At 51.6% G+C, this 69,957-nt stretch overlaps 1 protein-coding gene across 1 annotated transcript; it reads left to right on the forward strand.

Annotated features, from left to right (window-relative positions):
* Positions 1 to 25,657: 25,657 nt before the first annotated feature.
* LOC128810376 (NADH dehydrogenase [ubiquinone] 1 alpha subcomplex subunit 10, mitochondrial-like) lies at positions 25,658 to 52,474 on the forward strand. Its single transcript, XM_053983191.1, has 10 exons — positions 25,658 to 25,800; positions 26,587 to 26,755; positions 27,163 to 27,378; positions 27,462 to 27,548; positions 28,502 to 28,623; positions 30,095 to 30,174; positions 33,241 to 33,295; positions 37,181 to 37,266; positions 42,449 to 42,557; positions 52,037 to 52,474. Exons 1-10 carry the CDS (start codon positions 25,696 to 25,698, stop codon positions 52,103 to 52,105), a joined length of 1,098 nt encoding a protein of 365 aa, XP_053839166.1. The 5' UTR covers positions 25,658 to 25,695; the 3' UTR covers positions 52,106 to 52,474.
* The last annotated feature ends 17,483 nt before the right edge of the window (positions 52,475 to 69,957 follow it).

The following is a 69,957-nucleotide window of genomic DNA, read 5'->3' on the forward strand; positions in this document are numbered from 1 at the left end:
CCCAGCATCATGAAGAATCGGAGCAGTTCCAGACACTGCAGGATGGTGAGTGGCAGAGCTGGGCCACAGGGCTGATGGCTGCAGCCAGCTTGGCTCCATCCCATCCCATCCCATCCCATCCCATCCCATCCCATCCCATCCCATCCCATCCACTGGGGACAGGCCCATGGACAGGACGGAGGAGGGGCCGGGCAGACACCCCGCCGTGGCCGTGCTCCATCCCCTGGGGCATCCCGGGGCTCTCCCTGCCTGGGGAGTGCAGGGCTGGGCTGTGTTCTCCGGCCTCTCCCGCAGCCCCTCAGCTCTGGCTGCGCTTGCTCTTTGCCAGATGCAGCCCTGGACCGGACACAAGAGCAGGAACCCGCCCGTGGCCGCTTCCGCAAAAGCCTGAAGGTACCAGCAGCCATCCCCAACTGGGCTGGGCCTGCTGTCACTGCTCAGCCCAGCACCACGCTTGGAGCACTCCATGGAACATCCCGGGCTTCCCTGGCCTTTCTTCTCCTGCAGATGTTCCGGCAGTTCCTGCGCATTCAGCGTAGAAAGACCGGCAGCACAGCAGCTGCGGGCGCAGCCGAGCCTGACTCGGGGCTGACCGGGCTCCAGGCAGAGCCCGATGGCAGCCCAGATTCGGCTGAGCGCTCAGAAGACGCTGAGACCTCAGAGACTGAAACCTGGGCAAAGGCTCATCTCATGTCAATGACTGAGGACGTGGCCATCACAAACACCAAAACCAGAGAGACTCAGGGCCTTACAAATACTGACACCATGCCTGCTCCAACTATGATTCATGCTTCCACTATGGATTTTTTCGAGGAGAGTGCTGTTCCTTCTCACCAGCAGCAGCAGGTAAGCAGCCTGGGTCCACACCTGGAGGCCTCCCAGGATGGTGTGTCCCCTCAAGCCATGGTCTCTGGGCCCCCTCAGCCTTTGAGGCCAGCACAGTGTGGTGGGAACAGAAGCACTTCTTGGGGGAAGCTGGGGAAGTTGTTCCTTTGGACAGCACTCCAAGTCTCCCCCATGCCTCCTCCAGGTGCCAGCCAAGGTGAAGAACATCCACCAGAGTCTCATGTCCCACGTCTCTGTGGATGCCAGGCTGCAAACGGACATTGTGAGGCTGGCAGAAGAACACCCTGCTGACGTGGTGCTGACCCTCCTGCGCTGTGCCCCAACGTGTGACAGGTACGGGGCCCACGAGCCTTGAGAGCTCAGGGCTCAGCAGCCTTTAGGGCCCGTGGCCCTGCACAGCCTGTCCAATGGTCTCTGCCAGACAGGCAGAGAGGCCCAGGACCCTCGGGCCCCTCTGTTTCCTGAGCCTGCTGCCAATGCTCCCCCCCTGCCCTTCAGGGCACCAGGCCTCTGTCACCTGGGCCCCCACAGCTGCACAGGGCATGGTGCTGTGACTGAGATGCCCCTGACACAGAGCTGCCATCCCACAGAGCTGCTGCAAAGATGTGGAGAGCCATAGGCTCATCGGGACCAGCACTGGAGAAAGCGCTGCCAACACTGCTCTGTGTGATGGAGGACTGGCCTCTGCACAGAATGTGCACCTCCGATGGGGACAACAAGGACCTTTTTGCCCTGGCTGTGAGTTTCTGGGCCTTTGCTCAGCCCCAGGTCACCTCTCCAGCAGCTCACCATCCTCTCCACGCCTCAGGCGCTGGGCTGAAACCTGGCCTAGGGGCAGGCTCAGGGGGCACCAGGCCCGCTGCTCCCCCTGCCTCTGCCCTTGGGCCCTGCCCCATGGACACCTCGGCACTGAGCGCTGCCTTGGGCTGCTTCTTTTGCAGGCAACTCTGGTGATCTGGCTGATTGTCCAAGTGCCTGAGTGCCACGAGACCATCGTCCTTTATTCCTCCCGCCTGTTTGTGGCTCTGCTCTCCCATGTTGTCATCACCACACAGCAGATGCCACCAGAGGAAGTTGATAACTTCTGGAGAGCATGCGGGGAGGAACGCCGCCTTCCCAGCAAGCCCAACAGGTCCCAGTCCTCCTGTCCTTCCCGTGCCCTTGTGGCCAGCGGCAGTGCTCCCAGTGTGACCTGGGCTTTGCTCTGCACACAGGTTTGCAGTGCAGGCCATGAAGGATCTGCTCTGCCGACTGCAGTGTGACCATGTGGTGGTGGCTATGGAGCGCAAGGGTGGCTGGGACATGATGCTGTGTGCTCACACCCAGCACTATGCCGTGGGTCTGCTGGCCAGGTGAGACCCCCTTCTGCCCACTGCCCCCAGCATTTGTGCCCTGTGCCCCACACAGTCCCTGTGCTCATGGGCCAGAGGGCCTCGTCAGCGAGGGACGGCCAAGGAGACTGGAAAAGGCTGGGAGAGGAGGGTGCCCAGAAGGGGCTGCCTCTCCAAGCGCTCACATCCCCTCCAGGGATGCTGGGGAAAGACCAGAGCTCTGTGAGTCAGTGCTGGGAGAGCTTTGGTCTCCCCACCTCAGGGCCTTGGTGTCTTTTTCCCCCCTGCCAGGAAGATGCTCCGTGTTTTGATCCCTTTGTGTTCTCGCATCGCACTCCACTTGCTCCGGCAGCTCAGCAGGGAGGAGCCGTGCTGGGATCTGCCCTTCCTGGCATTCCTTGTGGAGGTGAGCCTGTTGGCCAGCGCTGCCTCGCTGAGCTGCCTCCCAGCTCTCTGCCCTCTCGTAGCCACAGCTGCCAGGACAGTGCCCACGCCCTGTGCTGCTGCCTGGGCCCAGCCCTGTGCGCTTCTGGGCTCCTGCCGGCCGGGTCCCCTGTCACTGCCCTGTGCCTTTCAGGTCCTCGAGCGCCTGGACATGAGTAAATGTGGTGGCAGCGTCCTGAAGATCATGTCAAGGTACCTCCGGAGTGAATGCAGTCAGAGGCGTCGCCTGGCGCTCAGAGGCCTCGTGGTGCCCAGCAAGGATCCCTCGATGGTGAGAAGGGGGCAGCGGCTGAAGCTGCGCCGGGCAAAGCAGCCCCTTGGGCTGGCAGGGCTTCAGGAGCTGAGGCAACTGCTCCCAGCTCTTCTGCCTCACCTGCCCCAGTGCTTTGGGACAGGCCTTTGGCCTGTGGGCCCTGCAGCAGCAGGGTGGGGTTGCAGTGCCAGGGCGCTGCTGGCCGTGCAGCCGTCCATGGCTTCCCAGCACAGCCTTGTGTTCCACCCAGGCCAGAAGAATGTGTAGCGTGTCTCAAAGCCTTCTGCAGCTGCTGGGGGATGAAGATAGAGAGGTGGTCAGCATGAGCCTCCACGTGTTCACCAATGTGCTCCAGCACAAAGACATCCTGGTATCCAGCACCACCGCCCCAAAGCTGGCTGAGGCTCTCCTGCTGCTCTTTGACCACGTAAGGTTCTGCATCCTGAGCCACAGGCATCGGGTGCTTCCCAGAAACTTTGTGCTCTCTGGATTTTCAGGCCTTTGCCTAGGTGGGCCTGGAGTAGCTGGTGTAGGTCTTTTCCTTTCCTCTAGGACAACAGCCATGTGCAGTTGCTCTCCATTCAACTCTTCTGTAAGGTGATGGACTTGGTAGTGGATGAGGGAAAAAAGCCCCTGGAGACAATTGTGAACAAGAGCCTGGACACACTTTTCATCTACTGTCATGATGAGAACTGGCACGTGGCAAAGGTGAGCATTTCTATGATGCTGGGAGGGGGCTCGGCTGCCTCCTGCCCTGGCGCCTGGCGGGCTGCAGCCTCCTCCAGGCCTTGGCACAGGGACAAAGGTCTTGTGCCCTGGGCTGTGGGGCCATCTCGGGGTCTCTGCTGCTCTCCAGGCCTCTCGGGAAACGCTGCATTGTGCGGCCAAGTTCCTGAACAGGAGGGATCTCGAACAGCTGCTGGAGAAGGAGAATCTGTGGAAGTTTGCTGAGGTCCTGGTAAGGACGGCCTGGAAGGCCCAGGCTCAGCCTGGAGAAGCCCCATGGGCACAATGCTCAGTGTGTGGGCTGGCAGCTGTGCCCCTGCCCGCTGCTGCAGCCAGAGGCCGCGCAGGCTCTTCTCCAGGCTCCCGTGGGTCCCAGCCGGGTGCCGATGGAGCCCCGGCCCGGCGGGGCTGCGGGGTGGCACCGCGGCTCCCCGGGCAGCAGCCGGCCCTCTGCCCCCTCCAGAGCCCGGCGCCAGCGGCTGCTGGCCGGGCCTCAGGGCTGTGCGGGCAGGGGAGGCCGGGGCCGGGCGCAGGGAGCGCCCGGCCCAGGGGCTGAGCCCGCGCCAACCCTTCCCTCCTGCCGCTCTCTCCAGCTGGCAGAGGACAGGAGCCGAGCGGCCGAGCACCTGCGCCGGGCCCGGCCCTACCTGCAGAGCCCACAGGGGCCCCTGCGAGAGGCGGCCGTCCGGTTCATGGGTGAGCCAGGAGCCCGGGCTCCCTCCCCGCCCCGCCGCAGCTCGGCCCCAGCCCCGCCTGCTGCCCCGCCGGCGCCATCCGGGCCCGGCGCCACGGAGCCCCGCCTGGCCTGGGCGCTGCTGCCGCCCTCCGGCAGCCGTGCCCTTGGGCGGCAGCGTGCGGCAAGGGCCCGGGCTGAGCCCTGCCGGGCCACGAGGCCGTGTGGCCACAGGGCTGGCAGCGCCGCTGGCAGGGAGCTGTGCCGCTGGGCCGTGACAGGCTCTGTGTTCGCAGGGATGGCCGGGCGCAGCTCGAGGGGGCAGCAGGGAGAGCTCCAGCTGATCTGCAATGGTGAGTGAGGGCAGCGGGCTGACAGCGGGGGCTGGCGGGGGCAGCTGCGAGCCCTGCCCCGGCTGCAGTGGGCTCTGCTCCCGGTGCACACCAGGGATGCTGTGGGCAGAGCACACAGAGATTTCAGGCACACGTCGGGGAGTCGTGGCAAGTACCTCCCGGCTGATTCCAATGTCTCCTACTCCCTTCTGGGTGGGATTGGCCCTGTTCAGAAGGACTCCTAGCATTCCCACAGATCCGGGATCTCACCATGTCTCTGTTGCTGTCTCTTCCAGCCCTTCAAGCCCAGAGGCGGGATGCCAGCCCGTCATGCTCTAACCTGGAAAATCAAGCCCAGTTTCCCCAAAGAGCTAAAGAATTAGGCACACCTTCTGGATCCAGTGAACCAGTGTCCCAAGAACACACCCGGAGACATTGAAGAGGACATCACCTCTCAGTGCTGCTGGAAATCCTGGCATAGCTGATGCTGGGCACAGTTCTCGTGGCTTCAGCACTCTCCCTGCCTGTAGATAGCTCCCTCCCTCTAGATAGCTCCCTTCCTCCAGCCCCCAGACACTGCCCATCACCTTTTTTTCTCTCCACATGTCCTCCCTTTTGATAGCTCTGCCTCACCAGCCCTCAGCCTATCCATCACCTTTTCTTCCCCTCCACTCTCCCTCCCTGTTGACAGCTCCCTACCTCCAGCCCTCAGACCCTGCCCATCCCCCTTTTCCCTCCCATCTCATCTCTTTGTTTCATCTTTCATATAATAAACGGTTTGGCTTCTTCACTTTGCCTGCATCTCTGTGGAGATGAAGCGACGCAAATCCTGAGCCCAGGGACACACAGGCCCCTGCTGCCGTTCTCTTCCACACCGTGTTTTGGTGTTTTGTGCACACACACAGAGCAACGGGGGCAGATCAGGCTGGAAAGGTGCCTGTGCTGAAGGTGCAGTTCCACAACACTGGAGTTGCAGATCTTGCTGAGCACCCTGGAGCCCCTGGAATTTGGAAGAGCCAACCTGAGGATGAACCCAGCTGTGAGGGATTCCATGGTAAGCATCCACGGAGGTCAAAGGAGCATGGAATGCTGGAAGTTTTCAAGAATAGATTCCTAAAGCTCAGCAGTGCTCCATCCCTGCACAGGATGAGGAAGAGGACAGAACCAGCAACCATCCAGGCTTAACAGTGGGATTTGGGTGTGCCTAAGAGCAAATGCAGCAGCAGCGCGGCGCCCGGGACTCGGACGCGCGACCGTGCCAGTGCCCGGAGCGCTGTCAGGCAGTGCCGGGATCCCGGGTGTGGTTCTGGTCCCCACAGGTGAGGAATGGCAGCCCCAGGCTCAGAGCCAGTCAGAAAGCCAACCAAGTGAGCCCACAGGGAGGGCACCCTTCCCGTTTCTCTTGGGCATGGCCGCAAAACAGCCCCTGCTGCTTCTTCCTCCGCCTGTGTTTGGGGTGTGCTGCTGGCAGAGGCAGCCAGGTTGTGCTCTGCCTTCCAAAGCCTGTTGGGAGCAGGCATGAAAAGCGCTGCGTGCAGAGCGGAGAGTCCTGGAAGGTGCTGGCAAGAGCGTCCTGCGGGAACAGGGCTCTGATCTGTGGCCGGGAACAGCCTGGTTTTGGTGCCATGAACGCAGGCAGGTGTTGAGGCAGGTGAAGAGGCAGCGGGCAGCTTGTGTTGGTAGAGGGCCGGGGGCTGCACCTCTGAACCTCCACCTGGAAACGCACTTGGGGGAATACGAGCTAGAGCTGGAGTGCCTGTCCTGAAAGGACCTGAACTCCTTCAGCCTTGCCAGCGTTTCTTAAGGCTGTGTTGGTGTTCCCCGGAAAAGCTGCGCATTTAGGGAAACGCCTTTGGAGGAAGGGGGCTTGCTTCTCAAGGAAAGTGCTTCCCCAGGGAGCTCCCAGTGAGGCAGCTGCAAGTGTCCCCCTTTGGCTCTCTGTGCTCCTTTCAGTCCTTGAAGGCTCATTGCACTTGGCAGAGGGGCAGGAAGAAGGCTGTGAAGAGCAGCTTTGGCATCCACCTGGAGCTGCAGAGAACAACCCAAGCACCTGCAGCAGGATGTGTTACCCCCCTTTGAACAGAGGTGTGAGCAGAACCATCTCTGTCCTGCTGTGAGCAGCAAAGCTCTCTCTGGGAGCTGTGAATTCAAGGGCCTTTACACACTCACATTTCACATCTTCCCTGGCTGCTGTTGTCCCAGACTGGAAAAAGCAAGATGTATTCTATTTGCCATCTGTAAGGCAAATTGTCTTGTGTTGTCTTGTGTTAAGTGGGCACTTGTTCCTTATCTCTTCCATAATCAATCCTTCCTTATGGGGAGACATCTGCTGATAAGGGGCCATTGAGTGTCACTGCATGACTGATAAGAACTCTAACTTCCCATTGGGAGAGGCTCTGGCCAGAGGGAGGAGCCAAGCATTCCTACCTGCAAATATAGGCTTGAAATTCTGGCCCAGGAGCACAGCTTTTTTGCGCTGGATTTTCCCAGAGGAACAGCTGCCTCTTCCACTGCCTCTTCAGAGGAAGACTGCACCCTTTTCTACAAGATCACTACTCCAACAGAACCACACCTGACACTCCAGGAGGACTGCAGCCACAATTCCAATTGCACTGCAACCAACAACCTGACCAACAAGGTGTCAGGTTGTATTCTGACTCTGTCCCTGTTGTTTTAGTTCACTGCACTGTTTATTTTGTCTTTTAATTTCTTCCCTAATAAAGAACTGTTATTCCTGCTCCCATATTTTTGCCCAAGAGCCCCCCTTAATTTCAAACTTCTAACAATTCAGAGGGAAGAGGTCTACAATTTCCATTTCAGGGGAGGCTCCCACCTTCCTTAGCAGACACCTGTCTTTCCAAACCAAGACAGCTGTGTTTCGACTCTCGGCAATACGCATTTGCCTCCTGCTTGGTGGGAGCTGCTGTGGCCCAGGGCCAGCCCAGAGCTGGGCTGGGTGGGCCAGGCAGCGTGGAGAGTCTTGGCTGATCTTGGTGTGCTCCTGGCCTCAGAAAGGCTTGGAAGGTTTGCCTCCCCAAGTGTCCTGCTCATTGGCTCTCCCTGTGCATCTTGGAGAGCACAAGGTAGGCATTTCTGGCAGCTGGGCATCAGCAGGCCTTAAAATGGGGGCGTGTTGTGGAGCGAGCCCAGCTGAGATACCCTGAGAGGAGCCCAGTGCTCCTTGCTCCTCTCTGCTGACACGGGAGCGTCTGTCTGCTTTCGGGACGGCCCTGGCTGTGTCAGGGGTGCTACGTGGACACGAGACAGCCGGTCCTGTCCCGCTGGGTCCCAGCAGTGCCTGGCAGCAGTTCTGAATCCACGTCAGGATGCTGGCCAAGAGAGGCCCTGGAAGCTGAGGCAGCTGACTTTGAGCTTTTGCAGATACACGCAGGGGATGGCCAACAGTGTTCCCTCAGGATACTGCAGTCCTGAGGGGCCTCCCCAGAGCTGCCTGATGCCGCCCACTCCTTGCGGCACCAGACGCTTTCCTCTGGAATGTTCTACCTCCCCCGAGAGGGAAGAGGGAGCTGGAGAAAGAGCTTGCCAGGCTGCTCTCCATCCTTTCCCAGCAGCCCTGGCTGAGTGGAGAAGTCCGAGCTGAGCGCAGATGTGCCAATGGAGCAGCCGTGCACAGGAAGGCTCGGTGGGAAGGATGAGCCAGGATCCATAGGCCTGGCAGCCTGAGCTTGCTGCCAGGGAAGGCGTTGGAGCGGATGCTCCCGAGTGCCATCCCACAGCACGTGCAGGGAACCAGGGGGTCTGCTGGAGGGTGGGAAAGCTCTGCGGAGGGGTGGGGACAGCTGGGGCTCCTGGTGGGCTGTTGAGGGCTTCTCTGCGGGTGTTTGCAGGGGGTTGGTGTTGGGGAGCGTGTTGGGGAAGGAGTTGTCTGCAAGGTGAGAGGTCTAGGCTGGAATTTGAGTCAGCTTGAAGGCAGCATCTGTGGTTTGGCACAGCTTTGCTTATGGAGGCCAGAAGGAATATCTGTGACTATTTCTCTTCATGGTCCTGATTCTCCTGCAGGGAACAAGATGGGAGAGCTGTACTTTATTGGCCACTTAGATATCTGTACTGGGGGAGGACGAGCCCTTTGTCCATCTACTCATTTGTCTGGGCTACTTTTGTACCACTGAGTGGACTTTCATTCCTTGAGAGCTTTTATTCCTTAAGAGAATTACGATATTATCATCCCTTCATCGAAAACCATTTGCACACCAAAGAATGGCCTTCTTTTTGCCTCTGTATAGTGCTATGTTTCAAAAGGGACTTCCAATGGAATGTGTTAAGGCAAATGAGTTGCTGCTTTTAGGTAGGAACAAACTTCCAAATCATTCACATTCTCCGGCAATCGCTATTAATTTGAGAAGTTTGCAAATTTTGGAACTACTTGATTTGCGCAATGAGATGTAAAGCCTTCCGGAACTGAGGAGTCTTAAATGCAGGGCAGGGTTTGCTGATGGTTTGAGTTGTTCCTAAAGATCCTGTTGGGCATTCTTAGACACTTGGGGCCAGGGATTCCTTCCAGCCTGGGCCACTTTGGGTGGGGCTGGGGGTGGCCCCAGGGCAGGTGGCAGTGTGTGCAAGGGCCCTTTGTGACACGCTGCAGCACGGTCACCGTGTCATGGAACAGGCCAGGGTGTCCAAGAACCCACCCTTTGTGACACGTGGTGACATAGGAGCTGGCGGTGACAAGAGCACGCCACAGTGCTCGGAGCAGGCGACGGGACAGGACAGGACAGAGCGGTGCCGTGAGGAGCCCTCGCACAGCGCGCTCGTTCGTGTCTGACCCGGAGCTTTTCCGAGGCGTTATTCCTGCAGGTGACCTCGTGGCAGGACTGCGGGACTTGGCAGCCCGTGGCCTTCCCGAGGCTTTTCTTTTGCAGGTGCCTGCGAGGCCAGACTGAGGGAATTGGTGACCACAAGCCTTACGAGGAGTCTCCTGTCATTGTGGCAGGAGCCCTCAAGACCAGAGTGCAGGACTTGCTGTCCTGCAGCCGTCCTGAGGTTTCCCTGCCTCAGGTGCCTTCAAGGCACAACTACACAACTTGTTGACTCAGAACTTCACCCTTCCATCTTCCTTCAAGGTGCCCTCAAGGCCAGACTCTAGCATGACAAACAGTTTTTCCAGCCTGCTCAAAGCGATCAGGGAGAAAAAAGAGGAAGACCCTGGAGCTGACCCAGCCCAGCATCATGAAGAATCGGAGCAGTTCCAGACACTGCAGGATGGTGAGTGGCAGAGCTGGGCCACAGGGCTGATGGCTGCAGCCAGCTTGGCTCCATCCCATCCCATCCCATCCCATCCCATCCCATCCCATCCCATCCCATCCCATCCCATCCCATCCCATCCCATCCACTGGGGACAGGCCCATGGACAGGACGGAGGAGGGGCCGGGCAGACACCCCGCCGTGGCCGTGCTCCATCCCCTGGGGCATCCCGGGGCTCTCCCTGCCTGGGGAGTGCAGGGCTGGGCTGTGTTCTCCGGCCTCTCCCGCAGCCCCTCAGCTCTGGCTGCGCTTGCTCTTTGCCAGATGCAGCCCTGGACCGGACACAAGAGCAGGAACCCGCCCGTGGCCGCTTCCGCAAAAGCCTGAAGGTACCAGCAGCCATCCCCAACTGGGCTGGGCCTGCTGTCACTGCTCAGCCCAGCACCACGCTTGGAGCACTCCATGGAACATCCCGGGCTTCCCTGGCCTTTCTTCTCCTGCAGATGTTCCGGCAGTTCCTGCGCATTCAGCGTAGAAAGACCGGCAGCACAGCAGCTGCGGGCGCAGCCGAGCCTGACTCGGGGCTGACCGGGCTCCAGGCAGAGCCCGATGGCAGCCCAGATTCGGCTGAGCGCTCAGAAGACGCTGAGACCTCAGAGACTGAAACCTGGGCAAAGGCTCATCTCATGTCAATGACTGAGGACGTGGCCATCACAAACACCAAAACCAGAGAGACTCAGGGCCTTACAAATACTGACACCATGCCTGCTCCAACTATGATTCATGCTTCCACTATGGATTTTTTCGAGGAGAGTGCTGTTCCTTCTCACCAGCAGCAGCAGGTAAGCAGCCTGGGTCCACACCTGGAGGCCTCCCAGGATGGTGTGTCCCCTCAAGCCATGGTCTCTGGGCCCCCTCAGCCTTTGAGGCCAGCACAGTGTGGTGGGAACAGAAGCACTTCTTGGGGGAAGCTGGGGAAGTTGTTCCTTTGGACAGCGCTCCAAGTCTCCCCCATGCCTCCTCCAGGTGCCAGCCAAGGTGAAGAACATCCACCAGAGTCTCATGTCCCACGTCTCTGTGGATGCCAGGCTGCAAACGGACATTGTGAGGCTGGCAGAAGAACACCCTGCTGACGTGGTGCTGACCCTCCTGCGCTGTGCCCCAACGTGTGACAGGTACGGGGCCCACGAGCCTTGAGAGCTCAGGGCTCAGCAGCCTTTAGGGCCCGTGGCCCTGCACAGCCTGTCCAATGGTCTCTGCCAGACAGGCAGAGAGGCCCAGGACCCTCGGGCCCCTCTGTTTCCTGAGCCTGCTGCCAATGCTCCCCCCCTGCCCTTCAGGGCACCAGGCCTCTGTCACCTGGGCCCCCACAGCTGCACAGGGCATGGTGCTGTGACTGAGATGCCCCTGACACAGAGCTGCCATCCCACAGAGCTGCTGCAAAGATGTGGAGAGCCATAGGCTCATCGGGACCAGCACTGGAGAAAGCGCTGCCAACACTGCTCTGTGTGATGGAGGACTGGCCTCTGCACAGAATGTGCACCTCCGATGGGGACAACAAGGACCTTTTTGCCCTGGCTGTGAGTTTCTGGGCCTTTGCTCAGCCCCAGGTCACCTCTCCAGCAGCTCACCATCCTCTCCACGCCTCAGGCGCTGGGCTGAAACCTGGCCTAGGGGCAGGCTCAGGGGGCACCAGGCCCGCTGCTCCCCCTGCCTCTGCCCTTGGGCCCTGCCCCATGGACACCTCGGCACTGAGCGCTGCCTTGGGCTGCTTCTTTTGCAGGCAACTCTGGTGATCTGGCTGATTGTCCAAGTGCCTGAGTGCCACGAGACCATCGTCCTTTATTCCTCCCGCCTGTTTGTGGCTCTGCTCTCCCATGTTGTCATCACCACACAGCAGATGCCACCAGAGGAAGTTGATAACTTCTGGAGAGCATGCGGGGAGGAACGCCGCCTTCCCAGCAAGCCCAACAGGTCCCAGTCCTCCTGTCCTTCCCGTGCCCTTGTGGCCAGCGGCAGTGCTCCCAGTGTGACCTGGGCTTTGCTCTGCACACAGGTTTGCAGTGCAGGCCATGAAGGATCTGCTCTGCCGACTGCAGTGTGACCATGTGGTGGTGGCTATGGAGCGCAAGGGTGGCTGGGACATGATGCTGTGTGCTCACACCCAGCACTATGCCGTGGGTCTGCTGGCCAGGTGAGACCCCCTTCTGCCCACTGCCCCCAGCATTTGTGCCCTGTGCCCCACACAGTCCCTGTGCTCATGGGCCAGAGGGCCTCGTCAGCGAGGGACGGCCAAGGAGACTGGAAAAGGCTGGGAGAGGAGGGTGCCCAGAAGGGGCTGCCTCTCCAAGCGCTCACATCCCCTCCAGGGATGCTGGGGAAAGACCAGAGCTCTGTGAGTCAGTGCTTGGAGAGCTTTGGTCTCCCCACCTCAGGGCCTTGGTGTCTTTTTCCCCCCTGCCAGGAAGATGCTCCGTGTTTTGATCCCTTTGTGTTCTCGCATCGCACTCCACTTGCTCCGGCAGCTCAGCAGGGAGGAGCCGTGCTGGGATCTGCCCTTCCTGGCATTCCTTGTGGAGGTGAGCCTGTTGGCCAGCGCTGCCTCGCTGAGCTGCCTCCCAGCTCTCTGCCCTCTCGTAGCCACAGCTGCCAGGACAGTGCCCACGCCCTGTGCTGCTGCCTGGGCCCAGCCCTGTGCGCTTCTGGGCTCCTGCCGGCCGGGTCCCCTGTCACTGCCCTGTGCCTTTCAGGTCCTCGAGCGCCTGAACTTGAGTAAATGTGGTGGCAGCGTCCTGAAGATCATGTCAAGGTACCTCCGGAGTGAATGCAGTCAGAGGCGTCGCCTGGCGCTCAGAGGCCTCGTGGTGCCCAGCAAGGATCCCTCGATGGTGAGAAGGGGGCAGCGGCTGAAGCTGCGCCGGGCAAAGCAGCCCCTTGGGCTGGCAGGGCTTCAGGAGCTGAGGCAACTGCTCCCAGCTCTCCTGCCTCACCTGCCCCAGTGCTTTGGGACAGGCCTTTGGCCTGTGGGCCCTGCAGCAGCAGGGTGGGGTTGCAGTGCCAGGGCGCTGCTGGCCGTGCAGCCGTCCATGGCTTCCCAGCACAGCCTTGTGTTCCACCCAGGCCAGAAGAATGTGTAGCGTGTCTCAAAGCCTTCTGCAGCTGCTGGGGGATGAAGATAGAGAGGTGGTCAGCATGAGCCTCCACGTGTTCACCAATGTGCTCCAGCACAAAGACATCCTGGTATCCAGCACCACCGCCCCAAAGCTGGCTGAGGCTCTCCTGCTGCTCTTTGACCACGTAAGGTTCTGCATCCTGAGCCACAGGCATCGGGTGCTTCCCAGAAACTTTGTGCTCTCTGGATTTCCAGGCCTTTGCCTAGGTGGGCCTGGAGTAGCTGGTGTAGGTCTTTTCCTTTCCTCTAGGACAACAGCCATGTGCAGTTGCTCTCCATTCAACTCTTCTGTAAGGTGATGGACTTGGTAGTGGATGAGGGAAAAAAGCCCCTGGAGACAATTGTGAACAAGAGCCTGGACACACTTTTCATCTACTGTCATGATGAGAACTGGCACGTGGCAAAGGTGAGCATTTCTATGATGCTGGGAGGGGGCTCGGCTGCCTCCTGCCCTGGCGCCTGGCGGGCTGCAGCCTCCTCCAGGCCTTGGCACAGGGACAAAGGTCTTGTGCCCTGGGCTGTGGGGCCATCTCGGGGTCTCTGCTGCTCTCCAGGCCTCTCGGGAAACGCTGCATTGTGCGGCCAAGTTCCTGAACAGGAGGGATCTCGAACAGCTGCTGGAGAAGGAGAATCTGTGGAAGTTTGCTGAGGTCCTGGTAAGGACGGCCTGGAAGGCCCAGGCTCAGGCTGGAGAAGCCCCATGGGCACAATGCTCAGTGTGTGGGCTGGCAGCTGTGCCCCTGCCCGCTGCTGCAGCCAGAGGCCGCGCAGGCTCTTCTCCAGGCTCCCGTGGGTCCCAGCCGGGTGCCGATGGAGCCCCGGCCCGGCGGGGCTGCGGGGTGGCACCGCGGCTCCCCGGGCAGCAGCCGGCCCTCTGCCCCCTCCAGAGCCCGGCGCCAGCGGCTGCTGGCCGGGCCTCAGGGCTGTGCGGGCAGGGGAGGCCGGGGCCGGGCGCAGGGAGCGCCCGGCCCAGGGGCTGAGCCCGCGCCAACCCTTCCCTCCTGCCGCTCTCTCCAGCTGGCAGAGGACAGGAGCCGAGCGGCCGAGCACCTGCGCCGGGCCCGGCCCTACCTGCAGAGCCCACAGGGGCCCCTGCGAGAGGCGGCCGTCCGGTTCATGGGTGAGCCAGGAGCCCGGGCTCCCTCCCCGCCCCGCCGCAGCTCGGCCCCAGCCCCGCCTGCTGCCCCGCCGGCGCCATCCGGGCCCGGCGCCACGGAGCCCCGCCTGGCCTGGGCGCTGCTGCCGCCCTCCGGCAGCCGTGCCCTTGGGCGGCAGCGTGCGGCAAGGGCCCGGGCTGAGCCCTGCCGGGCCACGAGGCCATGTGGCCACAGGGCTGGCAGCGCCGCTGGCAGGGAGCTGTGCCGCTGGGCCGTGACAGGCTCTGTGTTCGCAGGGATGGCCGGGCGCAGCTCGAGGGGGCAGCAGGGAGAGCTCCAGCTGATCTGCAATGGTGAGTGAGGGCAGCGGGCTGACAGCGGGGGCTGGCGGGGGCAGCTGCGAGCCCTGCCCCGGCTGCAGTGGGCTCTGCTCCCGGTGCGCACCAGGGCTGCTGTGGGCAGAGCACACAGAGATTTCAGGCACACGTCGGGGAGTCGTGGCAAGTACCTCCCGGCTGATTCCAATGTCTCCTACTCCCTTCTGGGTGGGATTGGCCCTGTTCAGAAGGACTCCTAGCATTCCCACAGATCCGGGATCTCACCATGTCTCTGTTGCTGTCTCTTCCAGCCCTTCAAGCCCAGAGGCGGGATGCCAGCCCGTCATGCTCTAACCTGGAAAATCAAGCCCAGTTTCCCCAAAGAGCTAAAGAATTAGGCACACCTTCTGGATCCAGTGAACCAGTGTCCCAAGAACACACCCGGAGACATTGAAGAGGACATCACCTCTCAGTGCTGCTGGAAATCCTGGCATAGCTGATGCTGGGCACAGTTCTCGTGGCTTCAGCACTCTCCCTGCCTGTAGATAGCTCCCTCCCTCTAGATAGCTCCCTTCCTCCAGCCCCCAGACACTGCCCATCACCTTTTTTTCTCTCCACATGTCCTCCCTTTTGATAGCTCTGCCTCACCAGCCCTCAGCCTATCCATCACCTTTTCTTCCCCTCCACTCTCCCTCCCTGTTGACAGCTCCCTACCTCCAGCCCTCAGACCCTGCCCATCCCCCTTTTCCCTCCCATCTCATCTCTTTGTTTCATCTTCCATATAATAAACGGTTTGGCTTCTTCACTTTGCCTGCATCTCTGTGGAGATGAAGCGACGCAAATCCTGAGCCCAGGGACACACAGGCCCCTGCTGCCGTTCTCTTCCACACCGTGTTTTGGTGTTTTGTGCACACACACAGAGCAACGGGGGCAGATCAGGCTGGAAAGGTGCCTGTGCTGAAGGTGCAGTTCCACAACACTGGAGTTGCAGATCTTGCTGAGCACCCTGGAGCCCCTGGAATTTGGAAGAGCCAACCTGAGGATGAACCCAGCTGTGAGGGATTCCATGGTAAGCATCCACGGAGGTCAAAGGAGCATGGAATGCTGGAAGTTTTCAAGAATAGCTTCCTAAAGCTCAGCAGTGCTCCATCCCTGCACAGGATGAGGAAGAGGACAGAACCAGCAACCATCCAGGCTTAACAGTGGGATTTGGGTGTGCCTAAGAGCAAATGCAGCAGCAGCGCGGCGCCCGGGACTCGGACGCGCGACCGTGCCAGTGCCCGGAGCGCTGTCAGGCAGTGCCGGGATCCCGGGTGTGGTTCTGGTCCCCACAGGTGAGGAATGGCAGCCCCAGGCTCAGAGCCAGTCAGAAAGCCAACCAAGTGAGCCCACAGGGAGGGCACCCTTCCCGTTTCTCTTGGGCATGGCCGCAAAACAGCCCCTGCTGCTTCTTCCTCCGCCTGTGTTTGGGGTGTGCTGCTGGCAGAGGCAGCCAGGTTGTGCTCTGCCTTCCAAAGCCTGTTGGGAGCAGGCATGAAAAGCGCTGCCTGCAGAGCGGAGAGTCCTGGAAGGTGCTGGCAAGAGCGTCCTGCGGGAACAGGGCTCTGATCTGTGGCCGGGAACAGCCTGGTTTTGGTGCCATGAACGCAGGCAGGTGTTGAGGCAGGTGAAGAGGTGTAGGAATATAAAAAGGTAAAAGACACTTTGTAAAGCTTAGAAAGGCTTGGAAGTTTCTAAACCTTCTCAAGAGAAAGCTAGGGATTTAACAACTAAATGAATTTATTGATATTTATCATAAGGAACAAGAAAGGACAAGAACTTACTGATAACTCAAAATGTGAAAAGTCCTCGATATATGCCCTGCAAAGATAGAAAAAGTTTCCATCTTAAAGAGTGAATTATTGTGTATTGTTTGAGGTTGATAGAAGTCCTTTTGTTAATGTTAAACCCACGTGGGTCCTTTTCTAATTGGTTAGAGTATAATGCCTTTACACCTTTTCTTTTATGCTATTGGTTCAAAGAATATGTAGAAAAAGGCTTTGCATGGGCTGCCATCTTGCCTCTGATCTGTGTTTGCATGGAGGTTGTTATTTTCCTGTGTCTCTTTCTTTTTGCCTGTATGATACAGACAGATAATAAATCCTAAGTCTGCAACCAGTCAGGGTCCCATCCCGTTTGTGAGACACGGACCGATCCAGCAGACAGATTGGCCTCTCCAACCTGCTGCTGCAAACCTTCATCCCTGTCCTGCAGGATCTTGCCCAGGGACAGACTTGAACTTGACTCCTTTCACTGCCTCAGTTACTTCAGGCCCAGACCCCTGCAGCTCTGGCCCAACAGCCAGCTCTGGTAGCAACAAAAGAGATGAATAACAAAGCTAATTTAGTGCTGATTGCAGGGAGATTACCCAGGGAGACCTGCTGCCAGCTGCCCTGCAGCGGAGCACTGGGGAGGGAACTGGCGAGACCAGCACCAGAGGTGGGAAAGGACCTGGTGAGACCTCCTAAGCCCAGCCCCTGCTCCAGCCAGGTCAGCTGTATGGCGAGGTAGCCCACTGTTCACTGTTTGCTAGGAGCTGTTAGATATCTCAAGCTTTGCCAGACGCCAGAGTGTGGTCTTGCACCACGACAGGGTTTTCCATGGGTTCTGAAAGAGATTGGCTTAGGTTGGATGTTGGGAAATAATTCTTCCCTGTGAGGGTGGTGAGGCCCTGGCACAGATTACCAGAGCAGCTGTGGGTACTCCATCCCTGGAAGAGTTTCAGGCCAGGTTGGACAGGGCTTGGAGCACCCTGGGATAGTGGAAGGTGTCCCTGCCCATGCCAGGGGGTGGAATGGGATGAACTTCCTTCCAACTCAAACCAGTCTGGGACTCTGTGATCCTCTCTCTTGCAGACTGTTGCATCCTGGTTTTGGGTTCAGATTAGGGGTTCTGATCTTTGTTAGTTTGCCGGTTCTGTGTACCCTCGTGCATCCTCCCACAGTTTCCCCCCCCACCACGGTGCCTAGCTCCAGGCTGCCTGCCATTGGAGTTTCCTCCTGTCACTCCTGTAACCACTCCCTGCCAACTCCTGAGGATTCCGTGCCTGTCACCCCATTCCCGCGGTCCCAGTCGCCCCGAAGCCCCGTGTCCGCCCCTGCCGTGTTCCCATTGGTCGCTGTAGTACACATCACCGCCATGGCGTCTGTATTCATTGGGCGGGAGGACTCCCCGTCTTCCCTGTCCCACCCCTATATCATCCCGCTCGCCTCCGATCCCGGGGGCATATTTGTCCACGCGAGGTTGGGAACGGGCTGCAGCTTCTCTGTCACGGCTCTCGCGGCCAATAAAGCATCCAGCTGCCATGCGGACGGATTTGGCGTTTTCCCTGCCTCTTCGTTTCCTCCCTCGCACCAATGGCAAAGCGTGGCCCACCCCGGAGTGCGGCAGCAGAAGCACCCGGGAATCGTGGCAAGCCCTGGCCCCGACGAGAAGCCGAGATGCCCAAGCCGAGCGCTTGAGAGCTGACCGGGGCCGAGAAAAGTAACGCATTGCCACTGCAGACCTCTCTGCCTGGTGTCCTAGGAAGAAGGCATGTCAGCGCATTTCCTAATCACACCCTCTCCACCTCAGAGAGCATTTTAAGCCCCATTTTCTTGCTCACCCTTGGCAGAGCCACATCTGCAATCCCAACATCTGCCTCCGTTGTTACAGAACCATAGGAAACGAATCCCAGCAGAGCTCTCCAGCTAGCTGGAGCTTTACCAAGCCACTAAAATCCATCCAAGTTTTCATGAGATCTCGCTCTTTGCAGCAAGTGGGGCTCCTGTCACACCACAGAGAGGCCAGAGCATCGTGGCAGTTGGCAACATAGATACCAGCTTTCCTCCTTGGGCGCTTGCTCTCAAAGAGACAGGATCAGCAAAGTCACTCCAGATTTCTCTGGGAGGCTGTCAGATACAGGTCCAAGTAGCAACCACTGCAAATTGGTTTGCAGACAGAGCTCAGCACAAATCTGGCGGTGAGGTTCAGTCATTGATTACACGAGTGACAAAACCTTTAAAGTGCCTTGGACTTTAGGCACTTTAGGCAGGCAGTGATAGCACCAGAGCTGTCACTGCTACCCAGCACTGCTCCCAGGCTGGGCCTGATGGGCAAAGCCTGAGGAGACCAAGCCCTGAGCCCCCTGATTTTGTGCAGGGAAGGCTGAGATCCCAGGCAGCAGAGAGCTGTGCAACCCCTGCAGCGTTTGCCCCGGGGCACAGAGGAGTTACAGATGTGCACACCCTGAATCAGCCCATGGAGGCATGGAGGGAGCTCCCAGAGCTTCCCTCTCTAGGCTCGAAGCTTAACATTTCCAGCAAACTATTAATTAGTCTGGTTTCTTGTTAAAGCACAGACAGAGAATAATATTTAAAAGCAAAGCAGATTCAAAGGATGATGCGGTGAGGCACTATCCTGCAATAGAAACCAGGATCCCACGCAGATGACAAATCCCTTTCCTCGTATCCGCTGTGGAAGCAGGCACTGATACGAGCACCCAAACCCACTGTGGTTGTCCTCTGCTCTGTCCCACCCTAAACCCTGCCCCAGGCTCTGATGCCTGGCTTCCTACACCCCATTAAACAGGTCTGTTCCCAAGCCAGAGGCACACAACACCCACACCTCCGAAATACCAGAGAAGGTGGAGAAGGCAGGAAGCCCCTTCTCAGATTTATCCTGGTGTTAGCAGCCAGACAAGATGCAGACAACACCGGGAAGCTCCACTCTAGGGCTGGAGAAATGCAGCACAAGGGAAAAAGCAGCCTCAGGGCATCACCCTGAGCCCACTGTGCAATTGGTCTCTCAATTGCCTGGAGATAAGGCAATTACCACTCTATCAAAACATCCATCTCTCTCCTGCCCGGAGATAAGGCCCGGCTTGGGCTGGGGATGGGGAGAGGATAGGGATGCTCTTCAGATGATGCCATGCTCTCCTGCTCCGGGAGAAGAGCCTGCACAAAGCACAGGACAGCAAACCCGAGGCAGAAAGCAGAGCACAAGGGGTGCCAGCATGTCCCCCCAAAATGCCCAACAGGACACGCCAGCAGCAGGCTGCTGTGACCTGCAGTTGGCACGGGTCTTCATCAGGCATGCCTGAGACCCAGGCCAGCCCTGATGTATCTGGGATGATCTGAAGTCAAACAAGATGAACTTCAGGGCAGAGCAAGGGGAAGGAGCTGGAAATCACAGGCAAGTGGCCAGATGGGAATAACTGGCCTGGCAGAACGGGACGCCAGAACCCCTGCAATGCCAAATGCTTTTCCAGAGCAGCTCTCTCACTGGGAAGCACACGCTGAGCACATCCACTGGGAACCAGCTCCTGCTTGGAGGCACAGGTCCCATCTGGAGAGTCTGGTACAGGAGTCTCCTCCTGGAGCCCAGCATCCAGCTGGAGAGGGCGCTGGGAGAGCCCAGAGGAGTGGGCATGAGCGAAAAACCAAGGGAGCCAAGTTTATCCAATCTGTGGCGGGAAGAAGACGCAGTAAGAGCCTCTAAATAGAAGCTGCTGCTGCCTTCCTGCCCCACGTGCTCTGCCTTCCCCAGTGTCCATCACCCATTCGATCGGGCCCAAGTTGCCGGAGGGGGAACGCGTCCCTATCTGCACGTTCTGGTGACTTCTGGGAATGTGGTGACTGCCCCCAGTCAGGCTCTGCGCTGTATATAATGTTAACATTTATTAAACATACTGTAACTGTAATAATAATAAAGGGTTGAAGAAGAATAGGGAGGGAGGGAGAAGGAATATGGAAATATAAGAATACCAAATATGGAATAAATAAGGAAATACAGAATATGAAGTATAATAAAAAGGAACATGTAATATGTATTATATTATGAACATTCAATTATTTAGTGAATTTAATTTTAAATTGCCATTCCAGTTAGATGAGGGCATTGTTGCAGTTCAACAAGACACACTGTTTTACCCACCTCTCTCTTCCCCACAGGGTGCTGGGAGTGCAACACAGGAGGAGTTCTGGACATACAGGATGCCTGCTAATGAGATGGAGGAACTTTGCAGGAGGTCTCAGCTGCTGGGCAGGCTCCCAAGTGTCTCCCACCATCCATGGTGACATTTTCCTGCCAGTATCAACATTCAAGGGCCTGCTCCCATAACTCACCATCATGCTTCCTGCAGGAAACACAACCTCCCATCCCAAAGCTTGGGGTAGAACACAAGCTGTGCATTGGGGATCGATTCCAGGGGCTTTTCCCCGCTCCCAGCACATCTGTCCCTTTCAGATGGGCATTTACAAATTAAAGCAGCATTTGATGCCAAACTTAGGCACCAGGGGCAACCCTCAGCCTACAAAAGGAACAATGTCCAGGAGAGCAGCTTGAAGCCTACACGAGGTCCCTTCTCTGTGAGCTCCAGTTATTTCACCCACCCCAGCCAAAACCCCAGTACAGCAGTAAGAGCTCAGTTAATAACTTTAACAAGTCCTGGACGTCACCCTGTGTCCTTCATTTTTTAATGCCAATCTGAATTTCATAGCTCAAAGACAAACCCTTCAGTCCCCCCCAGATCTGTGTCTCACTCAGCTGCATCCCCCTAACACGCACCTCATTTGGTTTGATGTAATTTGTCTAACCACAAACTCCCTCTCTGCAAGCATCCTCGCTTCAGGAAGGAGCTTTGGATAACGGGGTCTGCCAGTGTTTGGCAGCAATTTAAGTTCTCTCCTCTACCACCACTCTCCAAACTCATCTGGCAGGGCTGCTCACATATGTGACACGAGAGGAAATGAGCATTAAATGAAATGCACTGAAGTGCCTGTTGAATTTGCAGCTCAGAGAGAGATTGAGGGGTCTTTTAAGGCTGAATGGAAAATTACAGCATTTCCCCAGGAAAGCTCAAGCCTGCTGGGTTGTAAGAGCAGCATTAGGAGGGATATCCCCTCTTGCAGGGAGGCTGGCACAACCCAGCTCCAAACTAGTCCACACAAGCTGGCTAAAAGACACTGGCACCAGGGCTTTTACAAAGCTTAAACACTTTTGAAATCACAGTCATGCACCAGGAAGGAGAAAAATTAAAATAGTTTTCCTTTGATTAAAAAAAAAAAAGGGGTGAAGAAAATTTTTTTGAGATTCCTCAAATATCCTTTAAAGTCTTCTGGCCACTCACCAACCAAATCCAGCTCCAAACAGACAGAAAGAAGAGAAAATGAGACTGGAGATGAGCATGGCAGTGGGTAAAACACTGAGGTATATAACAGAACCACTGGGATAGCCTGGCCAAACACTGAAAATCCTCTGGCTGAGGCACACAGGGTGACACAGCCAGCAGCAAGTCACCCCAAGGCCCAAGGAGGACACCGCAACACCTCTGGTCCTGCACAGCCCAGCTGCAGCACGCAGGGTGCTCCACGGCCAGCCTTGAGAGGGGGAATGCCAGTGAGGAAAATGCCTCATGGAAACAGTGAAGCTTGCTCTAGACATTCCAAACCTGCTTAATTTCCCTTCCCTTTGGCCCAGTGGTTATGAAGCACACTGTGCCAGGGGGTTCATGGTGAAGCTAGTGGCTCCTGTGCCGAGGGAAAGCCCCAAAGGCTGTGCTGCTGCTGGGGTTTGTTTTTCCTCAGCTGCTCTTTCAACGGGAACCCAGTAGGAAGCGTGTCCTTTCTGCAAGCTGGCAAGTACCAAGGGAGATTATTCCCGACAGTGGAACTTGCCTGAGCTGATCTATTGTCTCCTAATTCTTATGATTCGATTTTTTTAGTAAGTGAAAAGCCCCAAGCAGACTGCAAAGGGGCTGGAGAAGCCACTCAGCCCATCCTCGCTGTCCCCTCTGGCTGGCTGTACATCCCACTGCCACTAGCCCTGCTCCGCCTGGCCGCTCCCAGCAGGATCCCGCTCCAAGATCTGACCCACCACAGAGAAAAACAATCTCTTCCCATTCCCAAGGCTGGCCTTGCAGAACCAGGGAACGAGAGCCTTTGTGCTCCAAAGAGACACCTTCTCCTGCACCCGGAGCCACACAGATCCAGCCCAAACCCTCAGGCTGGTATGCCAGAGGGCTGGAATCACCACTCCGAGATGAACAGAAGACAGCTTTGTGGCAAAACAGCTATCCTTCATGTTTACGCAACAAGACTCCCACTTAAATCCCCAAGAGAGGCTCAGGGTCACCTCACCACAGGTTTAAAGTATTGATGCTCCCTCCTTCATCCTGGGCTTGGACTCAGCTCATCCATGTCCTCCCCCACAGCCTCCCAGAAACAGATACCCACCTTTAGCTCCTATACACCTGGAAAAGCTGAGCTTAAACAGGCTGGTGGGACTTGGGAGCTGGGGAAGGCATGAAGGAGGCAGGAAACACCAGGGACACCGAGGGGGATGTTATGCAACAGCTACTGAGCAGCGTGGTAATTAATAATTAAGGAACCGAGATGTTTTGGTAATTACTAATTGCTGTATGTTTGATTTAGGCGGGCACCAAAACATAGCCCAGCCTGCAAATCACTGCTGAGCGGCTCAAACTCTCCGGCGAGCTTCCTCACCGGGATGCAGGACAAGCATCTTTGGGATTTCTGTTCTCCCACCAGCGTGCCAGAGCCGACACAGCGTTAGCTCCAATTAACCTTGATTAAAACCGAGTAACCCAAGCATGCTGCTCCCTTTTGCACCCGCAGCGCTCGCACCAGAGCGGCTCCAGGCACTTCCCCAGAACCAGCTGGGCTCTCGCTGCCCGGCCTTCGCTCGTCCTGCCCGGTCCCACGCACCTACCTCTTGGGCACCGGCTTCTTCCTCTTCCTGCCGGTCTACATCCCCAGCCACCGGCAGTGCCCACCGGAGCGGCAGCACCGCGCCACCGGCGGGGCTCCGGGGCACCGGCACAGGCCACACCCCAGCCACCCCTTGAGTGGCAACCGTGCCTGGGGAGCCGTGCCTGGGGACACCAAATCCTGGGAAACACTGTGCCCATGGACCGCTGTCCCTAGGTGACAGCTTAATCCTGGGAACACTGAGCCCCAGGGGCTGCCCTCACAAGGGGACACTAAGTCCTAGGAAACGCTGTGCCCGTGGGCCACCATCCACAGAGAAGACCAAATCCTAGGAAACACCACGCACCTGGGCCGCAATCCTCAGGGGACACCAAATCCTGGGAAACACAGTGTCCACAAGCCCCTCTTCCCAGGGGCCACCAAATCCCCAAGGAGCCACCAAATGCTGGGAAACACCATGACTATAGACCACCATCCTATGTACAGATGACACTGTATCCTGGGAAACTTATCAGTGGGCCACCATCCTCCGGGACCATTGGATTGTGGGAATCACCATGTCTGTGGGCCATTGTCCAAGGGAAACATGGAATCCTGGCAAACACCATGTCCGTGGGCCACCATTTGAGAGCCTGATGCCCGCTCAGGAAAAGCCAGCCTGTTCCTTCTCACTTTGCCTTTCCCTGAGTTAATGCTGCCCAAAACTTTTGGGCAGCATTAACTTGATTAAAACCGAGTTTGCTGCAGCAAAATTCTTCCCCCAAAAACCAGCTCCAGCTGCTGTGGTGAGGCCCTGGCACAGGTTGACCAGGGAAGCTGTGGCTGCCCCATCCCTGGAAGGGCTCAAGGCCAGGTTGGACAGGGCTTGGAGCACCCAACTAGTCTGGTTGCAGACAGAGCTGTTAAGGAAACCTCGACGCAATCCTTTGTGGATTGTTTGGTTGGGTTTTTCAAGCTCTTTGCAAATTCCAGGGACAAATCCTTGAAATGCAACTTGATTGCTTCTTGCCAGGGGGCAAAGCAGAAGCCGCTAATGGTGTCACAAATGTGCCAGGTCAGCAGAGCTGATGTCACTTTGATGGGAAATTTGTAAAACGTTTGGTTATGACCTTCCCAGGCCCAGTAATTTAACAGTGATTTTACATAAGGGTTAGGGTTACTGCACATGCTGCCAGCCTAAAAGCTTGGAGATGTTGGTCAAGCACCTGAAGCAGGGTGCAGAGGGAATTAGGACAACTGGATGTGCAGGTGTTGGAAAGAGACGTATCCCAGGCTCCCTCCTGTGGGGACCTGCGGGCAGACATAGTGCAGGCATCCTGTCCGTCCCTTATCCCGTCTGATGCCTAACCCGGCTGTTCATTGTCCCCGCTTGGTCCTGGCCCCACCTGTTCCCTAACCGGGCTGTTCCCTATTCCCACCCGTTCCTAACCCGGCTGTTCCCTATTCCCAGCTGTTCCCTAACCGGGCTGTTCCCTATTCCCACCCGTTCCTAACCCGGCTGTTCCCTATTCCCAGCTGTTCCCTAACCCAGCTGTTCCCTATTCCCACCTGTTCCCTAACCCGGCTGTCCGTTATCGCGCCCGCTCCCAATCCAGGCTGTTCCCTGTCCCACCGGGCTGTCGCCGGTCCCGCCTGTTCCCTAGCCCACTGTTCCCTAACTCGGTTGGGCCCGGTCCCGCCTACTGCCTGTTCCTGTTCCGACTGCCATTCCCCAGCCAGACTGTTCCCTGTCCCGCCTAGTCCCCATTCCTAACCTGGCTGTTCCCTGTTCCACCTGCTCACTGATTCGGCTGCTCCTAGTCCCGCCTGACCCCTGTTCTTAACCAGGCTGTTCCCTGTCCCCCCTAGTCCCTAACCCGGGCCGTTCCCTATCCCGGCCGTTCCCGGTGCCGCCTGTCGCTGTCCCCGCTGTTCCCTGTCCCCCCTAGTCCCTAACCCGGGCCGTTCCCTATCCCGGCCGTTCCCGGTGCCGCCTGTCGCTGTCCCCGCTGTTCCCTGTCCCCCCTAGTCCCTAACCCGGGCCGTTCCCTATCCCGGCCGTTCCCGGTGCCGCCTGTCGCTGTCCCCGCTGTTCCCTGTCCCCCCTAGTCCCTAACCCGGGCCGTTCCCTATCCCGGCCGTTCCCGGTGCCGCCTGTCGCTGTCCCCGCTGTCCCCTGTCCCCCCTAGTCCCTAACCCGGGCCGTTCCCTCTCCCGGCCGTTCCCGGTGCCGCCTGTCGCTGTCCCCGCTGTTCCCTGTCCCCCCTAGTCCCTAACCCGGGCCGTTCCCTATCCCGGCCGTTCCCGGTGCCGCCTGTCGCTGTCCCCGCTGTTCCCTGTCCCCCCTAGTCCCTAACCCGGGCCGTTCCCTATCCCGGCCGTTCCCGGTGCCGCCTGTCGCTGTCCCCGCTGTCCCCTGTCCCCGCTCCCGCCAGAGCCCACACGGACCGTGGGCGTGGCCTCTGGCGAGGGGCGTGTCCGGGGGCGTGGCCTCGTAGGGCCTTCCTCCCCGGGGCGCAGTGCCTCTCCCGCCTGACGTCATCACCGCGCGCCGCCGCTCTCCGCCCGGCGCCGCCATGTCCTTGTGGGTGTCCCGGCTCGGCCGGGCCGCGGCCGCCCGGGGTCGGCGGGGGAGCTCCGGGCCGGGCAGCGCCGCGCTGGGCTCCGCCCTGCCGGGGGAGGTGAGTGGAGGTGGCTGGGCAGGGCTGTGTCCGGAGCTCCGTCCTGCTGGGGGGGTGGTGAGCAGAGACAGCTGGGGGCCGGAGATGCCTCTCCCCGGGGCCGGGCTGTTCCTTGGGAAGGGACATTGCCGGCAGGGAGCTGGGAGAGGCGGCGAAATGCGAGGCAGACTGGAGCAAGTGCAGGAGAGTGCAGTGACCTTCGGTTGCGGCTGTGGGCAGTAGTGCTGCGAGGAAAGGAGTGTTCGATAGAAATGACCGCCCCTGTGTGAGGGAGGGCACTGCAGTGCTCAGAATGAAGTTTGTACGATGTTTATCGGGGCCTGGGGGAGGCTCTGAGCGGGGTCAGAAAGGCCCTGCCTTCAGCCCCATAGCCTAGGTGGGTCCCTCTTGCCACCGCTCAGAAATGGTGCATTGAAAGCTGTATTGAAATGAAGCTGTAACTCTCCTGCGAGTGGGTTTAGTGTTATTATGTGCCCAGAACCACAGAAAGTACGAGCAAAAGTCTAATGTGTGGTCTCTCTTGGGAACTCTGGGTGTGTTGTGTGTCTGGCCTTCAGACTGAAAATTGTTCCATGTTTTTTTCTGTCTTCTCAGCCTTTAATTTGATGAACAGCTTTCCTGCCTAACCACTGCTGCAGTTGCTAAGCTGAAATGACGGTGCTAAGGTTACTGAGTGAAAACTTGTATTAGATGCATAAGAGTGTGTCCTGTGTGTGTGTCTGAAGAAACAGTGCTTGAGCTGAAAAATCCCTCCAAAGCTGCTGATTTCCATGTGTTTTTCTCCAGGCAAGAATCCATGCCAGCCCTGAGCAGAGCCTGCAGTATGGGTGGCTGGCCTATATGTTGGGAGAAAGGACCAGCAAGAAGTTCACAGAGCACAGCAAAGTCTTTACAGTAGAGGGGAATCTGTCTTCTGGGAAGGGCCAGCTGGCCCAGCAAATAGCAGACAAACTGGGTATGTCTCACTCTGTCTGTTTCCCCGAGAGCTGACAGAGTTTAGTCGTGGTTCTTGTGCAGAGGAAGTTCATCAGAGCAGCAGTTCCTGACTGGGAAATGCTGGAGGGAGTGGGGAGGCTCTGTGGGTGATGTTGGTGAGGTTTGGGATGGGGATTTGTTGTGAGTGAAGCTGCAGTTCTAATGGAGTCTGTGTGCTCCCCGGGAGCTTGGCTTTTCCACGTGGATGTGCTTGGAACAGCTCAGCTCTCCCTGGGCCGTGGCAGAGCTCGGAGTTGGGGTTCGTTGCCCTCTGCTGTGATGGGCAGGGGAGCTGTTGAAGGAGCAGCTGTGTGCTCAGTAGCTGAAGAGGTGTTTGCTGCACATGAGCACAGCTTATTTCTGCTGTGGGTTTCTTCTCTTTCTCAGGGATGAAGTACTTCCCCGAGGCAGACATCCACTACCAGGACAGGATCTCGGGGGAGGGCAAGCTGCTGCCTGAGAAGTTCAATGGCTTCTGTAGCCTGGAGAAGTTCTACATGGACCCCGAGTCTCCCGACGGGCACTCGTACCGCCTGCAGTCCTGGATCTTCGGGAGCCGAGTCCTGCAGTACGCCGACGCCTTGGAGCACCTGCTCAGCACAGGTTGGGGAATCATGGAATGGTTTGGGCTGGAAGGGACCTTGCAGCTCCTTTTGTTCCAACCTGGAGCCTGCTCTCCCTTGCAGGTCAAGGCGTGGTGCTGGAGCGCTCTCCCTACAGTGACTTCGTGTTCCTGGATGCCATGTTAAAGCAGGGATATGTCCACAAGAGATGTGAGTTCCTGCCAGCAAAAGGAAGCTGTTTGGCCATAATCTCTCAGGAGTCTGGTAGTTAACTTTACTTTAAAAAAGAAACAAAACATTCCTGCTTGGAAGGAGGGATTCCTTTAAAGGTTCAGTGTTCATGTGTTGTACGTTGCTGGGTGGAGCTAGTCTGGTTTCAGTGGCAGCGAGGAGACAAAAGATAAAGGGCAGGGATTGAAATGCAAAGCGTTTCATTTGTAAGGAAAAACCCTTTTTCGCTGTGAAGAGAGTCAAACCCTGGAGCAAATCACCTGGGATCTCCCCCCTGGAGATACTTGGAACGCTGTGGGTGGAGTTCTCAGCAGAGTGCTTGAACCGGGTGATTTGGGGATGTTCCTGCCAACCTGAGTGATTTGGTTTGGGGTTATGGGTGCTGAGCTCCTGAGCTGTTGCTGCATGTTCTTAGCAAATCTGTTCTTTTGGCTGCTCCTGAGGTGGACATAACTGTTTTCTTGACTGCCTCCTGGTTTTGCTGTTGGATTTAAGAGGTGTATATATTTGTTTTTTGCCACCTGCTGTAAGTTACTGGATGGCTTTGAGAGGTGATAATGATGACCTGTGTCTGCATTGCTGAGGCAGCAAAGCCCAGCAATCCACAGTTTAATACAAAATCCCAGTTTGGATTGTACTGGAATCCTTAGGGAACAAAAATCTTGATTACAGCTACTGCTGCTTATTGTCTCTAAATGGTGGAGGAAAAGCTGAGATTCCTGTAAACCCGAGCCAAGAATAAAGTCCCTCTTTGCTACAACTGGGTTTAGATTCTTAGATCTCAGTGCATGGAAGTTTTCTGGAGAAAGTTTTTCTGTAAACTTCCTGAATTCTGTTAGAGGAGAGGCATACCCTGAACTTGCTCTGTGAGCCCAGAAGAAGAGACTCCAAATACAGAGGTGGGGAATGTGATTTGTTTGTGTTTTACACAGGCCTTGATCACTACAAAGAGGTCAAGGAGATCAGCATTTCTGAGTTGCTGCCACCTCACTTGGTCATTTATGTAGATGTGCCTGTCCCAGAAGTGCAGAAGAGGATTCAAGAGAAAGGCAAGGTAATTTGATCTCTAATTATTGCCTAGTTCTTTCTTATCTTTATTATTACTTGTCTCTCACAATTGCTGCCTGCTAATGTCTGTTGTAATCACACCTTATGTGGAGTCCTGTGGGGTTTGCTGCTGAATGCTGCTTCTGAGGAGCTGCTTGTCCTCTGAGGTGTGAGATCTGTGTGGTGGTGGTGACTCTGTGGGTATTCTTGTATGCTTGCTTTAAAAAGGCAAAAAAAAAAAGCAAAAATCAACTTTTTGTGTGACTGCATCAATATGCTGTCATTTGTGGAATGAGAAATTGTTTTAAGAGCAGGTGAATTTTTGTAGCTGCCACTTCAGGAGCTGTGGGCAGGTGATGTGCTGCTTGCAATGCACTTAGAGATGATATATTTCTTATTCCTGAGTGCCAGGAGGCCAGCTGGGGTCCCTGGCTCCTGCTTCCCAGTTGACTGCTGCCTCAGTCCTGTGCTGGGGTTCATGTGTGAGTCACCTGGGATCAGCAGGTTCACTTAACTCCCTGGATTCCAGCAAATCACTGCTGGATGACTGCATTACTGAGCTAGTCTTGGCTCAGGAAAGCTGTAGGGTGCTTTTGGGGAATGACTAATGTAAGTAAGGTTTGTAATTTGGGGTTTATTTCCCCTCTTTCTTTGATACTTAGATGTGTACTTGTAACTGTTTGCAGATGTGTTACGAGGATTCAAGGATGTTTGTCTTGCCTTGTTGAAAGGCTATGGGAAATGCAGTTTAACTCTGGGAGACCTGATAGATTAAAAGAAGGCTTTGATTTATTAGAAAAAAGTTCTCAGTTAAGAAGTTCTTCATGTACTGGGGGAACCTGTGAGTTCTTGGCCCTTCCGAGCATGAAAATCAGTGGCATTTCTTTGAACAGAAACTGCTGATGTAGCTTGTGACTTTTTGGGTGCTGGGCTGTGGCAGTGCTGAGCTCTGTAGGATTTATTTGGGGAACACATGGTAGATGAGAGAAATTCCTGGTGTTTTGTAAATGTGGCATTGAAAGTACACTGTGTGGAAAGCAAACTGGTTAACAGCAGGGATGATATCCATGAAATTTCTCAGGAGTTTGGAGTGGGTGTTTGCCCATGCACTTGTCTGAAACTGTGGAAATAGGTGCAAATTTGGCCTCCCTATAGAAAAGGTGGACTCGGACAGTCTTCTCCTGTTTTCTGGCTGGCTATTACAGCTCCCTGGAACGTGTAGTTAGCAAGGATCAGTCGGTCCTTGGATAGCTGGGGGCTGCTCTAGATATTTTACGGCATGTAAGGAATTCCAAACACTCCAAATAAAACTCTTAATTCTTTGAAACTTTCACTCGTGTGCATGTGGTTCACTTGGATGTTTGACTGTTTATCCCAGAGTGAGCCCTTGGCAGGTGGTGGAGCAGACCTTGGAGTCTGTGCTGGTGGCAAAAGAAAGTAAGCTAATTCCACAGCTTTTTCTGTTTATTTGTTTGTAGCCATATGAGAAAAAGGTGTCTCCTTCCTATCTCCAGAGCATTGAGGATGCTTACAAGAAGACCTTCCTACCAGAGATCAGGTTAGCAAAGCAAAATGTTTTACTTCTTAGATCTTTGAGCAAAAACGTGCGCAAACCTTAAAATCTCTGCCAATATCAACAAATCATGTGAAAAAATCCTCCTTGTGCTGCAGGGTACAGTATTGTGCCCTCGTGAAGGGGTGCTGCACTCACAGCATAAGAACTGTGTGAGTGTAGTTACTTCTGCCATCCCAGAAGCCCGATGCCAGTGTTGCAAGATGAAAAGGGGCTCAGGAATGGTGTGCCGAATGCCACAGCTATGGCTGTGTGTGTTTGCACGACCTGAGGAGAGAGTGATGCAATACAAGCTTTTCACAGGCCTTTTTGGAAGGCTTTAGGGCTTTTCTCTCCTCAAGAAGTGCTTTCAGTTGTCCCAGAATCCCAGAATGGTTTGGGTTGGAGGGACCTTAAAGCTCATCCAGTACCACCCCCTGCCATGGGCAGGGACACCTTCCACTATCCCAGGTTGCTCCAAGCCCTCTAGGACCTGGCCTCTTCCCTGGACACTTCCAGGGATCCAGGGGCAGCCACAGCTGCTCTGGGCACCCTGTGCCAGGGCCTCAATGGTTCCTCCCTGGTTCCTTCCCAATATCCCCTCTAACCCTGCCCTCTGGCAGTTGGAAGCCATTCCCTGTGTCCTGTCTCTTGCTGGGCTCCCCTGGCTTCCTCTAGCTGGGAAGCAAAAACGTGTGCCCTGTAAACCTTGGATGAAACAGAGCTTGCCAGCTCTCCCAACTCTTATAAAAGAGCTCTAGGAAAATTAAAATTGTCCTAAAAATCTGAGAGCAGAATTATGGTCCCTCATAATTCTGGAAGGGAAACTCTCAAAGGGTATCAGATGAATTAACTGTGTAAGTTCTGGTGCGTGCAGGATAGAAATCAGAGTAGATTCCCAGGTGTTTTGTAGCCTGCCTGTGTCCCCCTGGGGCTTGCTGCATCTCCCAAGGTGGATCAGTGTGGTGGCTCTGCCAGCTCCTGAAGCGGGTAACTCGATATTGAGCTTGTCACTCGTGCAGGCAGGGGTTGTTGGTGTCACGTGTGGTCAGCGGCCTCCCCGTGTGTCCCCACAGCCAGCACGTGGCTCTTGGAAGGGAATGGGAAGCCTTGGGAATGTCATCTCCCTGAGAGCAAAGTGCTGCAGTCACTGGTGGGGAGAAAACTGCTGCTTGTTCTCTGGAGCAGATCAAGCCCCAGGTGCATCTTGTGGTGCTCAGTGAGGCTAAATCCTAAATCCTGCTGTGATTTCACCTCCTTGCCCTCTGTGCATACATGGTCAGTGCCCCTGTTGGGCAAACCCCCTCTGCTCGGCATCCTGGCAGCAGATGGGCTCCCAGCAGCCTGTCACACTGATCTGTGCCTCTGTCCCCTGGCTGTGGGGGAGCTGGGAGTGTGTGAATCCAGCTCTGTGCACCTCAGGGTGGCTCCGATCTGGGGTAAATGCAGAAGCCACAGCTGCCTGAGCTGTTTGTTTGCTGGCAGTGGCGCAGAGGGCTGTGTTCATGCTACCTGTTACCTCTTAGTCTGCCTAGTTTGATTCCCTGACTCCTGGTAATGCCCAAAATCTGGTCCAAACAGGCTAACAAGAGTTGCTATAGACTGCTGAGCAAACTCCTGCCTGCTTTCCACGTTGGCGTTTGTTTGCTTGTTCCTTGAAAAGCAGTTTGTTACTGGGCAAAACTCCTGTTACCTTGTGCTGTTTCACTGGAGCGGCCTGATGCTGCCTGAAGTGGTTTATAGTGGATTTTTGCCTTAAAACTGATGCTTTCTTTCTAGTTGACTTGTTACGAATGTCTTTAATGTTTTTATTGGTAGTGAGATTTGTGAGCTGGGTGCTGTGGCAGGTACTGCCTGGTGATTTGGAACAGTGTTTGGGTTCTGTTTGATTTTTCTCTTTTCCTGGAGCAGAGCCTTAAGATTGGTAATGTTCTCTTTCATATCCAGCACTGCTTCCACTGAGCAGCTGTTTTTTCTTAAGGAAAGCTCTGATAATCTGCAGAGTCACTGAGCAGCTGCTTTCTCTTAATGAAGCCCTGATAATCTGCAGAGTCAAATCAAGAGATGGGATGAAGTGATTTGATCGGTGTCCTTAATGCAGTTGCTGGTGTCAGGCTCTGTTGAAGGCTGACCTCTCCCTTGGGCTGATATTGAGGAGAATCTCTCATTCCAGGTGCCTGCCCCATGCCTGCAAGTGTCCAAGGCCAGGTCCTACAGCACCTAGAGCAACCTGGTGTAGTGGAAGGTGTCCCTGCCCATGGCAGGAGATGGAACAGGGTGAGCTTTAAGGTCCTGTCCCACCCAAACCATTCTGGGATTCTACCAATTTTTCTCCACACTCCTAAACTTTGTTGTGTGATGTTTGGTATAACGTCCACATTGGGCATCTATTCCAGGACCTTCCAGCTTCTCCAGCTGGAAACAGCTATTGCTGAATGTGGCTGAACATGTGTGGTTTGAAAGGTTCGTGTAGGAGCTCCTGTTGTGGCTCTGCTCTGCAAGTGCCTTTTCTCTGAAGGCTGCTGGCTGATGAAAAAAAGCAATCTTCTAACCAGGAAACATTACCTTTTAAGAAAGTTTTTGCACTTACAGATCATGCTGCCTACACTTGTACTCATTCAGCTAGCTCAGCCTGAGTAAATAGTGACAAATGAATGCATTCTTCTCTTGAAATGACTCACAGCTAGTCATGCACTTGGAAAAAAGGAAAATCTACCACAGTTTTGGGTTAGACTGAAAATTTCACTTATTTTCAAGTAGATTGGGCAGTTGTAATAGGGGCAAGTATCCACACGAAGTAAATGAAAATAAAATCACATGTGTGGTTTAAAAAAATTTTTTCCAGCTGAAGTTACGTAGATATCCAGGCCATTTGCCCTTTAAAAGCAACTTTCCACCAGCAAAGAAGCAGCTGACAGGTGCAACAGGAATTCTAGGAGCAGTCTAAAAAATGGCAATGATTCTGGTTTGGTGTTTATGCCTTTTAACTTCATTTCTGTCCCTTTTGGAGCAGCAGGGGAGGATGGGTACAGCAGTTTTATCAGGGGAATTCAATTTCTGTGTTCTTTGCAGTGAGAGCAGTGAAGTTCTGCAGTACACAGCAACTGCAGCTGAGGATGTGGAGAAGGTAAGTTTTGCTTTTCTGGGAGTAAGTTTAATAGATTTCCCTTAGTTCAGTGAACTTTCCCCCTCAAGGAGGGTTATTAGCAGGGTAAGGGAAGCCTTTTGCTTCACCATTGTTAACTGTCCTGTCTAGCTGCTGTTCCCTGAGGGAAAGAGCACCAAGGTTTTTGAGACTCTGACCAGGTTTTGGGCCCATTTTGGTTCTAGGGATAGATGTCTGTTAATAACAGTAATATGATGTTAACTGGATGATAATAATAATCCTACGTGGAAGCTTGGCGAGGAATCATCCCCACTTGGGAGGAAGGAGAGGAGAATTACCCATGGGCTGTCTCCAAGGGCTTTTTGGGTCTTCATCCTGATGAGATGAAATTTTTACCCTACTTATACACAGCCCAAACCCCCTCTCCTCCTATGTTATGTGCAGTGTGATCTTGGCAGAGAGTTGAGTAATGTATACATATGTGTGGTAGCCTGTACCTCATTAAGCTTATTAGCATACTCAGAGCGTGTATTTTAATATTTCACTGCCCTAATCAGACTAAAATTACATTTTTGCCTGAGGTGTCCTTCAACGTTCTGGTTATATGACTGTGTGAAGCAGAAAAGATTGATAAGGACTTCCCTGGTCCTAAAATTAAGACTCCATTTGCCCCCACAGGTGCACTGCTGTTTGTCTCTAGGCCTTTGGGTTGCCTTTATAAGAACAGGGTTGTGTGCCACATTCTGGGTCCTCTGCTGTTGTGGATGGATTTTTGGGTGCTCCTGCACTTGATAATAAAGGTTATCATTAATAACCAGTAGACCTGTGGGATGGTGTGGGTTTATACCCCTAAAAAATGGCTGGTGGCTTCAGTGTGACAGCAGATAATAAATACAAAAATGCACAAAAAATCAGGCTGAAATGAACAAAAAAGCTGAGGTTGTGATGTGAATATAGAGAATAATATGAATATATTGTTAATATTATTATATTTTATTAATGAATATATTATTATAATAATATATGAATATATTAATAATATTAATATCTTTTAACATATCAAAATAAAATAATATATAAAATATGTATTAATAATATTAACATATTAATGATATTCAAAATAGATTATTAATATATCCATTTATTAATAGTATCGACAATATTAATATAACAATATATATTTTATTAATATATAAAATAATTTATATTTAATTTATATATTAATATATATTAATAGATTAATATTAATAAATTAATATTTCATGATATATTTTAATATTGTTTCTTGATATATTTTAATAAATATTAATGTATTTTAATTGTAATAAGTTATATAAATAATATATTTTTCTGGATAGCGATATAGAAGCAAGGATAGGAGTTGAGAGCTGTGGTGTTTCAAGATGGGTTCTTGGTGAATTAAAGGAAAGTTGGGATGGGGGTTAAATGCCTGATTTTTTTCCCGTTTCCTTCTCTCTGGACACATCTCCAAGTGGTCAGAATAAAGCAGGTTGTTTGGTCCCTAGATTTTTTTGTAGGAAACCCCATTATTAGAGATTTGATTTTAATCCTTTAAATCAGGGTTTAAAGTCAGTCTGAAGCTCTTAGTGTTCAAGGAGGGACTCTCCTGAGCTCAGCAATCTTGTCATTGCTCTAAATAGGGTCATCAGATGCACCAGTGCAGTCTTTGATTTGCTTGGACAAATCTGGACTAGGGGAAGAATTATTATTTGGAAGTTAAAGTATAATGCCACAGAATGGTTAAGGTTGGAAAAGACCCTGTAAGATTATCCAGCCCGTGATGTTGTCATTGTCAGTGACAATGGGTATTGCTGGTAGATACTGATACTTGAAAGAATTTGGTTGTTTTTTCCCCCTTTTCTGTTCAGATTCAGTTTCCCTCTGGGATGACACAGAAGAAATTTGGAAATAAGGATTGGCAGGAGAGCTTTGGCTTGTAAGGTGTGTATTTACACAGGTGTATCCTCTTGACAGACAGCAGTGTTCATTAGCCCACTCCAATCTGTTTGCTTAGGGATTTGGGAGCTGAATTTTTATGGCCTTACAGTTTAATAACTTTTGGGTTGTTCAGAGCACACATACACAGCTTAGAAACGATTTTTTAAGTGTCCTAAAAAGGTCAGTTGGGGTTTCCTGTTGTAATTCACTTTGCTTCTAGTGGCTGAAGGAGTAATGAGTGCTGAAATGAGCTTCATTAGGATGTTTCACACTTGTTTAGCTTGAGGGTAAAACTGGGAATACAAAGTTAGCTCTATGTTTAATTTCTTTTAAAGCCTTGGATATTTGCTCTAATTCCTGGGGGGTGCCAGGGCATTCCTTATAAATTAAGAAGTTGTTCTTCTGTCCTGGTTGCGAAACTGATGCCATTGTTAAGGAGCTGCTGGGAGAGAGACCTTCTCATGTGATGATAGCAGTGAGCAAAACTAATTTGAATGCAGATTCCCCCTGTAGCACATTTTGAGCCCATTGTAGCAACTCTGTGATTAGTGCTGTTACCAGGTTCAGAGAGTTTCCAAAGCTTTGCTGTGGAGTGGAGAAGGAATTGCTTGTGTTCAGCTTGTCAGTTAAATAAGTCAAAGAAATAATGGCTGTTTGAACTAACTTAACTTACACCTCTCTTCCTCTTATCTTGGAGTTATGTTGCAGCAGTTTGTGCCTCAAAAGTGTTTATTCAGTCATGTCCAAATCATTATTTCTTACCAATTCTGGTAGGAGTGGATCTTTATAGTTAAGGCTACTTTGTAATAGCACTTGGTTATAATTTTTTAAGTGGTAATATCTGGGATTTAGTGTTTGCAGGGAATAATTACAGTGTATTTAAAGAACACAAGGATTTTTCTTTTCTCATCCTGTCACTTCATCGCTGACATGGGCTCACCTGTCAATGGGGTGACAGTGTGCCATCAGGAATTTGGTCATGACCTCAGCTTTATCCTTTCCCTATGGAAAAGGTCTCTGGAAAGGGATGTTTGGAGCTGTAACAATCTGCTCCTTCCCAGGTTGCTCCTAGGTGCTGTCTCCATCTCATCAGGCACCTGAAGTGCATTTTCCTGACACCAGGGCAGGTTTCTCTCAGCTCCAGGCAGCCAGGTGTGATAAGCAATTACCTCCTGGAGCAGCAAAGATCTGTTTTCTGGTGGATCCAGGCTGTAAGTGAAGCTCAAACCAGGGATTGATAAGTTTGGGGATGGTGAAGGAATGGATTGCTGAGGTGGCATTGCTTATTTGAAGGGTTCTGAGCTGTGAGTTACCTTTCCTTTCATGCATGGGTGGGTTGTGGTGGATGGTGAAATCCTGAGCCCTTGGACTCATCGCTGCAGCTCCTGTAGGCCTGAGTTTTCCAGCCTGAAATGTGCCTTTGTTTCTGTGCTGTGAAGCACACAGCACTGAGGCAGGTGCCACACCTGCTCCCCTGCCTGTCTCTGAGGATGTGTTACTGAGCCTCTCTGGGAATAAAACCGACCAAACCTTATTTTTGTAACACAAAGGAGTTAAATTTAGACTTATCTCCATTTCCTCCTCCTTCTCCCTCAGGGGTGAGGTTGTATCTTCTTGGCTTTTCAGCCCCAGTGGCAGGTTAAAGAAGAATGTCTTGGATCTGGTAAGAATTTGGCAACAAGGCACCTCTCGGCCAGTTTATTCCCTGCCGTCCAAAGCTGAAAGCACAGGATGTTAGGAGATCCCCCACGTGTGTGCCCAGTACTCCTGGCAGGGCCACAGCCTCCAGAAGTAGACCTGGGAGATGATCATGTTATCTCTAGACATTTATCTTATTACTACAGCTTTAGCAGTGAAGCCTCTCTCATTTGTTTAATGAACTGTTTTGATTCTTTCATTGAGTTTTGGATCAAACCACCCTTAGAGAGCTTTCTTTTCTGATTCCAGGTAATTGAAGACATTGAGTACCTGAAGTTTGACAAGGGGCCATGGGTGGAGCAAGATGATGTTTCTTTCCATCACTTGAGACTTTAGTAAGTGTGATATCATCCAGCCACTGAGCAATTCTTGGCATTAAATCCCAGGGAAAATGGTCAAAGCCATGAGTTTTTGAAGGTGGGGTTATATTTTGTGATATTGATGCTTGGCACTGGAACGTGGTGTAGCATTTTTGCTGCTGATTGTTGAGACAAGAGGCTCCAGACAAGTTTAAGAGTGGTTTTTATCGAAGATCCTTGTCTGCCCAGTTGGAAGAGATCAGACTCAGACACTGGAAAATAACTTGTTGGAATAGAATTTAATTTGATTTTAATAATTCTTTGCAAATGCATCATGTTTAATTTGTCAGTTTCTTTATATAAAATACAAAGATGTATATAAAGAATATAGCTGCACTTGTAAGGCTGTTAATACCAGAAGTGAGACAGGCTCCCCATTTTGCTGCAACTTCATCTTCATATTGAACGTGCAGCTGGAAATTTCAGTATAGTTACATTTCTAAAACAAAACGTAAGACTTATATTATTTTCATTATTTCATTATTTCATTATCTCACAGGTTAATAGAAACACAGATTTTTAAATTGAGTATGTGTCCCTAAGTTTGTCTTTGTGACAGGCATTGGAGAAGCAAGTTAAACTTTTTTTGCAGAATTGTGACATTTCTTGCATTTTACTTTTCTGTGCTGTTACTTTAAATACCTCCTAAAGATAGAGATAATGCTCCTAATTGTATGGTTTTTCTATCAAGGAGTGAAGATAAATTGCAGAAGAGCAGTGCTGGGTGGTGTCTGAGAGGATCAAGTCATGATTTGGGTGCATTTTCTGTGTCAAAGATGAGGTTTCTTTGTGTAGTGATTGGAGGATAAAATCTGGTGACTTAGGCCCTAAAAAATGATCACAGTCAGACTTCCTTTGAAAGAGGAAATAAGTTGCTTGTTTTCCTATAGCTCCACACTACTAATGCAGTATTAGGAAAGGATTATTAATTGTGATGAGTAGGAGGGAGTTGAAGGAAACCTTACAATTACAGAAGTGTGTGAAGATACTGTATGAAAATTCTATTTCACAGTTTTAGAAGGGAACAAATTGCTTTAAGGACTGAAGTTTTCATTGAACCTTGGAGGGGGGTGAGTCTACTGCACGAGGCTCTTGTCACCGTAGGTAATAAGAAATTTTTCTTTTGGCAAAAACACGGGGTTGTTTGAAGATCCTAGAATGCAATAAGCTGCTTATTTAAACCACAGAATCATAAAATATCCTGTGTGGAAGGGACCTGCATTGAGCCCAGCTCCTGGGGTTTGCTTTTGATTTTTTTTTTTTTTTGTGCTGGGTTGTCAGAGCATCGATAAAGGGGTGACAACACATCCTGCGCCAGCCTTGAGCTCATGTTTTGCTCAGCAGAGTGAGGGAATCCTGGGCAATGTCTCGGGCAGCATGGGAAGAGACTCTTTGTAAAAGTGTGTGTTTGGACATGATTTTTCCCCATGGTAACTCCAGAAAGGCAGGGAGCCTGCTGCAGGTTGGCCGTGTTGGAATTGCATGCTGGATTCAATGCCCAGCTCAGGTGTGAGTCCATGAAGCCTAAAGCTGATGCTTTTCTCCCTTTTTCCAATGCCCGAGTAGCAAAGAGCCTGTGGTCCCCACAGTTGTGCAGGTGTCCCGTGCCTATGGGAATTTTTCCTTTGGAAAGTGGTTTTCCTGCTTTCCTGGCACAGGTTCCCAGTGCCTGCCTCGTGTGCAGGCACCTGCTGCCCTCTCCTGGCTGTTCCTGGCAGGCTCCAGCAGCTATTTAGGATCGTTTAGGTTGGAAAAGCCCTCTGAGATCATGGAGTTCACCATTCTCCCAGCACTGCCGAGCCCACCGAGAGCCCATGTCCCCAAGTGCCTCATCCACGTGGCTCTGGAATGCTTCCAAGGACAGTGATTCCAGCACTGCCTGTTCCAATGCCTGACCACCCTTCCAGTGAGGAAATTTCCCCTCACATCTAATCGAAGTTCTGCCCTGTTGGGTTTTCCATCTGCAGTTGCTTCCTTTGTTGACCTCCCAGCTCTTGGGGCTGTCAGCCCTGCTGTTTTCTTCCACCCTCAGCTTGTACCACTGTGTCTGGGGGACCGGGATGGGTGAGCAGGACCGAGGAGAACTTTTTATTGCACATGGATAGGATCTAATGCATGGAAACCCCAGCAGGGCCTCTGAGTGATTAATGCAGCTCATCAAACCGCTGAGCCCAACCCATGGGCAGTCAGTTGCATAATGATCTCTTTTCTCTCCCTGCCTGCCCTTAAGTGCTCTCCCTTGCCCTGACAGCTTGGTTGTGGGGTCTTGGTAAAAGATTAAAAAATGCTGCATTTGTGGCTTGGAAGCTGGAGGTGTTTTCCAGAGGATGTTCTTCACATCTTCCCTTCCTCTCCAACAGAAACCGTTCTGGCTTTTTAAATGTCTTAGGGAGCTCCTCTGCTGCCACTGCACTGTTTCAGGCATGTTTTTATCTGGGCCCTTCCTAGTGCCATTTGTCTGTCTACATGTATTGCAAAATAAATTGCATTTGCGAGGAGGAGCTGCAGGCTGTGTAGCCTTGCCTGTGTTATTTATCAGCTCGGGGAACTTGCTGTGCTTGTTGCATCAGACAACTGCACAACTAAATCTGATCTGTCCCTGCAGCTCCTTCAGAACCTGGCAGAGAGGGACAGAGACCCTGCAGCTCTGCTTCCCAGTGTAGCTTTGCCTAGCAAGGGGAAGAAGTGTCCCTGTTTAAATGTCTGATTGCAAACAGCAGGACTAGAAGGGCTGGCAAGAGATGGGTTGGACCTGGCTTTGAAACTTCTGTCATGGAGACTCCAAAAATCTCATGAACTATTAACTGTAAAACTTCTGGCACTAGAAGCTATTTTCTTTAGCACCTTGGTTCTCTCTTCATCATAAAATAATAGAATCCCAGAATGGTTTGGGTTGAAAGGGACCTTAAAAGCCCATTTCATCCCTCCCCTTGCCGTGGGCAGGGACACCTTCCACTATCCCAGGTTGCTCCAAGCCCTGTCCACCCCGTCTTTTTGCTGCAGTTGAAACACTTCTTTTGTGATTTCTTCTTTGCAGTGGCTTTTCTAGGTTTGAAGAGCTGTTGTTGCACCTTCTTCCCTTTTCTTGCAGACCTGCTTTTTTTTGGAATTTTTTTTTTTTGTTCTTGATGCTGATGTTGAGTGTTTGCTCACCAAGGGAGTTGGCTGTGCCTCACCTTGGCCATGCCGTACCTGTTCTGCCTGGCTAAATGAGGGAACTGGAGTCCCTTTGGCAGAAGGAAGGATATTAATTTCCTTTATCAACATAGAACTTATCTGGAATGGTTTTGTGGCGTTGGCTTTTAGGTCTCTCTTGTCACTTGAGGTTTTGTGAGTATGCCAACATCAGGTGTTGAGAAATCCCAGCCCAGACTATGCAAACTCAGGTGGTTTTTGTTGGGTTGCTTCATTAATTTGTTTTTTTCTAAGCTGTTTCCTTCCCTTACCCCACCTTGCACCTTTAGCAAGGTGCTGCATGCTGAGAGCTCCTTCAGGAAAGTCTGGTAAAGGGTCAGAAAAGAATAAACAGTGACAGTTTTCTGCTGGGGGAGAGAAAGAAAACGAAAGAAAGATAAAAGAGGTCTGTAAATGCTTCCTGCTGAGCAAGGAATTAGTCCTGGCAAGTGGCTGTGGGTTTGTGGTTAGACATTGTTGTGGCAATGGGTGTGCTTTTGCTTAGTATTCCAAATTATTTCTGAAGGTGCAGAGAACATGGAGAAGCCATCAGTAGCTTTCATTATTTTCTTGTGCAAATAGCTTTTAGAAGCAGCAAGTTTGTCATTTGGCCCTTAAATAAATGAATTGTGCCTGGGAATTGTCCTTTCCAAATGGCCACTTGGCCGAGATTCGGAAAGGAGTGGATTCACTGCAGCATGGGTGACCACAAAACCTTATTTCCATGTGTGATGTTATGCTTTATATCTGCCCGGACTCCCTTTTGTGCCTTCCAGCACGTGAAATGCACCTTTAATGTTGTTGAAGTTAAACATTGTTGTAGTTTATAGGAAGCATCTTTGCTGTTGATCCTCATCTTGGAAAAGAGCATTTATCCTCACCTCCTTCCATCTGAACTTCGACTGGATTATTATATTTCCTTACAAATCTGTCTGTAGTGGGATAATTTAAAGAGTGAATATCAGGGTATGTTACTGGTTCACTTTTTGGAGCTCTTCACTGCTGGGAGGAAAGGTCCCAAAATTTATGATTTGGGGGTAAAAATAATTGCTTGAAGATGATGAACTTTGCTTTGCTCAGGGCATGTGCTTGATGTGCACGTCAGTATTTGCTGAGAAATGCAATTCACTGAAAACAACCCAATTTGCAGAGTTTCTGGTGCTGGATTTAGGGTTTGGTCAGTGCTGCCTGGAAAGGGATGTGTTTTTGCCAGCCACGTGCAGGTGGCACTGGCAGCCTGTGGATAACCACAGGCAGCAGGAGGCTTTCTAGCAGTTTCTCAGGCATTTTAAATTTGGGATATCTGAAGTGCTGGTGTTGTGCAGAGTGGTGGATCCCGAGATCCATCACCAGAGCTGCTGCAGCTTCCTCCAGGTATTCCAAGGCAGGGTGCTGGAGGTTCTGCCTCCTTCCAGACCCTCTCACTGTCTCAGTACTGGTCCATTTAGGATGGGAATTTGGCAAGGTAGTGTGTGGCATTCAGTAAAACCACTGGTTTTTACACTGCTTTTATAGAAAGCAAAAAAGCCAGAGGGGATTCATGGAGAAGGGTCCCAGGAATGATGGAGCCATCTCCAAGGAGGATGAACCTGGGAGGGGAAATGGAGAAGCAGAAAACTGGAGCAGGAACAAAGTGGAGGCAAGGATGAGGGGCAATACATCATAGATTTGTAAAGAGAAGGATAAGTGTTTGGAAAATAGCTCAAGTCTTTGGAAGCTGTATTTAACAGAAAAGTAGTTCTTTAATCATAGAATGATGATAATGAGTCCTAGAATGGTTTGGGTTGGCAGGGTCCTTAAAGCCCTGGCAGTTCACCCCCTGCCATGGGCAGGGACACCTTCCACTGGATCAGGTTGCTCCATCCCAGCTCCATCTAGCTGGGCTCAGAATATTTCCAGTGATGGGGCAGCCACAGCTTCCCTGGGTACAATACTTGGCTGTTGCTGGGGCAGGGTGTGAACCGAGTGCTCCTTTTCCCTTCAGCGTGCAGGACAAGGCTGGAGTGCTGGATTCCGTGTCCATCCCGCGCTTCGTCCCCAAGATCACCATTGGCGGCTCTGAGTACGACAAGATCTATTATGAGTACCGGGAGGTGAGTGCTGCTGGGGACACGGCCAGGGGACATGGCCAGGGGGCTCCTCACTGCTGGGGACACGGCCAGGGGGCTCCTCACCATCGAGGACACATCTGAGGACACGGCCAGGGGGCTCCTCACTGCTGGGGACACGGCCAGGGGACACGGCCAGGGAGCCCCTCGCTGCTGGGGACATGGCCGGGGGGCTCCTCACTGCTGGGGACATGGCATGGGGACATGGCTGGAGGCTCCTCACTGCTGGGGATACCTTGCCCATTGCTACTGGGAACTTGTGCATTCTGCCTGAATCCCCACCTTTTTTGAAGTCTATCTTCCCCCCAAGAGGAATAAGGAAGCAAATGTTTTTTTTTCATAATCTGATTTTTTTTTTTCTTTTTGTCTTTAGATGTGGACTAAAGGATAAATGGGTTTTATTTGTTTCTGTTTCTTGTGCCCTGATGGGTCTGTGACCTCTGAAATCTAAGAGGCCCTTAAGTCAGGCAAGAACACTGGAAACCCATGGCCACTCCTTATCGAATGCTGAGGGAGGGAGGGTTTTTTTAGAGGAGGAATTGAATGCTGCCTCGCTTCCCCAAAATGCTGCTGCTTTAAATAGAGTGTTTCTGCACGTGGGCACACATCCAAAGCCTGTTGTGCCCAGTGCTCTCATACACCTCATGCAGGCTCCCACACAGGGTTTTAATTAGCTCCTGCCTTGCTGCTTCTGGAGACAGCAGCTTCCAATCCCCCTGGAGCTCTGCCCTTGTGCTGCTCAGTGGTTCCCTGGCATGGTGTCCTCACCCCACACGGGGCTTGCCTAAGGCCCAGGTATTGGAAAAGCTCCTTGGAGAAGTTGTGGAGCTGATAATTAATAGTGAGTGGCCAAAGTTACAGGTGAGCCTCTGTTTTCCAGTTGGGCTGAAATCTTCTCTGCCACTGCATCTTATGATTTTCCAGGCAATCCTGAAGAAAAAGGGAGGAATATACAATATAAATGGTTAGAAGCCACGATTTGCATAATCCAAAGCCTATCATTTTTCTTTTCCTGGTAGTATAGAGTCTTTTACTGAGATTAAAATGTAAGCTACAGATTTATGGACTTGTTTGGAAACTGATCTACCAGTGTTTTCTTCTGGAATAGACAGAATATTCCAATAATTTGTTCCTCCTCGGCTGGCTGTGTAGTGGAGAGGCTCCTGGATTCACACTGTTCTGCCTCATTTGAGATGTGACCTTTCCAGCTTGTAAAAGGGGCTAAAGGTTAAAGCAGCAGAAAGCATCTGAGGTTGTCTAATGGATTTGAAAACTCCCTGGTCCAGCTGAGAAATTGCTCTCAGAATTTCCTCTTCCTTGCTGTCACATTCTTAAATACAAAACTTCAAGCTTGGGCTCAGGATTTTTGGAGCCCTTCCCTCCAAGAGCTGCCTGTGTTGTGCAGCACAGACTTGAGGAGGATCTGCTGCATGACTCGTCTCTAGCACACAGCATCCATCTGCACTGCCTGTGCCTTTCTTCCCCAAGATGAGAGGGCTTTTCTGGGGCTGAGATGTCCCTTTGCAGTAGAGCTGGGAATTACTGAGGCTGCCTGACACACAGCTAGATGTGACCTCAGTGCTGTGTGCTGAGAGCCTGGGGTGAGACTTCTGAAAGCCTTTTTTCCTCTGGCTGTACAGCAGCACGTGCCTCTTTGTGCTGGCAGGAAACGGAGAATGTCCTGGCTCATCCAGTGACTGGCTGCCAGGAGAAATTTGTGACTTGCCTTGCAGATGTAGCAAAGGGATGCTTAGGAGAGGGAATATGGTTACCTGGGAAGGAAAGCTGTGCTCTCGGATTGCTCTGCTCCATGCCAGTTAGTTGACAGCTGAAGCTGAACAAAACAAACCATTGCCAAAATATAATCTCCCTTCTGCAGCCTTGTTTGTAGGCCCTGATTCAGGAAAGTGCTGTGGAAAGTGATAATGTCCTTTGGAATCAGGAGGAGTTGCTTGTTTCAGGAAGTATTCTGTTAAAATTAGGCTACATTAATACTAATTTTCTCTCTTCTAAATGCTTGCATACTTGTAATCCTTCAGTAGTGTGGGGGCTGTACAGGGATGGTGCACAATGCAAAAGATGCTGAGTTTTCCTGTTTTCCATCAGCTACTGGAAGGGGAAACACAAAGCCAGCCCCACCTGCTGTTTTATGTTCTGAGAATTGCATTCTTTGTGCTGCAACTTTGAAGATCTGGGTTTTTTTTTTTTACCTTACAACTTTATTTAGCAAATGAAGGGCTGAATTCTTTTCTCAGGCAAGGCTCCTGTGCAGAGGTGATCCAGCAAGAAGCCAGTCAGCACAGGCACAGAGAGCAGATGAGCTTCCAGACACCCAGATTTGGGCTGGGAGGTTGTTGGGTCTGTAAAGAGGGAATCACAGCCCCTGCCTTGCCCGTGGCTGTGCAGGGATGGTCACAGCTGTGCTGCCACTTTGGCATTTAAAGATAAAGGGTTTAGGTTCACTTGTAAGTAAAAGTTTAGGCTGACTTGTAAGTAAAGGCTTAATTATGAGATAATTACAGAAGTTTAACTTTGCCTTGTGGGAAATGTGTGCTTTTAAAGTTGGTGTAATGATGTTTACCACATAAATACAATGATTTGCATAGGGGATTTTTTCCCTCTGTAACTACTCATAAATCCTTGAGCTCTCCAATAGGCAGCAAACTGCTGTGCTTTTCAGAGCTCCATGCACACAATTCATGCTGCCTAACAATGGTGGTTTTCAGGGAGTTACAAATTCCAGGTAGAAGCTGGGTTTTGTTCAAAATATTCATTAGAAGCAACCAAGAAGGAGGAGGAAGGAACACTCTTCAGAGTTCAAGATTTTAGTGCGTGTGCTTTTCCATGAAATAATGAGATGGCCACATACAGTGCTGAATACTCGAAACTCACTTTTTTTTTTAATGTATATCCTCTAAATTATGTAAGGGGTCTTGTCATGTGTGAGGAGGTGGCTTTCTGCAGCCTTTTTATACCATGAAGTCCTCTGGCAGGGTCCAGCAGGTCTGCTCAGGCATTCAGGAACTTCTAAGGATGCTCTTCTGGCAAGGGAAAAGCAACCTTTCAGTCAGGTTCTGTAGATCAGAGATAAGCACATTCGTTCTTCAGGGAAGCAACATTATTTTAGGAACTGTCAGACTAGTAAAGGCTTGACTACCCTTTTTTTTCCCTTAACAACTGCTGTATCTCTCTGCCTTTCTTCCAAGTGCACACAATCCCCAGGGATAATGCTCCAAACTCCGTGTGCGCCCTGTGAAGCTGGAGAGCTGGAGCACTTAGGCAGATGTGTTTGCAGCGAAGATGAAAACAAATGGCTCTGTTTAATGGAATCAGTGTACTTAAATACTGTGCTGATGTACTTCATGCTCCTGCTGCATCTCCTGGAGTGGGGAAAAACGGCGTCTTTGACGTGCGTGTGCTTTTCTGTGTACATAAAAGTGCAGCTGTTTGCTGGAATTTGGAGAAGCAAAGAATCACAGAATGCTTTGAGTTGAAAGGGACCTTAAAACTCATCTCATTCCCAACCCCCTGCCATGGGCAGGGACACCTTCCAGTGTCCCAGGTTGCTCCAAGCCCTGTCCAACCTGGCCTTGGACACTTCCAGGGATCCAGGGCAGCCACAGCTGCTCTGGGCACCCTGTGCCAGGGCCTCAGCACCCTCATAGAGGAGGAGTTCTTCCCAGTATCCCATCTAACCCTGCCCTCTGGCAGTGTGAGGTGTTTCCTCCTTGTCCTGTGCCATGGAAAGGTGAGACAAGGCTCTCATTTTATTTCCCTCCCTGTTTTCCTTGGTGGAAGACTGCTTTTGGAATATAGGGATGCTGAGCATGAAGCAAGGAAAGCTTGAGCAGATCAAAGTCCTGGCTACTGCTGTGAGGTGCAATTCAGCTCCTTCCACAGCAACTGCACAGCTCGGCTGCCTTGCCTAACTTCATCTTTGTGCCCTGCTCCTCATCCTCCTCCCTCCTGCCCCAGGGCTTGGGAATGTGTGGCTGGCAGGGCCCTGCAGTCCTGGCTAGCAGCAAGCAGAGAAGAGGGAAGAGGATGGAGGGTGGGGAATCCCAGACTCTTTTCCCAGGCTTTTCATCACTCTTTTCCATAAGGATGCAGCCTTAGGAGGGAAGATCCTCCAATGTCTGCCATGCCTCCAGGTTGGAGGTGGTTGCAGGACAGTAGCTTTGAGTGGTGGAAGGTGAGCCTGCAGCATGGGTCAGCTCTGTCCCACCACCCAACACTGAGAGTGCTGGAAGAGCTTGTGTTTGCAATGGGAAATCACAGCCAGCCCCAAAGAGAGGGTGTTAAGGGAAGGCTCTGCAGGTCTGAGGGGCCCAAGAGCTGCTCTGGCCCCTCTTTGGCAGCTGTGGGGCTGAAGGTGGCTGCTGGCAAGCAGAAGGTTAGCAGGGCCCTTAGCTCTGCTGAGAGTGCAGGGACCCCTTCACATAAAAATCTCCTGAAAGAGCTACAAAAGGAATACTTGAGCTTTCAGAAAGCCAGAGTCTGGATCAACAACAGGATCAACTCTTGCCTTTGCAAGAGCAAGGAGCTTAGGATGTCTTTCCTTCTCCATGTTTGCGATTGTTGCCATAGCTGCTGCCTTTGACAGAACCTTCTGTTTTCTCTCTCCTGCCATTTTTTTCTTGGCTAGATGAAGCTTTCATTCTTTTTAGGATCAAGATCTCCTTTCCTAACTCTGTTTTAAAGGAGGTATTTGACAGCTGTAATGCCCAGCCCTATCTGCTCTTGAATCCAGGAAGGAATGAAAACAGACACACAATAAATTAGAAGAGGCTTCATTTAAGGTTTTTTTTTTTTTTCTGTTTTATCTCTGCAGAAGTATTTTTAGCCCTTTCTAAAGTAACAAGATGTTGCCTAGCTAGGTATCAGTAAGACCAAAAGAACCTGAGGAATAACAAAAACCTGGGAATGACAGAGCTGTTGCTCAAGGATACCTGGATTTGCTCCTCTTCCCACCTTCCCACTTCTCCTCTGCTCTCACTAATCCTGTCCATATGGGGAGAGTGTGAGAGCATCCCCTCTTAAGGAACAGGCAGCTTTTCCACCCTGCTCACCCTGAAAAGTATCATGGACAGTTGGCAGGGATATCTATCCCAGAAACAGTAGGGAAGGAGCCTGACAGACCTTGTAACTGTCTCAAATCTTGGGTTTGGTGGTTGTGTCTGTTTTATTTTAGGTGATGGTCCCTGCTGTCCCAGGCACGGGGTGCCTCTGTGAATCAAAAAGACAGTCAAATCTCACTGGCATTAAAGTAATCCATTTTCATCTTGATAGTCTGTCCCTGTGAAAGGAAACGCTTTTTTGTGTGGGAGCACATCCCCCTTTCCCAAACCCCTCTTAATCCCGTACCTGTGGAGGGATGTGATCCCCAGGGTAGATCTCTGTTAAATTAAAATTAATTGGAATCTAATTTAATAGAGGGGTAGCATCTCCATGGATCTTACACTGTGAAGTAGAGTCAGTTTGAGGTGTTTAACTGTGCTGTGTGGCTTGGATTAGTTCCTTGGCTTTTCCCTGCACTCTCTAGTGGATAACTGATCCTCTTATGGGCACTTCTCTTTCCAAAGGATTTTTGTCTTGTTTTTTCAGTGAATGAATGAAGGGCAGGACAGCAGTCATTGAACAGTTCCAGCAAACTGGAATTATTTTAGCCTCAGTTCAGCAAAACTTCTGGGTGCTCTTGTTTTTTGGGCTGCGATGGATGTTAACAGCATTGAGGGCTTTATTTGAGTAAGGGATGGCAGGAGTAAGGCTGTAACAAACATCTGTCTGTGCCAGGCCTTTGGGAACCAAGCCACGCGCACCTCAGATGTGCGTGTGGAGGGCAAATTGTTCCCCTTCCTTGCTTTAAGTGCTCTGGAGCACAAGATCAGTGGTGCTGGAGAAGATCATTGAGTCCAACTTAAACCCAGCAGTGCCAAGGCCACCACCAGCCCATGTCCCTAGGTGCCACATCCACATGGCTTTTAAATCCCTCTAGGGATGGGGACTCCTGGGCAGCCTTTGCCAAGGGTGACAACCCTTTCCATGAAGAATTTTTTCCCTAATACCCGATTTCAATGTCCCCTGATGCATTTTGAGGCTGTTTCCTCTTGTCGCTTGGGAGGAGAGACTTGACCCCGCCTGGCTACATCCTCCTTTGGTGTAGCTGTAGAGAGGAACCAGAGGAGGAATCATATGGAGCGATCAGGAACCAAACCCTCCCAGAATCCAGCCAATATCTGCAGCTCCATGTTCCTAGATTCTCTCAGCTTTTAGCTGTGTGCCTACAACACTGACAACCCTTTGGAAGCAAGGATTTCTCCTGTAGGAAGCAGTCATCTGCTCCCAGCAGTGGTGGAAGGGGCTATTACTGGGCTGTTCTAAACAGCCTCGGGGTATTGATGAATGAGCCTGAGCTCCCAGAGCAATGACTCTGCTTTTAAGTGCTCTTTGATCAGTGCTGCTCTGAGCAGGCTGTTTATAGAGCTCTTGGAGCTGTGGAGCCCAGCCATCAGCACAGAGTAGAGCAGGAATAGAAGGCAGTAATGGCAATTCTGTTTGTTCCCCAAAGGCTGGAAAACAAGGCAGGCTCCTCCTCAACAACCTTTCCAGGTGGTTGGAGCTCTCCAGAGCTCTAGCTGCACGTGCCTGGTGTGGAATGATCTGGAGCAAGCAGCTGGCTGGAGCTGCTTGTTGCTCTTCCACAGCCTCTGCTACTTTATAGGGCTTTTCATCATGTTTATAGTTTTGACAGGCACTTCTGTGGCAGGTTCTTAATTTAACTGATGAGACGGTCTTGTTTTCATCTCTTTTCCTAATGCTCTTTTAAAGTTGAGCAGTTTGATGCCTTTGAGCTGGCTCTGCCTTTGGGTTCAGCTCATTTCAGGAGTTTTGTGCTATGTGTGATGGATTTTATCCCATCCCTCTGGAAATAATCCTCACTGCCAACTTTTGGGCTCTGTGGAGCGTAATGCAGCAGGGCAAGGCTTCATTCTCACTCAGTTTCCATGGAGTGGAAAAATTTGTTCCTTGGTGACCTGGCAGGAGTTGCAGGAATGTGGGGGAGCTCTTGGGGCTGCCTGGTGGAATCTCTGTGATCATAAAATTGTGGAATGGGTTGGGTTGGAAGGGACTTTAAATCTCATCTCAGCCCCGCTGCCATGGGCAGGGACACTTTCCATCACCACCCCGTGGTGCTCCAGCCTGGCCTGGGACACTTCCAGGGAACTTGTACTGCAAGAGAAAGTGAATATTCAGTCCCTCTCTGTTGTCTCAGCTGCTGGCAAGTCCCATAGAGCTTTCTCCTGTCTCCTTTCCATCATCTCTTACAGCTGGGCTGCCCAGCCTAGACAAACCCAGCAGCCTCAGGGCTGGTCCCTGATTTCCATCCCTGGCCTTGTGCTGGCCAAGAGCAGCCTGGGAATTTCAGCTGGGTGCACTTTGGAACATCAGCCTAACCAGAACCAGCCCATCTTACCCCTTGCCCTGCATCCCCACATCTTCCCTGGTGCTCCTACCACACCTCTCTGCAGAATCCTACCCTGTTCCAGCCATGCAGCTCCTTTACTGCAGTCACAGCTGGAAAATGTGGGATTTGAAGAGCAAAGTTTGGCAAAGTGGCCGGTGTCACTTGTGCATCTTGTGCACAGAGCATCAATTCCCATCATCCTGCTTCCTAGGTAATATGGGAATTGTTTACTCTGCTTCCCTCTTCCCTTTTTTTCCCTTTTTTTTTTCTTTTCTTTCTGATTATTTTGAAAGTTTAGCTGTAACAAATCCCCAAACTCTCCTGCCTTTGCCAAGGCCCACTGTGAATGATGGAGTTATGGATGAATACTTATAACACTTGCTTTGATGTCTTGCATGTCTTTAACCAAAGGCACACAGGGAATTTGTTTTGGACAATGAACGCGAATTCTGTCGGGGTTGATATTGTAGCTTTTTTAAGAGGGCAGATGTACCCAGAAACAAAACTGTAAACTGCTGTATTTTCCCAGAGATCTCCTGTTGCTTTAATAATCTACTTCTCTGGGAATCTCTTCAAGTATCAAAGGGCCAATTATGTGCTGCCTGGAGAGGACCAGGGAGGGCTGTTTTTGTGTCACAGGCTGGTCACAGTTCCTCCCTGGCTCACTGCTGGGAATCCGTGGGGCAGAGATAGTAATCATTTCTGTTCATCTCCCATCTCCTCTTTGCTCAGTGGGGGGAACCTCTCAACAGGACTGTGTGGTTTCTGCTGATGTTTAGACAAGACATTAATTGAAAAACCTCAGAAAAACTGATCACAACTGGTTTGTGACAAGGTAGGGTGGGAAGTGTCTCGTGGAGGAGGTCAGGTCTTCTGTCAGCTTGATTTTTAGGGAAAGAAGTGTCTTGGTTTTTAACATTCAAGTGAATAGAAACGCAAGTCCCCTTCCTCAAAACAACAGGCTTCATCTTTTAATAAATGGTTCATTTTTGTGGCCTGACTACAGACTTTATCAAGACTGCATCTTGCTTCTCTCTGCAGGGGCAGCTCTCCCCAACTGGATCCTCTTACATGTTTTTTTGGAAAGGGAAAATCCTCAGGACAAGTCTGGGGTCTTGTGTGAAACCAGTGTTTGTTTGGAGACAGAGCAGATGATCTGTGCTTAATTATTTGGAGAGGCTGCCAGCAGATAGCTTATTTCTAAAGGAAGAGTTTTATTACAGCATCTTTGCTGGCTTCAGCCTTTCTCACCAAACTCATGGGCTTTTTTCCAGTATTTGAGCTCAGAGGTGTTCTGTTCTTTCTTTTTGGTTCCTGGAGGTAGGAATAGATGTTCTGGAGATGAGTTCTGCTTTTAGAACCAGGATCTCACCATCTCTGGCATTCCAGGTCGTGGTCAGTACCTTCCAAAGGGCGCTACTTCAGCACTGAGACTCACAGGCTGCTGCTTAGGTCCCAGGGTCCTTGAAATTCGGGTAAAGGCTTCAAAAATCTTTGGGTTTTTCCATCAAAAAGTGGTTCCTGACTTTGCTGATGAAGGCAGGCAGATACTGTTTTTGCTTTAATGAAGAAAAGTTCAGCTCTTGAAGGCTAAAGCTGCAATTTCATTTGAACAGTTTAATTTAACGTGGTATTTAACTCAATATCTCACGCATGAAGTATTTCATATATTTAATAATGTGTGTGCCTATTTTGGAATGAGATTCAGTTCCTCTTCTCCATGATACAGTTAGGGGAGCCATCTCAGGCTGGGAGGAGCTGGATGAATCCAGGTGGAATGTGGTGCTGAGATCACTGGCCTCATTTTCGTATTTATATTTTGGCTTTTGCAGTCCCTCCTTCAGCTGCACAGCTCAGTCTTTTCTGAGAGACTGGTTTTTCTGTAAGTTTTATCATTACAATGTAGAAACAGTATTTCATGTTCTGTAGATCTCACGAGGCACTTCAGAACTTTGAGGGGAGTGACCAGAGTTCTGACCGAGCTTTCTGCTTTCTTTAGCTCCCTGGGCACAAGTACAAGCCAGGCTACAACGCTGATGTTGGGGACAAGTGGATCTGGCTGAAATGAAATCTGTTCCTGCTGGAGCCCTGGCCAGGATGGACCACAGGACCTGAGGGAAGAGGAGCCACGTTCAGTGCACCTGCTGCACATCACTTGTGTAGCACCAAGGAAACACTGCTGAAATCATTTCCCGTCCCCAGCAGAAGGGAGTAGACTCCCAGAAGGAAAACCACTTCATTCTGGTTTGTTTTTCCCTGAGGAACTCAGGGATGTTGGATAGTCAGTGTGGGATAGCCAAGTGAGCTGGGGCAGGCTGAACATCAGAGCTGAATTTTCTCTTCCTCGAGACTGTGGCACATTATTATCCAGGATTAGTGTTGTTCTGCTGATTCAAGAGGAATTAAACCTGTACCCTCCTGGCTCTCACAAAGTTAATACCTTGTTCTGTCGTGCGTGGTGTTCTATGAGGTTCATTAGAAGCAACAACGTGTTCTGAAAGGCACTGACTGGACCTCAGCAAAGCATAAGAAGTTCTTTGAGAGATGGAAATGAGTTATCTCAATTAATACAGCAAAAATCTCTGCTTAAAATTCTAAAAAACAGTCAAAATAATTGCCAGCAGTTGTACTTACAGCTTCTTGCTTTGATTCTACTATAGAGTGAGATGTTTGTTGGCTATAAAAGACAAGTGAAATTATTATTTTTGCACGTTCCTGAGAGTCCAAGTTGGAAGGGTTCTTTTAAAAGAAATCATTCAATTTAGTATTAGTCACAGAAATGAGGTACCTTGGCATTGGTTCAAGCACCACTGTCCAGATTTAGGCTGCAGTTAATTTTGCATTTCCAGCATGGGGCTCGCTGCTTCAGCCACTGAGGAAAAGGGCTGCCAGGCATTCCAGAATTTAGGGCAGTGCCTTGGAGTTAAGCAGCCAAGTCTCGCTTGTGCCCCTTCCTGTATCAAAACCAGTATGAAGAGTCCCTTAATGAGAGCCTTGGGGGCCTGGTGAGCTACTGGATGAAGGAGCAGTGGGAAGAACTGTGGCTCTTTTTGCTGATCCTGTGGGGCTTTGCTTCCGTGTTTCATGTCTCATCCATCTGTCCTCTGGGAAGGGATGCCTGAACCCTTCAGGACTCCCAGCCAGTGCAGTGAGATCCTGAGCAGTGTGAGCCTCCCTCCACCTGCCCAGAGCACCATGTCCCAGCTCTGAGGGGTGTGGGGATGAAAAGAGCACCCGCTGTGGTTTTAAGATTCCTCTGGAGAGTGCAGCTCTGTTTGTACATGTCTCCTCCATCCTGGTGTCGCCAACTTCTCTGGGTGCTGGAATTCACTTGGCAGTGTGTGCAGCCCAATGCCAGATCTGGAGAGGTGTTTTGTGCTGTGGGTGGAGCTGGAGAAGCTGCTGTGGGACACTGTGGGGGGCTCACTGGGGTGCAGAGCAGCTTTAGGAGCCTTCCCCACCCACTCCAGCAGCACGGAAGGCTGAGCTTTGGATATAAAAGACTTTAATTCCAGTCAGGAAAAGTAAGGCTGGTGAGCCCTGTGGTATGACAACATGCATCTCAAGCACTTTCAAAAACTTTTGTTCAGGCTTTAACTCTGCTTTAAAACTGTTTATAAGCTAAATCTGTGAAGGAAATAACTTTATCTCCCTTTGCTGTAGGAAGGAGCACTAGCTTTTCTCTTCCCTCCTCTGTGTTTTTCTCTTCCCTCCTTCCCACTCCAACACCTCAAGAAAAATCTCTTAGCAAACCAGGTGTAGAGATTTGGGTTTTGGAGGCTATGCTGTGCCAGTTGGATGAATCTATCTCCAGTTCTTAGTTGGATAGGGAAAAATAATACGGCTTGAATCCTCTCCATGCTTCTGCCTAGGGGCATGTATGAAACCCATCTGCAGTCTGTCCTCTCTCTCCAAATTCCAATTGCCTGGGGTTTGCCACTTGCCTGTCCTGTCCTGTGCTTGGCTCTGCCTGCTTTCCCAGGGCAGATTCTCTGGGGAAGGTCACATTTATGGGCAAAACCACCAGCTTTCCCTGTGGTCACTCCAGCTCAGCAACAACCTTGCCCTTGGCTTCACTTTGCACAGGAGGGGAGAGAGGAGATGAGTGACTGGTGCTTGTCTGTGCTATCCCAGTATGTCTATTAATAGCTTCCCCCTCAGCTGGGGAACCAGGACCTGGATCAATCTGATCGGTCCACAGCCGTGATTTAACACGAGAGAGGTGGTGAACCCTCTTGAAAAGGCGTGTCCGGAGTCCCTGCGAGGGATCGGGAAGACAAGACACCGTTGGGATCCTCTCTAGGACCAGGTGCAGCCCCGAGCAGTTTGCCGTAGCCGGATGCCTCTGCCTTCCTTTGGAAGGTACTGATTTTCTGATAATAGTACTGCCCTGACCTGGGGTGGACTTTAACTTTGGGAAGAGATGTCTGCAGACCTGAGCACTCGTTTTTATTGTGTAGATGGTCTTATGTTTGCCGTCTGGAGAGATCTGGCTCGGAACCATGGAGTCTCTATCTCCGACAATGATTTATTGGAGTTTCTTCAATTTGCAAACAGTCGTGGTTTTTTTCACGAGTCTGGCTTTTTCCCTGGATCCAGAGGCTTGGAGGTCCCTGTATTTCGTCGTCAGGCAACGCGTCAGGCAAGATTTCCGAGTAACTCAGTACATGATAGGTTTTTTAAAGCTTTTTCCGATAGTCCTGGGATGGACCCCAGTGAGCACGTCTGTACGGGGCAGCGGGGTCCCCCGCACCCAGCGGGGGCCTTTCAGCCCCCCCCCATCACGGCCGGATGGAGACCAGTTTGTTCAAGGACAGTCTTCGCTGCTTGGTGCCTGCCGCGCAGGGCGCGGGGCAGAGCCTTTGTGCAGGGCTCAGAAGTTTTTTTTCTGCTTCTGCACAAGAGGAGCCGCCTCCACCGCCGCCTCCTCCGCCTCCTCCTCCTGCAGCGTGCGAGCCCCTCCTCCTCCCCTCGGAGGCTGCGGAACCACTGCCGGCCCCGGCGGAGGCACCGCCTCCCTTGCCGGTCCGCCCGCCAGCAGCCGTGCCGCCTCCTCCTCTGCCCCATTCGGAGCTGAGAGAAACACTCGCCACTGAGAGCCAGCCTGAAACCGCTCCAGCGAAAGCGGAGACGCCGCCTCCCCGCCGCTTCGCGCCGCCCTGGCCGCGCCCGCGCCGGCCCCGCTCGCCGCGTCAGCCCCTGCCTCGGAGTCGGCGGCCGCGCCTCCGGCAGTGACAGCGGCGCCTCCGGCACCGCCCGTCATGGCTCCGGCGGCGGCGGCCGCGCCCCCTGCCCCGGCGGCCGTTCCCTCCACGGCGGCCGACCCCGCCGCGCCGGAAGCGACTGTTCTCTTCGTGCACCACGCCGCGGAGGGCGAACGCCTGCTACCTGCAACCTCCGCTCCGCAACCTGCCTAGGACAGTGGCTTTGAAGTAAATAAGAAACGGCCAGGAGACCTTGCGCTCCTTTCTTGATAAGGCCTTTATTAAAAGATAGCCTAAGGGGGCGGGGGTACAGCATTCGCGAGGCCACCACTACTCCCAGGGAGTCGACGTTCCAGAGGAGGGGGCAGCGTCGGGATCTTTGCCCTCAGAGGATACATCCAGAGACTCAATTATGGCTCATTGGTCTAAGGGGGTTACTCCGTTCGGACTTCTCTCCAGTCATGGCGACCGGCTCCAGGGGTATTGAAGGCTTTCTCGGATACTTTGAGACTTTCCTGTCCCGTAGATGTGGATTGTTGTTCAGTCCCTACTTTGGTTTGTGGTCTGAGTCCAGTTTTAGTCCTCTGCTGGGGTCCGGCAATTAATATGCAGCATATGCTAGGCCTCCTGGGAATCAGGAAGTCACCTCAGGGAGCAGCGGCTGAACTACCCGACGCCATGAAGGGGACAAAGAGGGTTCAACTTACTAGGCATAAAAGGGTTAACACCAGGGGAACATACCAAAACTAGGGGAATACAACCGGAGTGTGAACTGGGCATAGGGGCACATACATCAGGTAGGGAAAATACGGACAGGGTGGAATCAGTGAATACACTCAAGTGAACTTCCAAACTGTGGAATAAGCAGACAAATGACTGAACATACAAACAATCGAACAGCGGAGTAAACATACAAACAAATGGTTAAACCTTAAATTTATTCATAACAATCCCCCCTCTGTTACTTTGACTGGGTGTAAGCCCGCCTCAATTAGCAGTTTCTGGCTCCTGATAGTAAAACTTCCTCAGTCTTTGGTATTTGTCATACACTTCCTTGGCTGTCATTCTCTCTGTACCCTCTAACCTCATTATATTAGTTTTTCTTTTCCCTTTCTTTTTGGAGGCTTCTAGGGAAGTGGGAATCATGCTGCCTGACTGGATTGCAGATATAATTATTTTAATTAAGCATGGTATAAGGCAGGGAAAGAATAGCAGTCCAGCTAACCCTGCTACTGCGATAAATGCTACCTTTTTCCACCAACTAGTCTTCCATGACCAAAAGTTATCCCACCAGTCTGTGTTAACAAGCGGAGTCCACTCTTGGGTTCCGACATAAGCAATTTTCCTGATTTCCTTAGATATGTTACAGATGACTTCACTCCTATTATCTATCTCAAGGCAATGCTCTGTGGTGTTAAACTTCCCACATATTCCTCCCTTGTCTGCTAGCAGGTAGTCAACAGCTAATCATATCTGGTATACAACAGTGCAGGTTTGGGAAAGTTGTTCACTAACGTGGTCTAGGGCTAGGGCAGTCCTATTGGAAATGGTTTCTGTTACTGCTTGGAGTTTAATTATACGTTTTAACATGTATATAGGGGTCCGGTACCCCCGCGAGCCATCTTGTGCCCAGGTGGCAGGTCCATATGTCTTAATGCTTTCCTCAGGAGTCCATGTTTTTCCTTTCCATTTTTGGGTTCCTCCCAATTCCACCAGACTCCTTTTTTCCCTTTTCGAAGATGTTTTCAGATTATCATATAAAGGAACTCCTAACCCTGGACCTGCCTCTTTGGGAAGTAGGAAAAAGGATGGCTTTATGATTCCTATTGTGCAACTGCCTGCCCAATCCCCTGGTAGATGCGTATAAGCTGCTTTCCCACAAATCCAAAAAAGATCTCCCAGAACCTTCCAGAACCCTTCCCCAGTTTCATGAGGGAATTCCCAAAACTTTGATATAGACGTCATTCCCCAAAAGGGGTTAATTCCTTTATCTGCACACTCAAACAAGTCATAACCTTCATTGTATACACACCCCCTTTCTCTTTTACTCATACTCCCAATACCGGTTGGGTTCCTGGGGAACCCAACGCATGATGAATGGTGTTCCTTTTGTTATTAAATATCGCTTACAAGCCGTCCTTCCCACTGGGGTGCAGAACTTGTTTCCTGTTCGTAAAATGCATTCTTCTCCAATCACACTGTTCTTTAATTCCCACCTCTCCTTTCTTCTATACTCTGGTGTCACTTGTCCCTCCTCTGTTTTGATTTCCAAAATTTCTCTTGGTTTGAGGCTCATGCCTTCCCAAGGCCACACATCTGACATTTGTGTGCTCCCACAAACCCAGCATCTGGTGATGTTTAACTCTTTGCTGATCTTTTCTACCAAATCAATGAACAGGTTCTTCCCACCTAGATCTTCCTGTTCTTTGTTACTAGTTTCTATATTCACTTTCTTTTCCTTAATTATATTCACTCCCCCTTCAGTTATATCTTTTTTTCTCCAAGCATAACCAGTTATCTTTCATGGGACAGTCCCCTAGGAGTCTTTGCCTCAAAGAGGCCGTATTCTTCGTGAACCAGTAGACCTTCCCTTCCTCTTTACAAGTTTCCAATTGGGACTGATTGTAACAGGAAGGACTCAAATTGGTATGTACTCTTACTAGAGACTCCCAAGTTCTCCCCGTCATACAAGGGGTGGTAACACTTGATACAGGAGTCCATTCCTCCTGTACTAGAGAGACTCATAATCATGATTATCATCACTTTTATAGAGGGTCGACTCATTTTCCTCAGGAGTCTGGTAGGGGTCATTTTCCCTTGACCTCCCCCGGTCTTGCCTCCTGGGATTATCTTCCGTGTCTCTACTGCACAGGGGAACTGAGTCTTAAGGTCTTTAAACCTTGTCCTTCCTGTCTCCCTCCCCTATTCCCTGTTTTGGACTTTGCTATTCCTGAGGGGCACTTGTCCAAGGGAAGATATATCTTCTAAGGAAGTGGAGCTATCTCTTAAGGGGGTTTTAAGGTAACAGTTTCAATACATTCAGAAAACTTACAACTTATTCACTTGTAACAGAAACTGTGCAGGCAACAACTATTACTGGTGCAGTTTAACAACTGTATTAATTTTTGGGAGTTTTCTTTAATTTCACCTTTAAGGCTCCAGTGGGTATAGCAGTCCAGGCTGGGGTACTGTCCGTTGACCCAGCCTCTTCCCTTGGGGGTTCCACAGGTCCTTTTACTCGTGAAATGTGCGTCCACCCTTTTTCCCTGGTCCTGACGGCTGTGTGTGTAGTAAGTAGGACTTGAAATGGTCCTTCAAATCATGGGCTAAGAGGAGCAGTAGTCCAAGATCTAATTAGAAACCAATCTCCGGGACTGATGTTATGGGTGCTTGTTTCTAAAGGAGGGGTCTGGGGGAGATATCCCTTTTTCCTGAGTTCCCCTAGTGTTTTTATGATTGCTTCTAGATATTTCCGGGATGCTTCTTCTCCCTCTACATATTGCGCAGTACTGTAAGGGGAGATTAGAAATGGGAGACCAAACAACATCTCGTAAGGAGACAATCCCAGGTCTGCTCTAGGTTGAGTTCTGATCCAAAGTAAAGCAAGGGGGAGACACTTCACCCAGTCCAATCCTGTTTCTAAAATCAATTTTGTGAGTACTGTCTTGATGGTCTTGTTCATCCTCTCTACCCTGCCGGAGCTCTGGGGATGCCATGGAGTATGTAACCTCCATTTTATCCCTAGAGCTTGCGTGGTGTCCTGCAGAATGCGAGCTGTGAAATGTGGGCCTTGATCAGAATCAATATTATTGATTCGCCCATACCGGGGGATAATACTTTCTAATAAAATTTTTACTACTGTCCCCGAGGTCTCGTTTCAGGTGGGGAAAGCTTCTGGCCAATGAGTTAGGTGATCTACGATCACCAGGAGATGTTTATATCTCCTCGCTGGGGGCATTTCTGTGAAGTCAATTTGCACATTTTGGAATGGTCGCTCAGCCAATTTTCTTCCTCCCGGTATAGGTTTCCTCATCACCTTTTGGTTTACCTTCTGACATGTTATACAACCTTGTGTGATTGCCCTTGCTATGTCGTATATTCCTACACAGACGTAATCCCTCAAGAATTGGTCACACAGTCCTTGTGTCCCCCAGTGAGTAAGCTGGTGTATCTCGGCTAGAACTCTCCGTGCTAGAGCTTTGCATATAAACTTTCTCCCATCTGGGAGAATCCACTCCCCTTGGGGCCCTTGTTGCAGTTTTAGTTCTTGTATAACTTTTTGTTCTCGCTCTGAGAATACCATGGGTTCCTTAAGGTATCCCCTTCCCCATTTGTGCTAGTAGCATCTGTTAACTTCAGAACTCTGACCGGTTCTTTTGGGTCTTGGGCTGCTTCTTTTGTGGCTAAATCGGCTGCCCGGTTCCCCCGTACTTCTAAGGTATTACCTTTTTGGTGCCCCCTCACATGTACTACTGCAATTTCTTCAGGTTTCAGTCACGCCTCCAAGATGGACTTAATCATCTCCCTATGGGCTAAGCCTTTGCCCTTAGAATTCAGGTAGCCCCTTTCCTCCCAGATTTTACCAAAGGCGTGGACAATACCAAAGGCATACCGAGAATCAGTGTAAATTGTTCCACACTCCTGGTCCAGAAGTTCTAATCCCCGCTTTAGAGCATACACTTCACATAATTGGGCAGACCAATGTGCTGGTAATTTTCCCTTCTCTTGGACTTCTAGATCTTTCTCATCAGATACTTTTATCACTGCATATCCTGACATCCGCTTTCCATTCACTACTCTCGATGACCCGTCACAAAAATATATTTCTCCCTGTCCTAGGGGTGTGTCTCCTAAGTCCAGTCTGACTTCTGTCTGCAAACTAATAGCTTCCACACAACAGTGTTCCAAACCGGGGGCTGGTCCTCCAGATAAAAATTGGGCTGGATTTACTAATCTGGTTGTGACTGATTCCAGGTGGTCTGAACTCATCAACATAATTTCATACTTTAGTACTTGGGCATCGGAGAGCCACTTGTGTGCCCCCTGACTAAGAATGCCCTTAATGTCATGCCGGGTATATACTCTGATTTTTCCTTGAAATGTCAATTTTTGAGCCTCCTCAACTATAAAAGCTGTTGCTGCTGTTGCCTGGAGGCACGTTGGCCATCCTCTGGCTACGGGATCTAGGAGTTTTGATAGATGCGCGATAGGCTTCTTGTGACTGGCCCATTCTTGAGTTAAAACTCCGTGTGCTACCCCTTCTTCTGCATTAACGAATAGATGGAATTCCTTCTTTAAATCTGGCAACCCCAGGACTGGTGCCGAGATAAGTGCTCCCTTGAGTCTCTCTAACCTCTCATCATCTTCTCTTGTCCATTCTATTGGGTCTGGAAGAACCAGCGTTTCATATAGAAATTTGACGTTCTGGGTGTAATTTTCCAACCATAATTTACAATAGTCAAATAAACCTAATAATTTCCTAATGTCTCTTTTTGTTTTTGGGGCTGGAATTGATACAATCCCTGAGATCCTCTCAGGATTCAACTTTTTGTACCCATGTCCAATCATGTGTCCCAGGTATATTACCTGAGGTTCCACAAACTGTAATTTGTCTTTTGATACTTTTAGTCCGATTGTCCCTAAATAGTTTAGTAATTTGATGCTGGTTCTCTGAACTAGCTCCTGGTCCTTCCCTGAAATTAAGAGATCATCTACATACTGGAGTATCTGTACTCCTTCCTCGGGGGTGAAGGCCTCCAATACTTTTTCTAGAGCTTGCCCAAACAGGTTAGGAGACTCACAAAAGCCCTGGGGCAACCGGGTCCACCTTAGCTGCATCCTTCTATTCCCCTCAAGGTTTTCCCACTGAAAGGCAAACCAGTCCCGACATTCCGGAGCTAATGGACAGGCCCAGAACGCATCCTTCAAATCTATGGTTGTGAACCATGCGTGATGATGAGGGATTTTGCTTAGAAGGGTATAGGGATCTGCTACAGTAGGGTGTCTCGCTATTGTTCTTTTGTTGACCTCTCTGAGGTCTTGTACTAAGCGATATTTCCCTTCAGCCTTCCGGATTGCCAAAATCGGGGTATTATGCGGTGACATACACTGTTCCAGAATACCTTTGCTTAGCAGAGATTGAACAATGGGCTCTAAAGCCCTTCTGTTCTCTAAAGACAATGGATATTGTTTGACCTGTATAGGAGGTCCCTCTGTCACCTGTACCTTTAAAGGGGGAATATCTGCCCATATTTTCCCTTTCCAGCCCAAACCTCTTGACTTATTTCCCCTAAATCTATTTCAGTCAACCTCAGCATTTTAACCACCATCCTTCCCCCTTGAGGAATTATTCTTATCCCTAACTGCACCTGGAGGTTTCTGCCTAACAAATTAGTATCTAAATCAGGGAGGTAAACCAAGTCTACCTGACCAGCCCAGGAATTTCCTTTTATTAGTATTTTTTCCAAAACTGGCGCTGGAAAGGGTCTGCCCTCTGCCTCCACAATTTCACAAGTCCTACCTCCCATTGTTACTCCCAGTGGAACTTGATTAATACTAGAACGATCTGCTCCAGTATCAACTAAAAATTCAAACTCTTGAAAGTAGGGACCTACTTCTAAAGTTAGCAAGGGCTCAATAAAATGGTACATGAGGTCCCCCAACACATAGAGCCCCTGACACCCCTAGTCCTGCCCTCTTAATATTCTTTCAAGGGCCTCCTGCTCTCTCATGATGGCTTCATCTCAAGAGGCCTTCTGACAATCTCTCTTAAAATGTCCTACCTCTCCACAATAATAACATTTGAAATCCTCAGGCCACCTGGGCCTCACTCACCAAGCTGCTACAGGAGCTTTATTAAAGGGTGTTCTCCCACTAGGTGGATTGGAATTCTCCTTCCCTTCAGCTATTTCTTTCCCTACCCCTACACTTTCTCTTGCCACTGCAATCATCATTCGTGCTTTGCTCTTGGCTTTCTCTTCTTCTCTGCGCAAGTACACTCTTAAAGCCTCTCTTAGCCAATAATTGATTCCTTTTTCCTGCCAGTCTTCCAGCCTCTCTAGCTTCCTCCTAATGTCTGGCCATGCCTTGGATACAAACTGAACCTTTAGCAAGACTTGGCCCTCTTGGCTCTCCGGATCTATATTGGAGTATTGCTGAAAGTTTTTTTTCAACCAGCCCAACCAAGCAGCGGGGGTCTTATCCTTCTCCTGACAACAAACGCCAGCTTAGAGTTGGTTCCTTTGGGGACTGCCTCTCTTATCCCTCTGATTATCAGAGTCCGGTACTCCTCCATATTCCTCCTATCTTGTGCCTGGTTGGGGTTCCAACTTGGATCTTCTACAGGTAACTTACGGTCTGCAGGAACCCCAGTTTGATTTTCCCTGTCCCAAATTTTTATGGCAGCAGCTCGAACCAACTTTACTTCCTCAGGACTAAATAATATCTTTAAAATGGAGGTGAGCTCCCCCCAAGTATAAATATGAGGGCCAAGAAACTGGTCAAGTTGTTGCGATACCCCTACTAGGTCCTCTACTAGATTACCCATTTCTTTCTTAAAGCCTCTTACCTTTGAGGAGGTAAGGGGTGCGTTTACGTGTCCTACCCCACCAAAAACTCCCCCCATAGGTACCTGTCTTAAGGGGAATAACCGATCTGCCCGCATAGCTCGGGATCTTGTATTACAATATGGACCCTCATCTAATCTCTCCCGTGGGGTCTCATTGTGGGGTTGGGGAGGTTGCAAATCCTCAGCTTCAATGGAATTATCTATTGAGGGCCGGGGTTCTCCCCACTGACGAGGGGGCTTAGGGACCACCTTTAGTGAAGGAGACATGAACATAGGGGTAGCAATTTTTGCTAACGGGTGTTCAGAATAAACTAAAGAACTCAGGGTATATGGGGAAGAAGTAGGGGTAGAGAGGGAGTCAGGGAGTTGAGATGGGGCAGGGATGGGAACCTGGCGCTGGGAGGCTTGAGGCGGGTTACTGGGGGCAGTAGAGACAGGGGTCTGTAGGGATGACTGAAGAGGGGTTAAAGGAGTTATGGACGATGGCGGGGTAGTAAGTGGTGGAGACAAGGGAGAAGACACCTGAGAAGGAGGGGGAAGTACTGGGACAAGAGGTTGTGGAAGGGGAGTTTGAGGAGCGGGGGAAGTTGTTAAGGGTGATGAAGCAGACAAAGAACTGGTAGTTTGGGACAGAGAGGTTTGAGGGTCAGGTGAAGAAGAAGGTAAGGGAAGGAGGGTTGGAGGAGGGGGAAGAGGTATAGGAGTAAAGTTTGGTGGAGGGGGTAATGGAATAGGATTTGGTAGTGGCGGTAAGGGTTCTGGGGAACCTATAGGATGAAGAGGAGGAGGCAGGTGATCTAGGGAATCCCATGGTTTACTCTTTTCTTTCTGTTCTCTGTCTGGCTCCTCCTTGCATTCTTTTAACTTGCAGATCTTAACAGACTTCCTTCCAGACTTTTCCTACCCCCAACAGGCAGCGTATACCAGTTGTTCTTCCTCTGGCTCGGGTTGACTACGTAAACTCTGCATTAATTGAGCACACATCCAGGCGTCCTCTGACCCGAACCACGGCCATTCAGTATCTAGCTTTGGCCATACTTCCATACAAAGATAGATCATCTTAATCTTATCTAAATCCCGGGTTGCCTTATTCATTGCCCAGTCATCTAACCTTCTCCCGAGGGGGCTGTTCGGGGGAATGTTCTTAACTCTCTTGGCCTTTCTACCACGGGAGCTCCTTTTGCTAGTACATTGACCCATCCTGAGGGTATTACAAAAAAAACTCTTAACGTGCCCTACCCAAACACAAAACAACTGACGGACAACACAAATTAGACTAAAACTTACCTCTTTCTCAACAACTGATTCACTCAAAACAAACTTCTACCTCCTGAGACCAATTAAGAATCCACCGAAACAAAACAAAACTGCAGTCCCCCTCAATCCTTACTGCGCTCGACTCACACTTCCCCAGGGTCCTGAGTGCCTGGGTTAGTCTGGGGCCTGCAGGTCAACACCCTAATGCTCTGTCCTCCACCTGCCCGAAGGAACACGCTTCACACACACACTTCCCCAGGAGCCTAAGTGCCTAGACCCTAACCTGAGGTCTGCAGGTCAACACACCACGACTTTCAAAACCCTTCTACCTGCCCAGAGGGTTGGACTGCGCCCGACTCACACTCCCCCAGGATCCCGAGCGCCCGGGTTAGCCTGGGTCTGCAGGTCAACCCACCGCCACTTAAAAACTCTTCTACCTGCCCATAGGGTTGAAACAAACTAAACAAAACACACACCAAAAGACAGGGGAACTACACCAACTCAAATAAAACCTAGGGGTCCCTCCCCACACCTTCTCCTTCAGGTTGGGTTCCAATGGCCAACCCCTAGGGGGGGGAAGTTTTGGAGTGAAGTCCTAGCAGGCTAATCCCTCCCCCAGTCCTTAACTCCCCCTTTCCCAGAAACCCAGAGCCCGGTCCCAACAGGGTAGCGCTATCCTCTTCCAGCATTCCTGGGTCCTGACCTAGAGGCCGGGTCCTAGCGGAGATCTCGGGGGCCCTTTCTGGCCCCTACTCCCTCCCCGTACCTCCCATGAGGCTAGGTCTTAGCGGGGCCTGGGTCCTCCGTCCCTCCACCTCACAACTTAGTCAGGGGAAGCTAATCAGCTAACCCCTGAGGGAGGCGTCTCACTCGCTTCACCGGGCCCAAATCAGGCCTCTTTTGCTTCCCCCGTTCCCAGCCGGCCCCCTCGCGGGAGTCCGGAACCCCAGTACTAGGGGTCCTCACTTGCCATGGGGGTCCAAGCTGCCGGCCCCCGTCTCACTTGCACACACACTCGGTCACCGACTTTCCCCGTAGGCTGTCTTCGCCGTCCAGATGTGGACAGCTGTCCTCCGAAGGTCCGAGGTGGATGGCCAGTCCTCCTGGGCCCTCGTGGGTGTGGTCTATCCCGGACGAGCCCCCAATTGAAGTAAATAATAAATGGCCAGGAGACCTTGCGCTCCTTTCTTGATAAGGCCTTTATTAAAAGATAGCCTAAGGGGGCGGGGGTACGGCGTTTGCGAGGCCACCGCTACTCCCAGGTGAGTCGACGTCCCAGAGGAGGTATAGACGATCCTGTCGATTACGGCAGGGTCGGAGTCTTTGCCCTCAGAGGATACGTCCAGAGACTCAATTATGGCTCATTGGTCTAAGGGGGTTACTCCGTTCGGACTTCTCTCCAGTCATGGCGACGGGCTCCAGGGGTATTGAAGGCTTTCTCGGATACTTTGAGACTTTCCTGTCCCGTAGATGTGGATTGTTGTGCAGTCCCTACTTTGGTTTGTGGTCTGAGTCCAGTTTTAGTCCTCTGCTGGGGTCCGGCAATTAATATGCAGCATACGCTAGGCCTCCTGGGAATCAGGAAGTCACCTCAGGGAGCAGCGGCTGAACTACCCGACGCCATGAAGGGGACAAAGAGGGTTCAACTTACTAGGCATAAAGGGGTTAACACCAGGGGAACATACCAAAACTAGGGGAATACAACCGGAGTGTGAACTGGGCATAGGGGCAATTACATCAGGTAGGGAAAATATGAACAGGGGTGGAATCAGTGAATACACTCAAGTGAACTTCCAAACTGTGGAATAAGCAGACAAATGACTGAACATACAAACAATCGAACAGCAGAGTAAACAGACAAATGGTTAAACATACAAACAAATGGTTAAACCTTAAATTTATTCATAACAGCTTTGCTCTGCCCCCGCCGCCTTTGGAAACCAGCCCCCCTGCGCCACAGCCGGCAATCGATCCATCAGCGGCAATGCCCGCAGCGCCGGCCAAGGACCTCCCCCCACCAGCTCCGGCATCGGCCGTGACACCCGCCTCGCCCCCCTCCCCGCTGATTCTACCGGGTCACCAGGCGCTGCGAACAGCGACAGCAGCGAGCACCAACAGCCTGGCTCCTCGCAGGGGTGTGCACTCCCGTGGCTGTGCACCAGCCTGATCATGCTGTGGAATCTGAAGGTTCCTCTGGGGAACACACCTTCCCTGCTGTGTCCTGGGGCAGCCTGTGCGTCCCGCTTCCGTTCGGGGGGCGGGAGCCGCGGCGTCCCAAGGGGCTGTGGCTTCAGCAGCACCTGGGTGGTGTGGGGGGAAGGCAAAATGCTGGAGGAGTTGCCGTGACGCTGGCCGCATGGTGAGGGTGGGCTGTGAAGATGAAGAGCCCGTCCCACTGGCCGGGCTTGGGCCGCCCGCCGGGGCTCGGGCCACCACCCTGCCAGCCGGGTCTGGGCTCCTTGGTCCAGCCTCCTGGCCTGGGGCCCCCGTGCCCCCCACGGCCGGGTTTGGGATCCTTGCTCCGCCCACTCGGACCGCGTCCACTGTCCCGCCCAGCACCGCAGGGTCCTAAAACCTGCTGCTGATGGGCATTCTGATTCTGAAAAAAAAAAACCAAAATCATTAAAATTAGTTTTAAGATTAATTAAATAGAGATGGTTGAAAAGACAAAACATGAAAAAGTGGTTGATTTAAGAGCTTTGGCCATAGCATTCCAGGAATTTTCTCAGTTCTTTTGAATTTGGTGATGGTTTTTTTTTGCACGGGAAAGGTATGTTTGCATGGTTGACGATCACCCAGATGTATTTGCATCAAAATCAGGGGAGTTTGGAAAATCATGATCCGGAGATGATTTCCAGCTCTGCTCATTTGAGTTTTATCAGCTGTTGCAGTCTCTGAGACAACATTCAGTGTTCTGGTGTTTGATAATTATATGATGTCACATTTAGTGGTTTTCTATGGTTTTTTAATTGTTTCAGGACTTTCTTCAGTTCTCTGTTTCAGGATTGAGAAGGACTTTTAAGGATGTCAAGATCAACATCTCCAGTCAATGAACACCTTCTCCTGACACTCAGCTGTTTGGACTTTGAAACTTGAGCATTGTTTTCATTGTTATTTGGGTTTTTATATTGTAAGCTTTGTTTTAGAGATTTGATAGAAGTAGGTGTTTGGCAGGTAAAGGATCTCTTTGAACATGCCACATTGGCATCTGATTCGGCTTCTGATTGATAATTAGCAAGTTGATAAGGGAACCTCTTGAGATGTGTTTGCTCTCTCTTTTGCAAGGGCCCTGCAGAAGAATTGCAAATGCAGTTTTTATTTCTTTTTAATTTATTTATACAGAAAAGGGTGATATGTGGCAAGCACATTTCTCTCTCTCTCTCAGGATTTTTCATAGAGGTGCACAGAGATAGAGAAAACAATTTCTATGTCTGCTCCTTGTTTTTCCTATGTGGAATGTGTTTGGAGAATTGTTCAACTGGGGTGATTGCTTGATTGGATTCTGGTGAGGATTGTTTGAGCCTGATGGCCAATCCAATCCATCTGTGTCTGGACTGTTGCGAACAGGGTCACGAGTAGTTAGTGAGTTAGATATGGTAGTTAGAAAAGTAGGTATGTAGTTTTAGTAACTTCCTTTATATAGTATAACAATGTATTATAGTTTAGGTATAATAAAGAAATCATGCAGCCTTCTGAAATGGAGTCGGACATCATTTCTTCCCACCGGGTTCGCATGCATTTTACAATAGAGCACCACGAGGCCTCTGAGAGCCAGGGGACGCCGCTCCCTGCACTCGCTCTGCAGGTGCCTTGACATAATCTCCAGCATGCTGTCACCACATTTAGTCGTGTCCAGGCGCTCGAGGACCTGGAAGGCACAGGGCAGTGACAGGGGACCCGGCCGGCAGGAGCCCAGAAGCGCACAGGGCTGGGCCCAGGCAGCAGCACAGGGCGTGGGCACTGTCCTGGCAGCTGTGGCTACGAGAGGGCAGAGAGCTGGGAGGCAGCTCAGCGAGGCAGCGCTGGCCAACAGGCTCACCTCCACAAGGAATGCCAGGGCAGGTAGATCCCAGCACGGCTCCTCCCTGCTGAGCTGCCGGAGCAAGTGGAGCGTGATGCAGGAACAGAAGGGGACCAAGACATTGCACATCTCCCTGGCAGGAGGAAAAAGGCATCAAGACCCTGAGGTGGGGAGACCAAAGCTCTCCCAGCACTGACTCACAGAGCTCTGGTCTTTCCCCAGCATCCCTGGAGGGGATGTGGACCGTCTGAGAGGCAGCCCCTTCTGGGCGCCCTCCTCTCCCAGCCTTTTCCAGTCTTCTTGGCCATCCCTCACTGACGAGGCCCTCTGGCCCATGAGCACAGGGACTGTGTGGGGCACAGGGCACAAATGCTGGGGGCAGTGAGCAGAAGGGGGTCTCACCTGGCCAGCAGACCCACGGCATAGTGCTGGGTGTGAGCACACAGCATCATGTCCCAGCCACCCTTGCGCTCCATAGACACCACCACATGGTCACACTGCAGTCGGCAGCGCTCAGTGCCGAGGTGTCCATGGGGCAGGGCCCAAGGGCAGAGGCAGGGGGAGCAGCGGGCCTGGTGCCCCCTGAGCCTGCCCCTAGGCCAGGTTTCAGCCCAGCGCCTGAGGCGTGGAGAGGATGGTGAGCTGCTGGAGAGGTGACCTGGGGCTGAGCAAAGGCCCAGAAACTCACAGCCAGGGCAAAAAGGTCCTTGTTGTCCCCATCGGAGGTGCACATTCTGTGCAGAGGCCAGTCCTCCATCACACAGAGCAGTGTTGGCAGCGCTTTCTCCAGTGCTGGTCCCGATGAGCCTATGGCTCTCCACATCTTTGCAGCAGCTCTGTGGGATGGCAGCTCTGTGTCAGGGGCATCTCAGTCACAGCACCATGCCCTGTGCAGCTGTGGGGGCCCAGGTGACAGAGGCCTGGTGCCCTGAAGGGCAGGGGGGGAGCATTGGCAGCAGGCTCAGGAAACAGAGGGGCCCGAGGGTCCTGGGCCTCTCTGCCTGTCTGGCAGAGACCATTGGACAGGCTGTGCAGGGCCACGGGCCCTAAAGGCTGCTGAGCCCTGAGCTCTCAAGGCTCGTGGGCCCCGTACCTGTCACACGTTGGGGCACAGCGCAGGAGGGTCAGCACCACGTCAGCAGGGTGTTCTTCTGCCAGCCTCACAATGTCCGTTTGCAGCCTGGCATCCACAGAGACGTGGGACATGAGACTCTGGTGGATGTTCTTCACCTTGGCTGGCACCTGGAGGAGGCATGGGGGAGACTTGGAGCGCTGTCCAAAGGAACAACTTCCCCAGCTTCCCCCAAGAAGTGCTTCTGTTCCCACCACACTGTGCTGGCCTCAAAGGCTGAGGGGGCCCAGAGACCATGGCTTGAGGGGACACACCATCCTGGGAGGCCTCCAGGTGTGGACCCAGGCTGCTTACCTGCTGCTGCTGGTGAGAAGAAACACAAGGCTCCTTGAAATAGTCAAATATGAGTTCCTGACTCAGAGTGGGAGTGGGCGTGGTGTCAGTATTTGCAAGGCCCTGAGTCTCTACACTGTTGGCGTTTGTGATGGCCACATCCTCAGTCACTGCCATGTCAGCCTTTGCCCTGTGATCGTTCATTGCAGCCTCAGAGCCTTCTGAGTGCTCCAGTGAATCTGGGCTGGTGTCAGTAGTTGTGATGCCCTGAGTCTCTTCATTGTCGTTGTTTGTGATGGCCACGTCCTCAGTCATTGATGTGAGAAGAGCCTTTGCCCAGGTTTCAGTCTCTGAGGTCTCAGCGTCTTCTGAGCGCTCAGCCGAATCTGGGCTGCCATCAGGCTCTGCCTGGAGCCCGGTCAGCCCCGAGTCAGGCTCGGCTGTGCCCTCAGCTGCTGTGCTGCCG

The sequence above is a fragment of the Vidua macroura genome, chromosome 7 (genome assembly GCF_024509145.1).
Source record: "Vidua macroura isolate BioBank_ID:100142 chromosome 7, ASM2450914v1, whole genome shotgun sequence".
In the NCBI taxonomy this organism is placed as follows: domain Eukaryota; kingdom Metazoa; phylum Chordata; class Aves; order Passeriformes; family Viduidae; genus Vidua; species Vidua macroura.

Excerpts from the sequence above, each read along its gene's own strand:
- LOC128810376 (XM_053983191.1), top strand. The coding sequence starts at position 25,696 with ATGTCCTTGTGGGTGTCCCGGCTCGGCCGGGCCGCGGCCGCCCGGGGT. Across the intron at positions 25,801-26,586 it reads GCTCCGCCCTGCCGGGGGAG|GCAAGAATCCATGCCAGCCC; the intron begins GTGAGTGGAGGT and ends GTTTTTCTCCAG. Across the intron at positions 33,296-37,180 it reads CAGCTGAGGATGTGGAGAAG|GTAATTGAAGACATTGAGTA; the intron begins GTAAGTTTTGCT and ends TTCTGATTCCAG.